Here is a 71247-nt window from a genome sequence, read left to right as displayed (position 1 = left end):
TAGGCTAAAGAATTTGATTTAAATTGTGAAATATAATATGGCCTATTTGTATACTTAGTAGGCTGTCGCATATATAGCTTTCATAATATTCCCCTAATGTTATTAGCCCACTTCCTCTTTCTCTATTGTTGCTTCATTCCTTCCTCGCTTTCAACAGTTCAATTAGATACTTTTCGTTGTCCTTATCTTCATCATTCTAATGACATCCATTAATAATATTGGACTAGAATTAGAAACAGAATGCTTTCACTTCTCTTCACGAAGATTGAATGGTAATGAGTCCGAATAAATAACTGATATAGCCTACCGCTATCGCGCCCATTTGCTCTTCTTTCAAACTACCCGTGAGTTCTATTCGCTGCTGTATTTAGCAATCATAAACATATAATGCCCAACAATGTATTTTAGTCTAGTTTTTCCTGCATGGGATTGGAAGGGCTAAGGAGCGTTTTTTAAGGAGAGGTCAGCGGAGCACAGGTGTGTGCGTACTGTAAATAAGACTCTTACTATGCATAACCCATTATTAATTAGCTAAATATAAGGCTATTACTGCACTGCGTGTATTACCTGAAAGAGGTAGGCTAGGATATCTCTATATAGGGCTATATATCAATCTAGAACAAGGTGATCTATTTTGGATGCAATTTGAATGGAGTTGATAGAGAGAACAAGACTGCGAGAGAGTGCTCGCGCGTGCACTGATACAATGCAATGATGTTTTGAGTGATAGGATGTTTTAAAACTGCAGCTGCAATTGAAAAAAGTATAATCTTTCAAATTAAAAAACAAGGTGACGCCCGAAAGCCATATGGAGATGGGTAAATTAGACGGGCATTCGCTCTTTATATTACTGTAGCATAGGCTATGCTGCAACAACTGTACGCTACCTGTCACAAGAAAACACGTTGCCATGATGAAATGATAGTTTGACATGCATTGTGAACAGCGCTCCATACTGAGATAGGATGTCTGTCCCCACCTTCAGTGTTGATTCATCATACAGACGCCGTAGAGAAGACCGATTTAGACATTGCATATCATTTAACAGTTCCATTTCACGCGATGCTGTTCATATAAATGATTTATTATAATTTACTGGTTTCTCACAGTTATTTATCCCGGGAAAGGGGAGTGGTTTTGGGGCAGTAAATCTCGGTAACCGGGCTCCAGCCATTCAACCCTAATCCTGTTCACCCAGACAGATTTCAACGCAGGCTAAAGATTTAGTGTAGTCCACAGGTTTTTCATATTGGGTTTTGTTATTGGGAGGTAGAGTGGCATGGGACAGAAATCCTAGGAATCACCAGGGGCCAACTGTCACTGGGGAGGGGGGGACTGGAACGTGATAAAAACAACCGAGGCAATGGTGTGGTTTAGGAGTGTCCTCTGGTATATTTACCCACCTGTGGACTTTAAAAACAGATCCACTGAGTCCCTCTACCCAGGGGTTTGGGTTTCTGTGGACTCCATACTAGTGTCCTGTAACCTGGCAAAACACCATAGTCCTCAAGGGATCTGTGAACATTTGAAATGTTTTAAAAACGTTGCAACATCAATTCATGTCATCTCCTCAATTCATCTGATTATATTCCAAAATCATGTGATACTAGTGATTCATCATATGGCAGGTATAAGAAAGGTGGCTTTTCTCACAGCTCCAAAAAACGTTATCCAACATTGTTATCCAATATATCACAGTTCAGTTTCCTCTCTTAACGGCCAACTCAAAAGTGTGCATGCAGTATCTAACAGCTATATAATCACTCTGTCCATCCTTATCTTCTCTCCACTGCCACAGAGAAGAGCTCCCTCTGTCCTCAATATGCTGATACCCCCTCCAGTTTGTCAGAGATCCCCTGCTACAGCCCAGGAGAGCAACCTCGGGCTGGGAAACGTACCAGTCCTGTCAGAGCCTGAACAGAATGCTATAGAACAGGTTTACATTCTTCATTATTTTATTCATGACGTTACTCTGAGGACTATGTCCCCTGAATCTGTGGGGAAGTGTTGTAATCCATACATTTGTAACAGTGTAAATAATCTATAAAAGTATTATATTTGATTGTAGCACGCCTTGATCTTATAGCCATTAATTATGAGTGATTTACACAGATGTACACAATAGACAAGTACAGGTTTTATGGTGTTGGTAGCATGCTGTACTACAGTACTTATCTTACTAAAGACATTCATAAAGCTAACACTAAAGACATTCATAAAGCTAACACTAAAGACATTCATAAAGCTAACACTAAAGACATTCATAAAGCTAACACTAAAGACATTCATAAAGCTAACACTAAAGACATTCATAAAGCTAACACTAAAGACATTCATAAAGCTAACACTAAAGACATTCATAAAGCTAACACTAAAGACATTCATAAAGCTAACACTAAAGACATTCATAAAGCTAACACTAAAGACATTCATAAAGCTAACACTAAAGACATTCATAAAGCTAACACTAAAGACATTCATAAAGCTAACACTAAAGACATTCATAAAGCTAACACTAAAGACATTCATAAAGCTAACACTAAAGACATTCATAAAGCTAACACTAAAGACATTCATAAAGCTAACACTAAAGACATTCATAAAGCTAACACTAAAGACATTCATAAAGCTAACACTAAAGACATTCATAAAGCTAACACTAAAGACATTCATAAAGCTAACACTAAAGACATTCATAAAGCTAACACTAAAGACATTCATAAAGCTAACACTAAAGACATTCATAAAGCTAACACTAAAGACATTCATAAAGCTAACACTAAAGACATTCATAAAGCTAACACTAAAGACATTCATAAAGCTAACACTAAAGACATTCATAAAGCTAACACTAAAGACATTCATAAAGCTAACACTAAAGACATTCATAAAGCTAACACTAAAGACATTCATAAAGCTAACACTAAAGATATTTATGAAGATTTGTACCATATTTCTAAAGTGTGTTGTCTCTTCCTCTCTATCACTAAAAGGAGGTGTAGCGTGGCGTAATGCAGCACCAGTGATGTTCTGTATACTGTATCTGGTTCTATCTTACTACATCACTTCCTGAAGCTAACACTGTGGTGTCCCGTGTCCTTATTAATCCAGCATTGTACCAACGTTTAAAGTCCATGAAATGTGTAGAGTTAATGTCCAACTACTGGTAGGCTATCTCAGTGTACAGTACAAGAGATTATTTGTGAAAACTCTTGTGCTATAGTCTGTATGAGCTATTATTCAATTGAATGTTTTTCTTCCAATTGTGGTTAATCATGAGTACATTTCATTGTACATATAATTCTACTTTTAACTCCCTTTAGATTTTGACTTGGGTCTGTCAGACACAAACACAGCACAGAGAAATAGTTTGACATGTTTATTCACAGAAACAAACACCTGTTACAAGTAAAAAACCCACCACTGAAACACAAACACACTGAGTCCTTTATATGTCAGCACAGGCTAAGAATAGACTAAAATACTGCGGAAATAGAAATGGTGGAAAAGTCATTTAAAATGCTTAAAAGAGAAATGTGATATTGAATATAAAATTCAGTCTTTAGTCACATAATATAATAAGAGACTACTGATATAAAAAACAACAAAGCAAAACCTGCTTTAAAACTTTAAAAACTTTAAGCTTTACAAAATGTTCTGTGTGGCTCAGTTGGTAGAGGATGGCATTTGCAACACCATGGTTGTGGGTTTGATTCCCACTGGGGGCAAGATCAAAAACACAAGACATGTGTACACTTAATACTGTAAGCTGCTCTGGATAAGAGTGTCTGCTAAATAACACACACAAATGAAGCACCTAAAATACGATTAGCAAAGAGGAACAGGTCAACTGTTGTCTCTTCTAGTTACCCGACTCAAACTATCTGTTTGTGAGATCTATTTGAAAGTCATCTTTGACTAAACTGTGTGTGTGTGTGTGTGTGTGTTACACACTCTCATTCCCCTCCTCATAGTTGGGTCCAGGTGAAATGATGATGTCACCATAAGGTTCATCCTGCTGCACACAGAGTCTCCTAGCAGTTACCATCTCTGTAGAGAACACACACACACCTGACTGTTATACACACAAACAACAAACAAACACACACACACACACACACACACATCTGCATTGTCTTACCCAGTAGGGTCCAGAATGAGTGAGTGACACTACTGCGTTGGGCCAGTGGGGGCAGCAGAGAGTGGAACAGCACCCCTTCATGATCCTCAAGAGGCTCTGTCAATGCGCTAGAGAAACACACAGAAAGAGGCGGAGTGAGTTTTTTTAGAAGAAGAATAAATAAAAACAGAAGAAGAAATAAAACAGAAGAAGAAGAAATAAAACAGAAGAAGAAGAAATAAAAACTGGAGAAGAAATAAAAACAGAAGAAACAAAACAGAAGAAGAAATAAAAACAGAAGAAGAAATAAAAACTGGAGAAGAAATAAAAACAAAAGAAGAAATAAAAACAAAAAAGAAACAAAACAGGAGAAATAAAACAGAAGAAGAAATAAAAACAGAAGAAGAAACAAAACAGAAGAAGAAACAAAAACAGAAGAAGAAATAAAAACAGAAGAAGAAATAAAACAGAAGAAACAAAAAAGAAGAAATAAAACAGAAGAAGAAATAAAAACAGAAGAAGAAATAAAAATAGAAGAATAAATAAAAATAGAAGAATAAATAAAAACAGAAGAAGAAATAAAACAGAAGAAACAAAACAGAAGAAATAAAACAGAAGAAGAAATAAAAACAGAAGAATAAATAAAAATAGAAGAATAAATAAAACAGAAGAAGAAATAAAAACAGAAGAAATTAAATAGAAGAAGAAGAAACAAAACAGAAGAAGAAATAAAAACAGAAGAAATAAAAACAGAAAAAATAAAACAGAAGAAGAAATAAAACAGAAGAAATAAAAACAGAAGAAACAAAACAGAAGAAATAAAACAGAAGACAAAATAAAAAATAACTATAATTTGATCATATAATAGCTAGATTATTACTCCAGTAGCTCTGCTGATAAATCAGCCATAGGTATGTCCTCTGCCTCTCTCTCCAGCGGTCCCTCGCCCTCCTCTGGAATGTCCTTCAGTTTGGACACAGACCTGGGGACAGGAGACCTGAACACAACACAATATGACATTATCAGGTGTCAACTGTATGTAACTACCAGTTGCACACAATATACAACTCTCTTCCTCCCCTCTTCTCCTCTCTCTTTTCTCACCCTCTGCTCTCGGGTGTGTCCAGGGGGGAGTTCTCCCGGGACATGTCTCTATCAGAGACCTCCAGGGACAGCGGAGACCGAGCTGGAGGAACACACAGAGTTAACATCTATCGTGAGATGACCAAGCACATGTCCCTTAGCCTTATATGAATGATCTATGGAATGATGCTACAGTATTGTAATATCTTACTGGAAACATCATGCTGGGACAGGCCAGACTCTGCCAACTCTCTAGGTACCTACACACACACACACACACACACACACACACACACACACACACACACACACACACACACACACACACACACACACACACACACACACACACACACACACACACACACACACACACACACACACACACACACACACACACACACACACACACACACACACAGGGATAATTGTTGATATCATCATTGTCCAGTTATTAGGTGCACACGTGTAGTCACCAAAAAACAGTTTGATCCCGCCTCACCTCTTTTGAGCTGAGCTCTCCCTCCTGCTCTCTGCCTCCCTCCTCCTTTGCCTTCATCACTCTCTCTTTATCCCTCTCTCTCTCTGACTCAGAGTCTGTCTCTGTCCTCTCTACCAGCAGGGCGGAGCCAGTGAGCGTTGCGACGATCGCCACCCGTTTCCATGGCAACATCAGCTCTGGAGGGAGGGCTGTGGAGGAATGGAGACCTAACATTATCTCAGTGTTGATTGAAGGCTGTTAAACAGTGAGAAAGAGAGAGTATGAGTGCTGATACTCACTGGTGCATGGGTTACCAAGGAGATCAACTGGAGACACTGTTCTCTTAGAGAGACCACTGATTACAACCTGGAACACACACACATCTTACTTACTCTCACACTTTCACTAATTGATTGACTTGTTTATGAATACTTTGTTAATTATTACAGTTTTGAGTGTATAGTTCAAATGTGTGTGTGTGTGGGGGGTGTACCAGGGGCCTGGTCTGTATTAGAGTGTTGTCTATCTGTTGCTGCAGTGCCTCCTGGGATATCTGTGTTTCCTGGTCGATAAAGAGCAGCTGCCTCCTACGAGGTTGCTTCACTGGGGGAGTAACATCCTGTAGGGTGGGGCTATCTCTCCATCTCCCCCTCTCTCTAGCCATCCCTCGCTCCTCTGGTTCACCGGTTGTGGAAGGGGGCAGAGGGACAGACACTGGTGTCCTCTCCTCTGCGAGTGCGGCAGGCATCTCCATGGGCAGCTCTGTCTCCTCGCCAGGCAGCACAGTGGGGTCCTCGCTGGATAGGGTGGTATACGGCAGTCTGACAGAGGAGACAGCGGGAACCAAAGTTACTGTGTGTGTGTGAGTGAGTGTGTGTGAGGGTGTGTGTCTGTGTCAGTTTATATTAACCTACCCAATAAGGGATCCAATGACATCTCTCCTCCTCTCTATCACTTCTGCTCTTTCTACTTCTTGTTCACTTTCTCCCTCTCTCTCCAAGTCCCCTTCTCCCACAGATTCTCCTTCTCTCTCCCTCTCTTCTCTCTCTGGGCCCCTCTCTCGCTCTGCCTCCATCTCTCCTGAAACACATACTCATTTTTAACTCTGCCCTGTGTATAGGGGGCAGGGACAGAGGATCATTTACCTGTCACTCACCCTCTGGGAAGTGATCTAATTGGTCCATTAGCAAGTCAATCATCCCCATATTTTGATGTGTGACCTCAGTGAGCTCCGCCCCTTCAAACTGCCAGTGAAAGAGTTAGGAATAGAGAGAGATGGTTTAATTGGAAAGTTAGTTTGATTGACAGCTGTTCTGATTGACAGGCGTACCTCTGCTGAGGGGATGGTGACAGGTTCAGTCTCTATCAGAGTGATGGAGTCTGGAGACGCTGTGATACCTGGGAATGAACGAGGGATAAGACCATAAACAACAATAAAGGAAACACAATGGATTATCATTTAACTCATGACCACTCTTCCTTTTCTCCACTCCCCTTAATGTAGTAAACTCCCCCCTCCTCTCTCACCGTCCTGAGGGGGAATACCTGGACTCAGAAGCAGGAGGCGCTCAGGAGTGGCTTCTCTCCTAAGCTCTCCACCCAGCTGACAGACAAGAAGAGGAACAAGAGATTAGAGAAAGACAAGATGTGTCAATAGAACACACACACACACACACACACACACACACACACACACACACACACACACACACACACACACACACACACACACACACACACACACACACACACACACACACACACACACACACACACACACACACACACACACACACACACACACACACACACACACACACACACACAGTCATTTGAGACACTGTCCGATGTACCTGTATTAGTGTGTTAGGGCTGGGCATGGTGTACCCAGAATGTATTTCTCCAAAGAAGGGGTTCGCTGCCCACTCACTTTCCTCCAGGAGAGACAACACGTCAGGGAGAGAAAGTGTGTGTCTGCGTGAGAGAGAGCGAGAGATCCTAATTCATGGCAGCCATTTGTGTCAGTGCACTCGACAGACGCCTCTCTCTCCACCAGGAAGAACATGAGACTTGAGAAACTGGCTTTGTTGTACCCACCTATCAGACTCATCCACATCGATCTTCTGGGCGGTTCTGGTCTTGGCTAGTCTGTCCAGATTGTGCTGGATCTCCTCTGGAAACACACACACTACAGGTCAGAGGTCATAACTCTCCTGTCACCCTATAGGTCAGAGGACATAGCTCTCCTGTCACACTACAAGTCAGAGGTCATAACTCTCGTGTCACACTACAAGTCAGAGGTCATAATTCTTCTGTCACACTACAGGTCAGAGGTCATAACTCTCCTGTCACCCAACAGGTCAGAGGTCATAACTCTCGTGTCACACTACAGGTCAGAGGTCATAACTCTACTGTCACACTACTGTCTTTTCCACACCTTCTATTCTCCCCTAAATGCATAATCCCTCTCTCCAACCTTCTCTTTTCCTACTCACTCCCCCTCTCCTTCCCCTTTCCCCTCCCTCTTACCCAGGAGCATCCCACACTGGCGGTGGTAGACGATGATGACACCATATTGGAGCTGGGAGGAGAGGTAGAGGGAGAAACGGGGGCGGGGCAATCCCGGCAGAGGGGGCGGGACTCGCACCAGCACATAGTCCATGATGTCATTACTGTAGATGCACAACAAATGGGAAATGGCATGATGGCATCAGTGTAGACTGCTACAGCACAGGGCTCAGAAAGGAATGATTAAAAACTAAATGTAACCGTGCCCTATATTTATATATGTTTTCAATTGTAGAACACTAATGATAGCTTTACACAAAAGCAAAAGTTGTTCAATGACTAACAGGCAAAGGCAAACCCTCTCTTACCATGTTTGTTGGACATTGACTTTCAGGAAATCTTTTTGTGGGATCTTTATCCCTTTGGTTGCAGCCAACCTAAAATCACCACACAACAGATGGACATTCCCATCATTACAGACAAATGGATATCAGCAATCAGATAGCTGGCCTGCCTTGCTTCTACTCTGTTTCACTGCGCTGATATGGAAAAAACACTGGAAGCGGTGTGATTGGACAGTAATGTCGACCGGAAACCTCTGAAGGGCTCTGATTGGACAAAAGTTGCAGAGCGAGGGCTAGCGGACTGCGAGTCTGGCGTGGAAATCAAACTTCTCTTTCAAGCTTTCAGACTGAAGATCTCTCCCTTCTTCTCTAATAATTTCTGAGACGTTTAAGCGTTTTCATTTTATGCGTCTCAGTTTAATTCTAGCGCGGCATTCACTGATGTGTATCTGTTGACAATGAGAAGAGCACAAATGTTTATTTATGTTTCCTATGTGTTTACCTGGTCTATCATTGTTATGTCTGGTTGTTGCACCTGTTCTCCTTTACATGACCCCAGACACTAGCAGCTAGATTTAACAAAATTAGAAATACCAGAAAATGATTTGAGATAAATAGGATAGGCCTAACTAATATTATAATAGTGTTACATTATTATAATAGAGTTATAATTGTGTCTTATTCATTGCAAGGTAGGCCTACTACATTCATCTTTCATGAAGTAGTCTAGGCTGATTTAGCAATTGATCATACACTAGGCGAGGTAGACATGATAAGCAGGTATAATAGTCTAAATAGGCTATGCCGTGGAGCTCGTGTAGGATTATGAAAAAGTTACAAAAACATAATGAGAATCGAATGATCTATTATCCCCATACGTCATTGAAATTGTCCCTTCATCCAAATGAAACGGTTCTAGCCGACATATATAATATCAACCGCAATCTTATAGCAACTGGCCTACTCACCATATTGTGGAGAAGCACCCTGTGTGACGATTCAAAACGCTTGGGGAGAAAAACATGACTGGTTCCTTACAAATTAACGAGCTAAATAATTCTAACTTTTAATTTAAATATTGAATGTAAACCGTTAGGCCTATATCTAAAATAGCATTTCTCGTACTGACTGATCTGACCAAATGGATTTAGGGAAATAATGTATCTGATGCATATACACTATCACAACTGCCAAAGAGAACCGACGTAAAGAACTGACAGAAATTAATGTGTTCGTTTTGCATGGCCTGATACCCTGGGTTGGCGGATTTCGCATATTTTAGATCATTCCATTGGTCCTAAAGAGAAATATCCTATTACCAAGTGCACCGGGCCATGCAAAACGAATACGCCCTTTTACAGACACGGTTTACCATCGTCTGGCTCTTAACCAATAGACTGGTCGGACACCTGTTGACCTACTGCAGTGATGGGCATAGGGGAATCACATTTTACTCATCATATTTTCAATGAATGTGAATATTATGAACGTTGGAGTTTAATATGAACGTTGAAGTTAAACCACATTTATCAAACTCCGACTCATTAAGGAAAATATTTTTGATCTTTTAATAACTGAAAAACTTTTTTTGAGCATTATCTCATTTAACGATGGAAAGCAGCATTTCTTTTTCACTTCTCAATGAATGTTGACCCTGTCATCTATAGGCCTAGATTTAGGTGACTAAAAACAAAAAATAGACCTAAGACCATGACAAGCCTATTGTAATACATTCTCATAAAAATAAATGATCATGAATTTTGTTAAATAGAAAGTTTAATCATGGTCTTTGAAAACCCATCAGAAATGTTTTAACGATTTATAAACTACCGTGGAGGCTGGTTGGACGAGCTCATTTGTAATGTCTGGAATTTAATTTATGTAAATGTATCAAACATATGAATCCACATGTTTGTCGCCGTTCAATTTATTCCATTGCAATTGTAACAGTATAGCTTCCGTTCCTCTCCTCAACCCAACCTGCGCTCGAACCAGGGACCATCTGCACATATCAACCACAGTCACTCACGAAGCATCGTTACCCATCGCGCCACAAAAGCAGCGGCCCTTGCAGAGCAACTACTTCTAGGTCTCAGATCGAGTGACATCACCGACTGAAACACTATTAGTACTCACCACCGCTAACTAGCTAGCCATTTCACATCCGCCACACAATGAGCCCGTCTTCCCATAGCTTCTCCCACCAGGCTCCTTTTATGAGCTATGTCTGAAGAGTTTGTCACGTTAACGTGCTATTCGGAATACGAAACTCTGACATTTCCGACTTGCTAACTGGGTTAGCTGCGTTCAACCAGTTAGCAAGTCGGAAATGTCAGAGTTTCTTAGTTCCGACTAACACATAAACACGCCATTTTTTAAAAATCAGAAATGATTGCTTATGGGTGAGTACCTTCATGTGTGTGTAAAATATTACTGTTCTAAGATTTTAGATGTGTATGAAAGTTAGTTTTTTGCAAAACGCTACATATCCATTGTTTAGCTGTAATGGAATGTTTGAATGCCGCATTTTTATTTATTTAACCAGGCAAAGCCCATTGAGTCCCATAGTATTCTTTTCAAGGGAGATCTGGCCATGAATGCAGCAACAATCCATACATTACAGAGGCACTCCATACATTACAGAATTAAAACATACAACAATTTTTACTTCTAAAAAACATTTGCTCTATCAAATCAAGTTGTATTAGTCAAATGCCACGCATACAATATGTGTAGACCTTACAGTGAAATTGCTTACTTACAAGCCCCTAACCGACAGTGCAGTTTAAAAAAATATGGATAAGAATAAGAGATAAAAGTAACAAGTAATTAAAGAGGAGCAGTAAAAAAAACAATACATACAGGGGGGTGCCGGTACAGAGTGAGTGTACGCGGGCACCGGTTAGTTGAGGTAGTATGCACATGTAGGTAGAGTTAATTAAAGTGACTATGCATAGATGACAACAGAGAGTAGCAGTGGTGTGGAGAGGGGTGTGGGGGGCAATGTGAATAATCTGGGTAGGCATTTGACTACATGTTCAGGTGTCTTATGGCTTGGGGGTAGAAGCTGTTGAGAAGCCTTTTAGACCTAGACTTGGCGCTCCGGTACAGCTTGCTGTGTGGTAGCAGAGAGAACAGTCTATGACTAGGGTGGCTGGAGTCTTTGACAGTTTTCAGGCCCTTCCTCTGACACCGCCTGGTATAGAGGTCCTGGATGGCAGGAAGCTTGGCCCCAGTGAATTACTGGGCCGTTCGCACTACCCTCTGTAGTGCCTTGTGGTCGGAGGCCGAATAGTTGCCATACCAGGCAGTGATGCATCCAGTCAGGAGCCAGAGTGACAGCTAGTGAGAGAGAGGTGGAGGGGCTGAAGAGTGAGAAAACAGGTGATATTAATTTTAATTTCAGTGTATGTTTGCAGTGGATTGCACATGTTTAATTCAGTAGGGATTAAAAAGCCTCTCTTCATATTATTGCAGGTTTGGAGGCCAGACTCAGTGCCAGTGAGAGCCCGGTGAAGGAGCTGAAAGGAGAGTTGGAGGAGCTGAAAGGAGAGGTGGAGGAGCTGAAAGGAGAGGTGAAGGAGCTGAAAGGAGAGGTGGAGGAGCTGAAAGGAGAGGTGGAGGAGCTGAAAGGAGAGGTGAAGGAGCTGAAAGGAGAGGTGGAGGAGCTGAAAGGAGAGGTGGAGGAGCTGAAAGGAGAGGTGAAGGAGCTGAAAGGAGAGGTAGAGGAACTGAAAGGAGAGGTGAAGGAGCTGAAAGGAGAGGTGGAGGAACTGAAAGGAGAGGTGGAGGAACTGAAAGGAGAGGTGGAGGAACTGAAAGGAGAGGTGGAGGAGCTGAAAGGAGAGGTGGAGGAACTGAAAGGAGAGGTGAATGAGCTGAAAGGAGAGGTGGAGGAGCTGAAAGGAGAGATGGAGCTGAAAGGAAAGGTGGAGGAACTGAAAGGAGAGGTGGAGAAGCTGAAAGGAGAGGTGGAGGAGCTGAAAGGAGAGATGGAGCTGAAAGGAGAGGTGAATGAGCTGAAAGGAGAGGTGGAGGAGCTGAAAGGAGAGATGGAGCTGAAAGGAGAGGTGGAGGAGCTGAAAGGAGAGGTGGAGAAGCTGAAAGGAGAGGTGGAGGAGCTGAAAGGAGAGATGGAGCTGAAAGGAGGTGGAGGAGCTGAAAGGAGAGGTGGAGAAGCTGAAAGGAGAGGTGGAAGAGCTGAAAGGAGAGGTGGAGGAGCTAAAAGGAGAGGTGGAGGAGCTGAAAGGAGAGGTAGAGAAGCTGAAAGGAGAGGTAGAGGAGCTGAAAGGAGAGGTGGGGGAGCTGAAAGGAGAGGTGGAGGAGCTGAAAGGAGAGGTGGAGGAGCTGAAAGGAGAGGTGGAAGAGCTGAAAGGAGAGGTGGAGGAGCTAAAAGGAGAGGTGGAGGAGCTGAAAGGAGAGGTAGAGAAGCTGAAAGGAGAGGTAGAGGAGCTGAAAGGAGAGGTGGGGGAGCTGAAAGGAGAGGTGGAGGAGCTGAAAGGAGAGGTGGAGGAGCTGAAAGGAGACTTGTCGTGGAAATTTCCTCTATTTACCAAATCATGGGAGCAAACCACACACACAAGTCAGAGTTAGTTATTTACATTTACATTTAAGTCATTTATAAAAGTCCATCTTTAATTATATGAGCTCTATCACAATCCTGTGACTCTCAGATAAATTCAGTGTCTCTCAATGAATTCTCTGAGAGCCCCCTTACAATGCAACTGAGATCCTTTAATAGCAAAGAACACACATAGTCAGACAGCATAGACATAATACATCGTTCAGCTTCGTCTCCTTACTCAAACCCCAGAACCATAAACCAATCCTCCATATCAACAGGCATATATCAAATTGTCATTTAGATACAACCAACCCCAAATACAACCAATCCTGGACAAGGTCACAGAGAGGAGAATGAGGCTATAGGTTAAGATAGAAAGAACATTAGAGGGAGCATAGAATGATTCCAGACACTGCAACCCTCCTTTCCCCACTGGGAAAGGTAGGGAGTAAAAGATATGTTTACTCATGATGACACTTTGACCTCTCCCCTCTCGGCGGCCCAAGCAACTTAGTCTTGACATAGAACAGATAACTGCAACCCCGCCACAGTATTATACAAAAATACCATTCTGATGAGAAGTAACTTACACACATTTGATGAATATAAAACATCCTAAATATGTTACCAACAAATTCTGAATCTTCCACGACATTCCCCTCTCAAGGGAATAGTAACATACTCAATATTTAAAATTCAAATCCCCTCAATGTCAAATACCTTAGCTTATATGTAAGCTTTCACCCTTCTGAAACTAAGATTACAACCTTTATTCTACAAGACAAACTTGCACATGTTTAATAACACAGAATAATCCATTTGAGGAAAAATAAAAACATAACATATAAATGCTCTTTAAATTACATGAGAACCAGTGTCTAAACACAGGCCTCCTCACAACCTATAGGACAGACATCCCTCTAAGTACTCATGTTCAGAAATATACTTAGGAATAGAGAATAGGTCATTGAAATCATTCATATTACAAATCACAAGTAACAGCCCAACTATTTATCAAACCAATATTTAGAATAGCACTCCCCAGTGAATCAAATTTGTCTTATCACTCAAAGTAAAAACCTCAATTTAACACACATCAATATTAGCAGATTTACATACAGTATAATTATCCCATAATTCTACTATTAACTTTTTTAATCATGATTTTAATACAGATCAGTATCTCAATGCATTCTTAATCTAAATTACTACAATTTACATGGTGTAGACCTCTTCAATCAACCTGATACCACAAAAGTATAAACAATTTTAATGGCACAGTTGATTAAACCCCCCCTCTCAGGCACGGCATCTTCTGGCATCTTCGTTTTTCTTCAGATAGCTTTACAGTTCAAAGTGGACGGCCCATGATAATGTCCCAATTTCAATGTCTCATCTTTACCACTCATGTCTTGTCCATTCGTCAACCAATATACCAGCATCATAAGAAAATTTTAGAACAGATCTTTTTCCATGATCACTCCAAGTGGACTCCTCACAGTATGACAGAACCATGAAAGAAAAGCAGTTGATAGCTTAGATCTGATACTGTACACCAATTTCTGGCTTGGTTCTTTTCTCTCTGTAGAAGCCTCCTTCAATGCCTTTGTCTCTCTTCTTCAGCCAGTTAGAGGGGGTTTGAGGTACACACACCATTCGGTCCAAATGATCTCTTCCATGCATTAAGATACCGTCTGATGTCACTTTTCATGATAACCCCAAAAGAACAGATCAGAACAACAGTTTAGTTCAGTTCATTAACTACATGATAAATTATTACTTTTACCAATTATTCTTAATACACATATCTAAACATATTTCACAGAGAATATCAAAACATTCTATTGAAACTATTCTTTCAAATTGGTTTATACTCCCCATCTCACTGTCAACTCCATCGTAGAGCCAAGGATCGAGAAATTAGACCTATACCTCTCGGGAATAGAACTAAACAAACACAACAATACAATACACTCAACAATACAACACACTCCTTCACATATCACTTAAATTGTATAACTTCAATTCAAACCCTCAAAAAACGAAAACCTCCCCCATGTTTTACACACATCTCTCCGTATGAGAGTAATGTAAAACAAAACTGAAAACAAATATAAAACAACATTTCAGCTAACCTAATCAAATTAAAATTACTAAACTGAAAAAAAACTCCACAAAGAAAAATTATTTAACCCCTATGGTCATAGGAAAATAGACTTAAAGCAGCATACCCTTAGTTAAAATCAATGCCCTACTACCTCTTCACACTGGTCCAAAATATAAATATGGCTAAGAAACATATTTACCAATTACACAAATGATTTTGAAAGCAGTATTACAAATTACCCTAATTTATTATCCAAATGGCTTTCCAATGCGGGTGATCAAGCCACAACGGAAAGTCATCAGAAGGTCATAGGTTATTCAAAACCTTTCAAATCAGTGTTTTTCACTATATAAAACAACTTGCAAACAATAATCAACTAGTTCCAAACATTTTTGTATTTCCATGTTCCCAGAACATTCCTTTATCAAAAGAATTTGCGTGTGTAATGAAAAGTCAGAAAATAAAAACTCATTACAATCCCAATGTGGTGAGTGCCCCTTTCAATGTGCTAGTTTATGGCCCCAATTTCACTCACTCTCCCCAAGAGTATAGCCCCTGGAAACATTCCAGAGAGAGACAGTGAAATATCCATTTTCCCGGAGAAAACACAAAAACACTTAGTATTCATTTACACTACATTGATTCAGAAACTCAAACATGAAACTATAAACCCAACCTAATGATAATTCCACTGTACCTCAAATCATTAATCATAAGTTTTAATCAAATCAATGTATATGCATGATACAATGTTTAATTAAGTTAAATCAACTCCTAAAAAACATTTTAATCAGCAACCTAATAATTTCAATCTGTTGATATAAATTTAGTAAAAACCAATCCTGATTTTTTAAAACAAATCTAACATCCTTCATCATCTAAAAATACAAATCAACTGGTTTTTCCCCCACTGCTATCCACAAAGGTCAATACTGTTCAGCACATTAATGATCTTCCTTTATTCTGTACAGGGTCTGAAGTTCCAATGTATGCAGATGATACAGTGATAAATTCATGCAAATAACAGACTACACAAGAACTCACTACTATGCACATCCATAATTAAAATCTATGATACTCCCCCATTTAACATACTAGTTTAGTCTTTGGCCCAATCTATGATACTCCCCCATTTAACATACTAGTTTAGTCTTTGGACCAATCTATGATACTCCCCCATTTAACATACTAGTTTAGTCTTTGGCCCAATCTATGATACTCCCCCATTTAACATACTAGTTTAGTCTTTGGACCAATCTATGATACTCCCCCATTTAACATACTAGTTTAGTCTTTGGACCAATCTATGATACTCCCCCATTTAACATACTAGTTTAGTCTTTGGCCCAATCTTGCTTTTCAACATTCATACCCATTCAGTCTTCTGTCAACAGTACTATTCAATCCAGCAACCATCTTTAATCACCTGACATTGTTCCACATAATGGAAACATACTATAACGTTAGACTACATGAACTTTCCTGCTCAAATTAACTGGTGTTATTTAAACAATCAAACCAAAAATCAATAACCATCAGAATCTATCCTTATGATGTTTTATGATCCAGACATCCAGTTTCCCAATTCTCATAGCTTAATACAGTAAATATAAACGCCACAAATCTATGATGTCCACCTAGTGAATCAGCTGCTAGAAATACAGAAAGAAATGTACCTGAACAACGGTCAAAACAATTAGAGTAAGGTTATTGTATATTCAAACTAATAACGCAAATTTACGTTATTCTACAACATTCTACCTGCCTCCAGCAACTTTCCCTGACAATTAGTAGCCAACATAACAACTAACTCTCTTCCATACTTTCAACTAAACTTTCCTATTTCTTTTTCCCCCAGTGGGCAAAAATATAACCCCTCTCATTTCAACGTTTTTCCTTACCTCTATCGTAAGATTAAAACCCAACTTTATAACTTCCTCTTCTCACTTATGAAATGTATCCTATTTCTTTAAAAATAACACTCGCATCTCCAAAATTATAACATGCGTCAGTCAATCTATAAGAATGAAAAACATTTCGGTAACCACTTTCCCTTGCCATTCTTTCCCCGCTATTATTCAGAATGTCTTTAACTTAGGTAACTGTCTTCTCTATTGATACAGTAATTTAAATACGACCCAATTCTCAATACATTATTCCAGCAGATAATTTAGTGAACAGACATCGTCTTGCATCAGAATTTGCTTCGTTATTATTTTAAGTTGAATTAGTCTATCAATTTAACCTAAACAATCTATTGAAAACGTTCAATTTATCTCTTATACAAACACTAGCGACCATAACATTCCAGGCAAAACATACAAATAGATGATTTACAATCAAAAACTCTGAATTCAGCCAGCGCCATGACTAGGAATGGAACTCGGGCCTCCCGCGTGGCAATTTTTAATAGTACAAACGTTACTCCAGCTATGATTCTCAAATTCCAAATGAATATATTAGCAATCAAATAAAATCAACATTAATGATTAGGAAAAGATATTGCGCCTTTTAATTAAAGTAGATTATGTTTACTTATGCAACGTATTTCAATGACTTTACTACATCACATTAATCACGCAATGATAATTAGTTTGATGGAAAACCTTGGGCTTTGTACAACATTATAAATTACATCGAGCATTCCTCGAATTCTCTTTAACTTTATGGAAAACAGTTTATTCAATAAATCCCGCAACTTCTCTCATACTGGGAATAAAAATGACAACATGTTCAGACCTTAAGGGCAGTTTAATTTAACATGTTTCACCCAGACGGAGATAATCCAATATGCATTCTATAGTTACATCGTTAGGGTAAGATAACCAAAAGTGGACACACTCTAATCAGTTTCTAGAGCTCAATTTCCCAGATGTTGTAGATTATTTTAATAGTGCTTAAAAACTTAATCTTTATCAAATTATCCATTTAAAATACCAACTCAAAACCTACGTACGTCTACGAATGGGTGGTTTAAATTGTATCTAATAATTTTCCGCATTACTTTATACACACATACCATTTATCATAATTTCAAATAATTCACAGAATCCATATACAACTTCAAAAATCTTAGGTACTCACACAGAATTTTCAGGATCATCCACACAGGATTGGTCAGATATTCACATAGAACTGTTCTGACGTCCACACAGAACATCAAAAGCTTTGCCCACACAGAGTCAACCCTACTCCGCTCACACAGAACGGTCCGACTCACACAGAGTAACCCAGGGCATAGCTGGCTAGCACATTTAAAATAATTGGAATTCACCACATCTGAGGGTCACTTAGACAAATCACACAGATACACAGAATGAGGTCCTTCTTCCAATAGGGCTTCACCAAGAGCCATGTTTCACCTAGAACACACCGTCACCCTGGCCCGTCACCCTGGCCCATCACCCCGACAGACCTCACCAAATCCCCACTGTGATCAATTCAGCGTCAGGAGGCCTCTTGGTCACTGGCAACCGGACAGTGCAGAGGATCTTTTGAGTCCACAAAACCCCCAGATTACTCTCCTCTGATTTGGCCCTGCTTATGCCGCCAAGGTGCCTTCCTTACAAAGGAATTCACGCTCAGAGTATACGTAACAGGCATAATTAAAAAACTCGACTTCAAATCTGTGTGTGGTTCGCTCACCTTTTTCTTTAAAAAAAAACTCAGTTCGAGGTGTGGAATCCACCCGGCTCGCTTCCTCTTAGATCAAAGGTTGGTCCATCTGCTTCAGATAACTGCAACCCTGCCACAGTATTATACAAAAATACCATTCTGATGAGAAGTAACTTACACACATTTGATGAATATAAAACATCTTAAATATGTTACCAACAAATTCTGAATCTTCCACGACAGACTGAACTGCACTTCCACAAAAACAAGGTGGAGGAACTGGAGAGAGAAAATGCAGGTAACCTGAGACAAATAACTAAGTGGTGTTTTTACATCAACAGTTTGTTTGTATCTTTTTGCATCATATTCTAGGAATGGAGGACAGAGTGACAGCCAGGTGGAGAAGCTGAAGATAGAGAATGCAGGTAATATAGAGATATAGAGAAAATATCAAACTGGTCTCAGACTACAGTCGTGGCCAAAAGTTCCACAAAGTTTGCTGCTTCGGTATCTTTAGATATGTTTGTCAGATGTTACTATGGAATACTGAGGTATAATTACAAGCATTTCATAAGTGTCAAATGATTTTATGGACAATTACATGAAATTGATGCAGAGTCAATATTTTCAGTGTTGACCCTTCTTTTTCAAGACCCCTGCAATCCACCCTGGCATGCTGTCAATTAACTTCTGGGCCACATCCTGACTGATGGCAGCCCATTCTTGTGTAATCAATGCTTGGAGTTTGTCAGAATTTGTGGGTTGTTATTTGTCCACCCGCTCTTGAGGATTGACCACAAGTTCTCAATGGGATTAAGGTCTGGGAAGTTTCCTGGCCATGGACCCAAAATATCGATGTTTTGTTCCCCAAGCCACTTAGTTATCACTTTTGCCTTGTGGCAAGGTGCTCCATCATGCTGGAAAAGACATTGTTCGTCACCAAACTGTTCCTGGATGGTTGGGTGAAGTTGCTCTCTGAGGATGTATTGGTACCATTCTTTATTCATGGCTGTGTTCTTAGGCAAAATTGTGAGTGAGCCCACTCCCTTGGCTGAGAAGCAACCCCACACATGATGCTCAGGATGCTTTACTGTTGTCATGACACAGGACTGATGGTAGCGCTCACCTTGTCTTCTCCGGACAAGCTTTTTTTCCGGATGCCCCAAACAATCAGAAAGGGGATTGATCAGAGAAAATGACTTTACCCCAGTCCTCAGCAGTCCAATCCCTGTACCTTTTGCAGAATATCAGTCTCTCCCTGATGTTTTTCTTGGAGAGAAGTGGCTTCTTTGCTGCCCTTCTTGACACCAGGCCATCCTCCAAAAGTCTTTGCCTCACTGTGCGTGCAGATGCACTCACACCTGCCTGCTGCCATTCCTGAGCAAGCCCTGTACTGGTGGTGCCCCGATCCCGCAGCTGAATCAACTTTAGGAGAAGGTCCTGGCGCTTGCTGGACTTTCTTAGGCGCCCTCAAGCCTTCGTCACAACAATTGAACCACTCTCCTTGAAGTTCTTGATGATCCGATAAATGGTTGATTTAGGTGCAATCTTAATGGCAGCAATATCCTTGCCTGTGAAGCCCTTTTTGTGCAAAGCAATGATGACGGCAACGTGTTTCCTTGCAGGTAACCATGAATAACAGAGGAAGAACAATGATTCCAAGCACCACCCTCCTTTTCAAGCGTCCAGTCTGTAATTCGAACACACTCAGCATGACAGAGTGATCTCCAGCCTTGTCCTCGTTAACACTCACACCTGTGTTAATGAGATAATCACTTTCATGATGTCAGCTGGTCCTTTTGTGGCAGGGCTGAAATGCAGCGGAAATGTTTTTGGGGTTTCAGTTCTTTTGCATGGCAAAGAGGGACTTTGCAATTATTTACAATTCATCTGATCACTCTTCATAACATTCTGGAGTATATGCAAATTGCCATCATACAAACTGAGGCAGCAGACTTTGTGAAAATTTATATTTGTGTCATTCTCAAAACTTTTGGCCACGACAGTAGATGCAACACAGTAAATGTACATCTGGGACACTCAAATTAGTATATGTTACGTTTGGTATGGTTACATAAGCTAGAAGGTGATTTAAGGAAAAGATTAAAGGAGGGTGGTTGGTTGGGGTGAATGGGTAGGTGTATGTATAACTCAAATGTCTAACAACTGAAAGGTTTCGGTTTGAATCCCATCACAGACAACTTTAGCATTTTAGCAACTTTGCAACTACTTACTACTTTGTAGCTACTTTGCAACTACTTACCATGTTAGCCAAACCTTCCCCTAATCCTAAATGTAACCTTTTTAGCTAATCCTTCTCCTAACCCTTTAAACTAACCCCTAGTGCTAGCTAATGTTAGCTTTAGCCACCTACCCACCTAGCTAACGCTAGCAACAACAATTTGGAATTAGTAACATTTCCTAAGTTTTACAATTTCGTATGTTTTGCAAATTTGTGACAAATTTTATGAATTGCAATTCGGAACATATTGTATGAATTGCAATTCAGAACATATTGTATGAATTCATAACATAGGAAATGGATGATGGATTAACACATACCATACGGAATTTAACATATCATTCTAAATGGAGGGTTTCGAATATACGTACAGAATAATACGAAGTGCTCTGAGACCACGCCGGAAAATATCTACAGAATTGTGTTTTCATTATTCTCTATCAAATTGAACACTGTATATATATTTCCTGTAATTCTAGTCCAAGCAGCATAACTGTCAGCCATGGGGGCCAGAGTGACAGCCAGTGAGACAGAGGATCTGACAGATAATGCAGAAAATGGAGGCTGTTCAATTGATCCCACTGATTACAACATTTTGGATAATTTGTTTTTTATTCAGTATGGATCAGAAAGTATTTTCATATGATTTTGTCTTTAGAGGGCAGAGTGACAGCCAATTGAAGGAGCTGAATAGAATATATATATATATGAAAAGCCAACTGACATTTACTCCTGAGGTGCTGACTTATTTCACCCTCGACAACCACTGTGATTATTATTATTTGACCATGCAGGCCATTTATGAACATTTAAACATCTTGGACATGTTCTGTTATAATCTCCACCCGGCACAGCCAGAAGAGGACTGGCCACCCCTCATTTCCTGGTTCCTCTCTAGGTTTCTTCCTAGGTTTAGGGAGTTTTTCCTAGCCACCGTGCTTCTACACCTGGATTGCTTGCTGGTTGAGGTTTTAGGCTAGGTTTCTGTACAGCACTTTGAGATATCAGCTGATCTAAGAAGGGCTATATAAATAAATGTGATATTATATAGCATATTACATTATTACAGCACTCCTGTGTTCAGACAGACCAAAAGTGGCATTCCATGCTGGTTTAGAAAGAAGGATGGGATTTTTCTGATAGTGAAATAACTCTGGACTGCACTAATGTCACCACAAATACAGCCCAGTTACAGGTACTACTTACACACCTGTACATGCATTAACTCACATGTCCACATTGGGTGGCTACAGGCATTCACCCAAATGTTCCTCTCACCTGTCATTAAACATGATGTAAAGTGACTCCCCTCTTCTCTTCTTTTGATGTTTGTAGATGATAAAAGTATAGAATAGGCTACAGAAAACAACAAAATCAAGACCAGATTGATTGAACTTTATTAGTGTGTGCACTTTCCTTGTATATTCAGAGGTTATCTGAAGTACATACATGAACACAATAACAACCATGCATGAAAACAAACAAAGTGGGTCGGTATTGAATAGGTGCTAGGTTCATTAACATACAGTAAATACCCAATAAAACGGAAGCAGCCATTGAGCAATGGAAATGATTTGAAGTGAGGAGTGATGTTAGGAGCAGGGAGTTTAGTCTCAGTCTGATATGTCTCAGATCATCTCAATGTCAGCCTCCCTGGCAGGGTTCTTCTTGTGGTACTCCGAGATGCGGCTCTCCATGACCGGACGGAAGTGGCGAACCAGACCCTAAACAAGGAAAAGAAGGGTGGAGTGAGGGAGGGAGGAGGAGGAGCGAGAGGAGGTCAGGGTGTTACTTCAACAGTTTCTCCAACTCCAATAGTCTCACTTGTCTAACCTCTGACCCCAGCAGACTCACCTGTTCCTAACTAACCTGACCCCAGTAGTGTCACTTGTTTCTATCTAACCTCTGACCCAAGTAGTACAGGCCATGCAGCCCCGTCCCCCAGAGGTCTCACCTGTACAGGCCATGCAGCCCCGTCCCCCAGTAGTCTCACTTGTACAGGCCATGCAGCTCCGTCCCCCAGTAGTCTCACCTGTACAGGCCATGCAGCTCCGTCCCTCAGTAGTCTCACCTGTACAGGCCATGCAGCCCCGTCCCCCAGTAGTCTCACCTGTATAGGCCATGCAGCCCCGTCCCCCAGTAGTCTCACCTGTGCAGGCCATGCAGCCCTGTCCCCTAGTAGTCTCACCTATCTAACCTCTGACCCCAGTAGTCTCACCTGTTCCTAACTAACCTGACCCCAGTAGTCTCACTTGTTTCTATCTAAACTCTGACCCAAGTAGTCACAGGCCATGCAGCTCCGTCCCCCAGAGGTCTCACCTGTACAGGCCATGCAGCTCCGTCCCCCAGTAGTCTCACCTGTACAGGCCATGCAACTCCGTCCCCCAGAGGTCTCACCTGTACAGGCCATGCAGCTCCGTCCCCCAGTAGTCTCACCTGTACAGGCCATGCAACTCCGTCCCCCAGTAGTCTCACCTGTACAGGCCATGCAGCTCCGTCCCCCAGTAGTCTCACCTGTACAGGCCATGCAACTCAGTCCCCCAGAGGTCTCACCTGTACAGGCCATGCAACTCCGTCCCCCAGTAGTCTCACCTGTACAGGCCATGCAGCTCCGTCCCCCAGTAGTCTCACCTGTACAGGCCATGCAACTCAGTCCTCCAGAGGTCTCACCTGTACAGGCCATGCAACTCCGTCCCCCAGAGGTCTCACCTGTACAGGCCATGCAACTCCGTCCCCCAGTAGTCTCACCTGTACAGGCCATGCAACTCCGTCCCCCAGAGGTCTCACCTGTACAGGCCATGCAGCTCCGTCCCCCAGTAGTCTCACATGTACAGGCCATGCAGCTCCGTCCCCCAGTAGTCTCACCTGTACAGGCCATGCAGCTCCGTCCCCCAGTAGTCTCACCTGTACAGGCCATGCAGCTCCGTCCCCCAGTAGTCTCACCTGTACAGGCCATGCAGCCCCGTCCCCCAGTAGTCTCACCTGTACAGGCCATGCAGCCCCGTCCCCCAGTAGTTTCACCTGTACAGGCCATGCAGCCCCGTCCCCCAGTAGTCTCACCTGTCCAGGCCATGCAGCTCCGTCCCCAGTAGTCTCACCTGTACAGGCCATGCAGCTCCGTCCCCCAGTAGTCTCACCTGTACAGGCCATGCAGCTCCGTCCCCCAGTAGTCTCACCTGTACAGGCCATGCAGCCCCGTCCCCCAGTAGTCTCACCTGTACAGGCCATGCAGCCCCGTCCCCCAGTAGTTTCACCTGTACAGGCCATGCAGCCCCGTCCCCCAGTAGTCTCACCTGTCCAGGCCATGCAGCTCCGTCCCCCAGTAGTCTCACCTGTACAGGCCATGCAGCTCCGTCCCCCAGTACTCACCTGTACAGGCCATGCAGCTCCGTCCCCCAGGGCACAGATGGTATGGCCCTCAATCTGTTTACTCAGCTCCCAGATCATATCAATCTCAGAGTTGGCCGCGTCGCCACGCACAAACCGCCACATCATCTTATCCATCCAGTCCACTCCTGGTGGGGGCGAGGGGATAGAACGAAATAGGGAGAGAGAGATGAGATCAACTTATCCACCCAGTCATTTTTGTGGCACTCAGATATCAGATTATCAGAAGTGGGATGGGGTTTTATGTTTGAGCAATAAGCTAGGTAGGAGCAAAACCCGTGGACATTCAATTATAAAGACTGTGTAGTTCCTTACCTTCCCTGCAGGGGGTGCACTGGCCACAGCTCTCATGTTTATAGAACTCAACCAGACGGGCGATGGCTCTGATTACATCAGTCTGGAGGAATAGATGCAACTATTTGTTTAGTTTGATGTGTCTTAAATATAATGTTAATCAATATAAAGTAAATAGAGTGCGTTCTTACAGATTTGTCCATGACGATGACGGCGGCGGTGCCCAGAGCGGACTCTGCACGGACGAGGTCATCAAAATCCATCATGACATCATCACACACAGAGCGAGGGATAATGGGTGTGGAGGAGCCTCCAGGGATCACTCCCAGTAGGTTGTCCCAGCCGCCCCTCACACCTCCTGCACCAATCAGAGACGAGAGGAGGGTCAGGTGCACAAATATCAGCAGCACCAATAATATACACACTAATACACAAACCCCCTCTTGGATACACACACAGTAACACAAATACAGACAGTACTAGAAAACTTGTCACACTAATACTTGCACGAACACACACACCTGCGTGTCTGTCTATGAGTTCTCTGAGAGGAATGGACATCTCTTCCTCTACTGTGCACGGAGTGTTTACGTGACCAGAGATGTTGAACAGCTTTGTCCCAGCATTCCTCTCTCTCCCGAAGCTCGCAAACCACGCTCCACCTCGACGACAGATAGCAGGCGCCACGGCAACCGTCTCCACATTAGCAACTGTTGTTGGGCATCCGAACACCCCTGGAGACCCAAAGACAAGGTGGTACATTGAGGGAAAGTCATTAAGAAGAGCATTTATTTTCACAATATAGTCTACAGAAAACAACTGAACTGTCAGTAATGCAATGTGATTTTTTCCGAAAGGGAAGTGTACATGAACCAAGTTAATGTGATAACGTGACAACATGTAAAGCAACGTGATAACATGAAACTACACATTTTCCACATGTGAAATCATGTGGTTTTTCCGTTAGGGCTTTGGTAGACCATATTATCATTATTTTGATAGTTTATTTTTGGTGAGATTTAGGTACATCCAAAGGTGGTAGGTAATTTCCTCACCTATGTCAGCGGGGAAGGGTGGTTTGAGTCTGGGTTTCCCCTGCTTGCCCTCCAGGGACTCGATGAGGGCCGTCTCCTCCCCACAGATGTAGGCTCCTGCCCCCCGCATCACAAACACATCAAAGTCGTACCCAGAGCCACACGCGTTCTTGCCTATCAACCCTGCTGCATACGCCTCGTTTATCGCCACCTGGTGGTCAGGACATACTGTAAGTGTGTGTGTGTGTGTGTACTCGTTTGTTGAGGAGACAGGAGAGGACAGGACTCCAGCCAGCCTAAGCAGGTAGTCTGACTTGTGTATTGGAGTACTTGCTGTAGAACTCTGACCTGTGTATTGGAGAACTCGTTGTAGAACTCTGACCTGTGTATTGGAGAACTCGTTGTAGAACTGACCTGTGTATTGGAGAACTCGTTGTAGAACTGACCTGTGTATTGGAGGACTCGTTGTAGAACTGACCTGTGTATTGGAGGACTCGTTGTAGAACTGACCTGTGTATTGGAGGACTCGTTGTAGAACTGACCTGTGTATTGGAGAACTCGTTGTAGAACTGACCTGTGTATTGGAGAACTCGTTGTAGAACTGACCTGTGTATTGGAGGACTCGTTGTATAACTGACCTGTGTATTGGAGAACTCGTTGTAGAACTGACCTGTGTATTGGAGGACTCGTAGAACTGACCTGTGTATTGGAGGACTCGTTGTAGAACTGACCTGTGTATTGGAGGACTCGTTGTAGAACTGACCTGTGTATTGGAGGACTCGTTGTAGAACTGACCTGTGTATTGGAGGACTCGTTGTAGAACTGACCTGTGTATTGGAGGACTCGTTGTAGAACTGACCTGTGTATTGGAGAACTCGTTGTAGAACTGACCTGTGTATTGGAGGACTCGTTGTAGAACTGACCTGTGTATTGGAGGACTCGTTGTAGAACTGACCTGTGTATTGGAGGACTCGTTGTAGAACTGACCTGTGTATTGGAGGACTCGTTGTAGAACTGACCTGTGTATTGGAGGACTCGTTGTAGAACTGACCTGTGTATTGGAGAACTCATTGTAGAACTGACCTGTGTATTGGAGGACTCGTTGTAGAACTGACCTGTGTATTGGAGAAGTCGTTGTAGAACTGACCTGTGTATTGGAGGACTCGTTGTAGAACTGACCTGTGTATTGGAGGACTCGTTGTAGAACTGACCTGTGTATTGGAGAACTCGTTGTAGAACTGACCTGTGTATTGGAGAACTCGTTGTAGAACTGACCTGTGTATTGGAGGACTCGTTGTAGAACTGACCTGTGTATTGGAGGACTCGTTGTAGAACTGACCTGTGTATTGGAGGACTCGTTGTAGAACTCTCCTCTGATGTAGATGTAAGCGGCGTGGGCTCCCATGGCCCTCCCAGCCACCAGGCAGCCCTCTACCAGCTTGTGAGGGTCGTGACGCATGATCTCTCTGTCCTTACACGTCCCTGGCTCTCCTTCATCTGCATTCACTACCAGGTACTTAGGTCTGAGATACACAGACACAGATACTGTATGTTACACACCAGTGGAGGCTCCTCAGGATAGGACGGAGAGTGAATTTCAGAAAAATGTAAATAGTTAGACATTTAAAAAGTTGTCCTTTTTAGATACAACTATACTAAATATATTCACCTCACCAAATAATTTATTAAATCACAATGTTTTGCAATGAAGGTCTACTGTAGCCTCAACAGCACTATGTAGAGTAGAGCCAAAGGCACACCTGGAGGACAGCTAGTTTCCGTCATCCTCTGGGCACATTGACTTCAATATAAAACATAGGAATCTCGTGGTTCTCACCCCCTTCCATAGACTTACACAGTAATTATGACAACTTCCGGAGGATATCCTCCAACCTATAAGAGCTCTTGCAACATGAACTGACATGTTGTCCATCCAATAAAATGATCAGAGAATTAATCTAGTACTGAAAGCATAAACTACACCTACACACTAACAGTGGGGCAAAAAACTATTTTAAAAAAGCTCTTTGGTCTTGGCCATAGTGGAGTTTGAAGTGTGACTGTTTGAGGTTGTGGACAGGTGTCTTTTATACTGATAACAAGTTCAAACAGGTGCCATTAATACAGGTAACGAGTGGAGGATAGAGGTGCCTCTTAAAGAAGAGCCAGAAATCTAGCTTGTTTGTAGGTGACCAAATACTTATTTTCCACCATCATTTGCAAATAAATTCATTTTTAATCCTACAGTGTGATTTTCTGGATGTTTTTTCCTCATTTTGTCTGTCATAGTTGAAGTGTACCTATGATGACAATTACAGGCCTCTCATCTTTTTTAAGTGGGAGAACTTGCACAATTGGTGGATGACTAAATACTTTTTTTGTTCCACTGTACACACACATTCTCTCTCTCTCTCTCTCTCTCTCTCTCTCCCTCCCTCTCTCACCCTCACTCCCTCTCTCACCCCCCCCCCCCCTCCCCCCTCTCTCTCTCTCTCTCACCTGCCGTCACTGGGTTTGTTCATGAAGCCCCACTTCATGCCGGTGGGGAAGCCAGCTCCTCCTCTCCCTCTCAGACCAGACACCTTGACCTCATTCAGGATCCAGTCTGTCCCCTTCAGAAGGATCTCTTTAGTCTTATACCAGTCACCCCGACGCAGAGCACCCTTCAGACTGGGGACACAATGGGAAATATAGATCCCGTTTGAAATAGACCACTATCACCTAATAAGTCCTATGTACCTGATGTATGTATTGTTTTCACATATCATGTATTCTCGGGTAGGTTGAGGGAAGGGGACAAGTAGACAAGGACACTTTATGGATGGTGAAGAAGAGAAGAGTACTGTATGTGCATAGATTTGATGGTATCTAGAGTGTGTCTGTGCACAGTGATGTTAAGTTTGGGATGTTACTACCTCCAGTCATGACGGCCATACAAGTTTGTGAAAATTCGGTCTTGATCACTCAAGGGCCCAAATGTAGTCTTCTTTGGATTCTCCTAGCAACCCAGATAAACACACTAACATAACCATTTATGTAACGATAATAGGCTAGATGGAGACCTAGGCAGCTGTAGCCTAGTCTCGAAAACAGAAATGGTTTTAAACTACACTAGCTGATAGAAGGCTACCTGTTGCTTTGCTGCGGTGCTGTAGCGCTGGGCCAGATGAGGCGAGACGCACTGCTGCGCCGAGGCCGAGTGCGCACCTGTGCTCGCTAGCATCCGACGTAGCGTCAGCATCCTGGAACAGAGAACGAAGGGGAACTTTGTTTGGAGCAAACTAGCTAGTCCAGTTAGCCAGCTACAGAGTTATTACCCTAGTTCTCATTTAACAGTCTATACTTGAATAAAGTTAAGATATCTTAAGCAGCATAATGGCATCTTATATGTACATTTGGCCAAACAAATTTTAGAAAGCGCACTTGCAGATAAATTAGCCTTGATGAGCTGATTTAGCTGCTATTTTGTGCTGCTAAGAATGTTCTAGCTAACTAATCTCCATTCACCTTCCTGCCGTCAGATGACCAATGACGTTGTTGATATAACCTGAAAGGTTTCCCTCTGGGTTGTTGCTTCACTCCTTGACTTGTTCACTGCTGTCTCAAAAATGACACAACACTCACACGTTTAGTTTAGTTAGCAGTGCAGTCGGTTGTTGGCCAGGCTAGCTAATTGGGTTAGCGAACTCAACTAGTGCTGCTAATTGGATTATGACGTTCCGTCTGCCTGCGACAACCCAAAGCCACCGGTGTCGAGGCTGGTTGACATTCCTCCCTGCATCATCGGCAGAAGTGAATCTGGGTACAGTGTGTGAAAGACTGCAGCTGAGAAGTTAGGCGTACTCAGTGCACACACTTTTGTTGTGAATAACAATCGACTATAATTTAATACTTTTTGCTGTGGGAAATCTATTGCATTGGGAATTTGAATTAGGTTCTGATCTTGTATTGGATGAATAAATGCACTAAATAAACGTTCAGATACCAAATGACAGATCGAAGTTACAACTCATTTTCTACAATGTAATACAGTATGAAACAGGCTGTAGACTAATACATTAGGCCTACCTAGGCTACCATCTATGGATATGGAACCATGCACTAGTGTCAAACAAATAAATAACAAACAGACAGGGATAGATATCTTTGTTTATTTATCTGTTTTCTTTACATGATCTGAAACAAATGATGGGAAAATGAATGAATATCTCTGACAGAAACGGAAAGACAAAAATGTATCCCTGATAGTGGTGTCTCTATTCAAAACAGACCCCAGATCCCTTCACCAAAGCCAAATAAAACGACATAAAGTTCCATAGAAACACCACGCTTCACAGCTGGCATAATGTTTCCCTCTCATTCACTCCCCAAGCTCTCGAAATGCTGGTAGCAACACCCCTCAGCACAAAATACCTTTCAGCACAATGTGTGACTGGCTGGTTTCAATTGATGTACACTACATTGTACATGTTTTACCATACAAATGGATATCTACTATCCCTCAATTTGCTTTTATCTGACTTCCTCATAGTCATGTGGTACAAGGGGTTATATTGGAACCGTACTATTGAGTGAAAGGTGTCACTACCTCTTCAGACGCATGTATGAACATACATAGCCTACATATATATACACAGCATATCTCCCCCACAATTTTGCATAATTACTTAGTGCATTGCTCAAGATTTCCTGAGAATAGTTGCAGCACAAAACCAAAAGTCCAAGGCAGCTTCACCCCTTTACATTGCAATCTCTTATCATGATTATTACACTACGCAGTAGAAAGAATATAGACCAATGTTATTATCAAGAATTGAAGGAACAATATACAGATATCTTCTCTTACAATCATAAACGATACTGAGTGACATCATGGAATGGATAAGGAGGTGAAACAAAAAAACAAAAGCTCTCAATATTTTAGTGCAAATAAATCAGAAACAAGGAAAGTTCTTCTACATAGCACAGAATGGATAGCACACACAGGTCCAGTCTGCTAGAGCTACATAAGCTTCAGGATAGAGTTACAGCCCTCGTAAATAGTTGTAAATGAAGAACATAACTCACTATCACCTAGAGTGACAGACTTTGAAGAAATAGTTGATTATCTGTAAGCAAAGTAGCCTTACACCTGCAATGGGCCACCCAAGATGGTCGCTGGTCTCCTAGAGACAGGCCCCCTAAGGGCCTATCTGTGACTTATACACACAGCTTTGACAGATAACACAATAACATACAGTACATGTTGAATCAACAACACAGTTCTCTCCCTAAGTGCAGTTGATGCTTATCTCTTTAACTGAAAGTGTGAAACAGCTACGGGTGGTGTGACAGTTGTCTTGTGCTCTAAAGAGAGAGAGAAAGGCTCGGTCTGTCTCTTTTCCCCTTCTCTTTTCTGATCCCTTCTTTCTCCCCCAGAGGATGGAATGTGCCAGTATTGTTGCAGTACCTTTTCAGGGTGTGATGTGTTGTGCAAAACAAATGCAAAAGGAGGGAGAATAGCCAACAGAGGACCTTTCACCCAACATGGCACTGGGTGTACGGGTCTTTGTTAGCCGTCACGTTAAGCACAATGCAGTTTCTCTTAAGACTCTAAAGGAAGCAGGTACAGAGCACTTCAACTGTGCCAGAAGGGGACCGAGCCGAGTGGTGTTGCGGGTCACTGTATCAAACCCAGGTCAGGTCACTGTGGATACCCTGGGTCAGGTCACTGTGGATACCCTGGGTCAGGCCACTGTGGATACCCTGGGTCAGGCCACTGTGGATACCCTGGGTCAGGCCACTGTGGATACCCTGGGTCAGGCCACTGTGGATACCCTGGGTCAGGCCACTGTGGATACCCTGGGTCAGGCCACTGTGGATACCCTGGGTCAGGCCACTGTGGATACCCTGGGTCAGGCCACTGTGGATACCCTGGGTCAGGCCACTGTGGATACCCTGGGTCAGGCCACTGTGGATACCCTGGGTCAGGCCACACACACAGTTTCAACTGGAAAGCCACAATAAATAACAATAAATAAATAAATACCGAGCAATCAAGAGATCAAGGTCTCCCCCTCCTTCCCTTTTGGTCTCTCCTTTTCTCTCGCTCTTTTTGCAATCAACAAAAAACGAGGAGTGCATGATCAGAAGACATTCTAAAGAAGGAAACTTTGGAAAGGAATTGTCCCCTGTCGATGTCAAAAAGTAAACGCTAAAGCAGCAAACACACCTCTCATTAACAATCATCCAATGACCCTGCAGATGTAGTCTAGTTTTGGTCAGGCATTTTTCACAGAGCACTAGACTACCAAGCAAAAAGGCAGTAACTGCTCATTTGGTCGAACATTTTTGCTACATTAAATACATGCTTAATCATGAGGACAAGTATCCTGCCTCTTTTGTATTGTATTCTGGAGAAAATGTGGGTCATGTTAGCAGGAACTGCATAAAGTTTCTGTGAAACCAAGGTAAATGAAATACATTTTTCTCAGTTCCACTCTATGAGCAGTCACTGTCATTTTGCTTGGTAGGGTAGCAGAGCCCCACAGAGAATCGAACCTATGGAAGCAGTGTCCAACCCTTCTAGCAGTCTGGATACCCTTAGAGTCATCCCACTGGGAACAGACATCAATTCAATGTCTATTCCACGTTGGTTTAATGTCATTTCATTGAAATGACTTGGAACCAACAATGATTCAACCAGTGCGTGCCCATCTCAATCTATAGCTCTGGTGCTCCTGTGCTTGATCAAACTGATTGATTAGGAAGAAATAAACTGAAATCTTTGGTATCATCGGTGCCTCATAAAAGGGCATGAAAATCTACTTACAACAGACAGCAAAATAATAAGCCTTATTAAAATATGACTGTTACTGTTAGATAATGGCTGTCTTCAATAGGAAACCTGGTGACTTGTTGCCATTGGCGACTAGCTCCACCAATAACCACTAGAGGGTAGTAGGGTACACCCAAAGTCAAACAGCAGATTCCACACCTACTACTATACTTACCTAACTTAGCAGGCGTAAAACAAACACCTGAGTGGGTCGGAAGGAACCGGAAGCTACCGGTTTTCAGACTTTGTGTCTTCTCTGCTTTTCCACTGAAAACCGGATGATTCTGGTTTCTTACTACCCCAATGAGAGTGCTAGTATAGTGAGATGAAGAGTGATAGGGTTTAGTAGTGCCAGATGGATGTTGTACATACATTGTTTGAACTTCAGTAACATCTGATTGTTATATTACTCTAACAGCACTCTGCTCAAAAATACAGGATTTATTTTCTCTTCTGTTTTACATCTGGACACATCATTTCTCATCTCCTGACTTTAGTTTGCATAGTGAGAGAAAAGAACCCCATATCCCCATCAGCACATCTATGTGCAAAACATAAAGCCTTTTTAAGTACAGCTAATAAGAATAACCACAGCATGAAAATAGAAATAAAAGACAACTGAAATAAAAACAGAGAGCCATGAAACAACAATGACAAAACAGAAACCCGTTTTCCATGATTCTTTCTCTATCGTTTAGTCTCTCTAAGCGCTTTGTAAGAAGGAGGTCCAGTCACCTGAGTGAGATCCCCATCCATACTGTAGGTGCCACACACACACACACGCGCACGCGCACACGCACACACACGCACACGCACATGCACATCCATGCACGCTCTACTCTTCCTCTCTTCTCACTCGTCTTCCTCATCCTCCTCTGCCTCCTCCTCCCATCTTGCATGCTGAAGTGCAGGAGAGTGGCCCCCGCCTGCCTCCTCCCCCTCCACCCCTCTCACCCCCAGCTCCAGGCCTCTCCACAGCAGACCAGAGTAGGGTAACCTGTGAGGCCCTAGGAGGGCTATAGCTTGCTCCCCGTCAGCCTCCTCCTGGAACACCATTTGACCTCCAGCCCCAGCACCATCTCCCAGGCTAACCATCCCAGCACGGGGGTGGAATGCTGAGGCGTGGGGCTGCAGGGCCAGATTCTCAAGTTGGTCTGGAGAATACCCTCTTCCTCCTCCTCTAACCCTTCTGCCCTCTTCCCCGTGGTCAGCCCCAGGCCCGCGCCTCGGCCGTGCCCGGGTACGGACCTCCAGGCAGCTGAGGCCCTTGCGGTGGCGCTGGAGGTGGTCCTCACGGGCGAAGGCCTTGTGGCAGAGCGGGCACTCGAAGGGGCGTGCCCCACTATGGAGAGACAGGTGGTTCTTCAGGTCGTAGGAATGCAGGAAGCGGGCAGGGCAGTGGGGGCAAGGGTACGGACGCTCCCCTGTGTGTTTACGCATGTGGATCTTCAACTTGTCATTCCTGAGAGAGAAAGGAAAGAGGAGAATGGCTCAGCATCATATGTAGAACAATGCTAGCTCTGTAATCTGTTATAGATAATAGTGTTAAAACACACAGGTACACACCTGGTGATAATAGTGTTAAAACACACAGGTACATACCTGGTGATAATAGTGTTAAAACACACAGGTACATACCTGGTGATAATAGTGTTAAACACACAGGTACATACCTGGTAAAGCGGACCCCGCAGGTCGAGCACTCGAATGGTTTCTCCCCGGTGTGTGTTCTCATGTGTCTGGGCAGCTTCCCTGCTCCGTGGATGATCTTCTGACAGACAGGACACTGCTGGGGGGTCTGAGACTTCCTCTTCCTACCCCCTCCTCCTGCCCCTGTGGCCACCTCTTGCTCTGCCAGGGGGGCTGAAGTAAAGCTGGGCACCCCACCGTTCCCCACTCCCTCCATCTCCTCCTCGTCTTCTGACAGCCTGTCGTCTGAGAGGGGAAGAGGGGGGTTGGGGGCGAGGAGGCGCTCCTGAGGCCAGTGCACCCCTCCGTTGACTGCTGTACTCCCTCTCCCTGCACCCCTGCCCTGCTTCCGCTCCCCGTTCTGTCCCGTGGTGGGGGGGTGTTCATCCTGCTCAGGGCTGGGGGGTCGGGTGGAGGGATGAGAGTGGGCCGTGTCTTGAACAGGTGAGGGGTGTGGAGGAGGAGTGGAGGGGTGCTGGTGTGTGTTAATGTTGGGGTGATGAGGCAGTGGCTGGTGGTGCGATGACTCCACCTTGGTGACTCTCCGTCTGTCTATCTTCCTCCGGGAGCCTTTCTTCATCCCCCTCTCCACCCTTCTCTCCCTCTCCGCCTGTACGCTCTCCTCCCCCGTCTCCCACTCTACCTCCCCCGCCGTCTCCCCCAGTATGTCTCTACAGGCATCAACCACACACTGGATCCCCAGTAACTGAGCTCCTCTCAACACATCTCTCATGCCAGAGCTGCGGATGGTCAGGGTGGCCGTGTAGGCAAACTCCAGCAGGGCATCCAGGGCATCGGGCGCGACACAGTCCAGCTGGCACACACTGAACCCTCCTCCCCCCCCCGCCTCGGCCCCTGCCTCGGCCCCCTCCTCCGCTCCAAACAGCCCGCGGAAGTAGAGGCTGACGGCAGCCATGACGGAGCGGTGGGTAGGGTAGCGGGCACCCCGCGAGGTCAGGGTGAGGTCACAGAGTAGCCCCGCCCTGCGCTGGGCGTTGAGGCGGAACAGGATCTCGCTGCTGTGCTCTGGGAAGGGGATCCCGATCAGACCGTCCTCTCCTGGAGACATCGCCACCTGCAGGAGGGAACAGTTGGTTAGAATAACACAGACATTGAAGTTCAGGCTGAATCAAAATAATTCAGTGGCTACAGATGTTTTTTTTACATGAAAAAAAAAAACAAGAATCAGACAAAGTTTAAAAAAAATATTCTGGTGTGGTGAATGTCAAGCAATGACATCAGAACAATATTGTGTATGCTTTTGATATAGATCCCATTTCATGGCTTTGAATACCAGAAAACAAATGCTGACATACCTAGAATACCTCAGTGCGTGGACGTGTCCTTTGTCAAGTAAAACTGTGTTAGTTAATGCAGTCACGGTGCAGAGATATATTGGTTGGTACTGTAGCCTCTCATTACTAGCGTGACTTCCACAAAGAGCTCTCCTTCACGTGAGGGACCATATTAAACAAGAGCTTAGTGCTATCTCTCCTTCACGTGAGGGACCATATTAAACAAGAGCTTAGTGCTATCTCTCCTTCACGTGAGGGACCATATTAAACAAGAGCTTAGTGCTATCTCTCCTTCACGTGAGGGACCATATTAAACAAATCAAATCAAATCAAATCAAATTTATTTATATAGCCCTTCGTACATCAGCTGATATCTCAAAGTGCTGTACAGAAACCCAGCCTAAAACCCCAAACAGCAAACAATGCAGGTGTAAAAGCACGGTGGCTAGGAAAAACTCCCTAGAAAGGCCAAAACCTAGGAAGAAACCTAGAGAGGAACCGGGCTATGTGGGGTGGCCAGTCCTCTTCTGGCTGTGCCGGGTAGAGATTATAACAGAACATGACCAAGATGTTCAAATGTTCATAAATGACCAGCATGGTCAAATAATAATAAGGCAGAACAGTTGAAACTGGAGCAGCAGCACAGTCAGATGGACTGGGGACAGCAAGGAGCCATCATGTCAGGTAGTCCTGGGGCACGGTCCTAGGGCTCAGGTCCTCCGAGAGAGAGAAAGAAAGAGAGAATTAGAGAGAGCATATGTGGGGTGGCCAGTCCTCTTCTGGCTGTGCCAGGTGGAGATTATAACAGAACGTGGCCAAGATGTTCAAATGTTCATAAATGACCAGCATGGTTGAATAATAGTAAGGCAGAACAGTTGACAGAACAGTTAACAAGAGCTTAGTGCTATCCCTCCTTCACGTGAGGGACCATATTAAACAAGAGCTTAGTGCTATCCCTCCTTCACGTGAGGGACTATATTAAACAAGAGCTTAGTGCTATCCCTCCTTCACGTGAGGGACTATATTAAACAAGAGCTTAGTGCTATCTCTCCTTCACGTGAGGGACCATATTAAACAAGAGCTTAGTGCTATCCCTCCTTCAATCACTCCTCCCTTCTCCCTCAAACTACCATCCCCTCAACCCTAGATTACGACATCAGGAAAAAGTGATTTTGGCAGAGGGGGTGGGAAGGGGGGGACAACTGGGAGGATCAGAGGGGGTAGAGGAGAAGGGGGTGCCAGAGTGTGTGTGTGTGTGTCAGTGGTTGATAGTATTAGCTCCTTGATTAAAAAGAGAGAGAGAGACGAAGGTGAGGAAGAGACAGAAAGAGGAAGGTGAAAGAGAGGAGTCAGACTGTACTGGGGACGACGTCCACACACACAATAATAATAATAATAATATATGCCATTTAGCAGACGCTTTTATCCAAAGCGACTTACAGTCATGTGTGCATACATTCTACGTATGGGTGGTCCCGGGGATCGAACCCACTACCCTGGCGTTACATGCGCCATGCTCTACCAACTGAGCTACAGAAGGACCAATCACAAGCTGATAGAGCTTTTGCGCATGTCACATCGTCAAAGGAAGATTCAAGTTATATGGATGTATTTCAAGTCAGGATTCTGCTCACTGAGTCTAACCTTAACAGTGTGTGGTGTGGTATTTCCTGAAACAGAACTTTGACTTTAGGAAAGTGAAGACAGAGAAGAGTTCATGTTGGGTAAAACGAGACGTGTTTAGAAGTGTTTATATGAGGATAACAGAAGCTTGTTCTTCTCCTCCCTTCTTTTCAAGACCTCATCACCCACTCCGTGTCCTCCCTTTCACACATGCCCTCCAGGGGAGGTGTATAATGGAGGAAGAGAGTGAGAGAGTGTGAAACAGAGAGAGCATTTAGGCCTACAGCGGAAGTTTGTGTCTTACTCCATTTTACTAATCCATAGACTACTTTCTAGGTAGGTTACCAGGTCTATAGAAGTCTATATTGTCTATGTATCCATATGATGAGGTTAATTTATAACACCCAAGGGCTCTCCTCTCCTGTTCCCCTGGCTCTCACCTAACCCCCTCTCCTGTTCCACAGTACCACTCACCTGAGCAGACTACATTTTCCACAAACAACAGACGAACTCCCCCCTCCTCCCCCACCTTTGTCTCCCTCCCATAGCAACCACCAACAGCCCCCTAACCATCCTATAATACTGTCCACATAGCACCCTGGAGGGGCTCTCCTCGGCGACAGTACATTCTGTTTCACCTGACTAACCTGCTACAAGACACACCCCATTAAATACACACACACGTTGCGTGTCTCTCTCTCTTGGCTCCCCGAGTCCCCATTGTTCAGTTTGTGGTCTGTTGATTTTCATGCAATGTCAAAAACACACACACCCCACCCATACAGTCCACACACTAACGTTCATATCATCGCTCTTCAACAGAAACCCCAATCCCACCTGTATCAACAGAACCTTACCCAAACCTTACCCTCCCAACCTCAACCCATCAGCTGTGTCTAAACCCAAACGGCACCCCTACCTTTCCTGCCTGCATGGCTGATAGAGGGACCGTCGACTGGAGGCGATGCTGTGTCTGTGTCATGGCATAAGTGTTTTTGTACTTCAGTCTTCCTCGCTCTTACTTGCTTCTTCCTTCCTATGTTACAGCCTTCTATTCTCCCTCGCTCTCCTTAAACCTTTAACTCTTCAAGTTCAGAGAAGTTGGGGTTTCGCGTTCATCCTTGGGGATGTCTACCTCTTTCTCTCTCGCTCGTTCTCTCTCTTCCTGTTTTATGAAAAGAAGGTGCTTGGCGGCGGAGAGAGAGATTGAGAGATACCCCTCCCCCCTTTTCGCCCACGCGCCCCTCTCTCCAAAATACAGTGGGTCCATTTTCTGAAACGAGCGATCGTAAGTTTCCGAAATACACAACTTCCTGGCCTGCCCCTCCCCGACCACAGATCTGACCTCTGACCTTGGCTGATGGACAGGTAGGAGGGATGTTTGTCCATCTGTCTAGACAGGTGGGGGGAACTTGGGTACAATAGTCTAAAGTGGCTTCTTCTCCTCGAAGAAGAAAGAGAAAGGAAGCCGTGCTGGGCTATTGAGATGCAGCCCGTGGTCTCATCCTTCAGCCACCAGCCACTTATGCACAGAATTAAGGATCTCTATGTACCTACATTACTGATGAGGGACCTTGAAAGAAGCTCAAAAATACCCTCCAACATTGTCAAATATGTGCAAATTTAGCTAAGTCAGCCAACATCAAAATTGTTAAAGTAGAAGTAACGTAAGAACCAAAATCATATTGGTGCTGTGAGTCATAATAGACCCAGCCACAGACATCAAGGTAGGTATTAGATGAACCAACCAACATGCCATATTACAGATGGTCTGTGATGATGATAAAGTCACATTAGAACAATCCATTAGGCAACTTTGACTGACTCTTAACATTCTCGGTTTGATGCATCAAGCCATCGCCGCTGACATGGGTCTGTGCCACCGCTGCTCTCAGAGCAGGTAGGAAGTGATTTCAGGGAGATTTGTTCGCGGTGTCTCCTACACTCGTAAGCATCTAAAACAACGCCCTGGAAAAAGCTGTAGACGAGGAGGACATCGACGGTGCTGCCAGAAAGGTCTAAATCCCCACCGAAAACACTGTGTGTGTGTGTGTGTGTGTGTGTGTGTGTGTGTGTGTGTGTGTGTGTGTGTGTGTGTGTGTGTGTGTGTCGAGGCACAAAACAATAAGCCAATAGAAAAGACAACTGTCCCAGCTGAGAGAAGGTTTGTTTAAGAGAAAACTCAATGCTAACAGAATCCCCCTCCTAGAAATCAGAGGAGATAAAAAGAGAGATTAAGTGAACAGAGAAAAAGAGGGGGAGTGAGAGATAAAGATATGAAGAGCAATACTAGTGTTTAGTTTCCGGCGTAAAATAAAAAAACCTGTAAGGGGTGGTTTTCGATTCCTCAGAAGGGGGATGTAAGTGTTGTTCAGAAGGGTATACGTGTTGTTCAGAAGGGTATACGTGTTGTTCAGAAGGGTATACGTGTTGTTCAGATGGGGGATGTAAGTGTTGTTCAGAAGGGGGATGTAAGTGTTGTTCAGAAGGGTATACGTGTTGTTCAGAAGGGGGATGTAAGTGTTGTTCAGAAGGGGGATGTAAGTGTTGTTCAGAAGGGTATACGTGTTGTTCAGAAGGGTATACGTGTTGTTCAGAAGGGTATGCGTGTTGTTCAGAAGGGTATACGTGTTGTTCAGAAGGGTATACGTGTTGTTCAGAAGGGTATACGTGTTGTTCAGAAGGGTATGCGTGTTGTTCAGAAGGGTATGCGTGTTGTTCAGAAGGGGGATGTAAGTGTTGTTCAGAAGGGTATACGTGTTGTTCAGAAGGGGGATGTAAGTGTTGTTCAGAAGGGTATACGTGTTGTTCAGAAGGGTATACGTGTAAGTGTTGTTCAGAAGGGTATACGTGTTGTTCAGAAGGGTATATGTGTTGTTCAGAAGGGTATATGTGTTGTTCAGAAGGGTATACGTGTTGTTCAGAAGGGTATACGTGTTGTTCAGAAGGGTATACGTGTTGTTCAGAAGGGTATACGTGTTGTTCAGAAGGGGGATGTAAATGTTGTTCAGAAGGGGGATGTAAGTGTTGTTCAGAAGGGGGATGTAAGTGTTGTTCAGAAGGGGGATGTAAGTGTTGTTCAGAAGGGGGATGTAAGTGTTGTTCAGAAGGGTATACATGTTGTTCAGAAGGGGGATGTAAGTGTTGTTCAGAAGGGTATACGTGTTGTTCAGAAGGGTATACGTGTTGTTCAGAAGGGTATACGTGTTGTTCAGAAGGGTATACGTGTTGTTCAGAAGGGGGATGTAAGTGTTGTTCAGAAGGGTATACATGTTGTTCAGAAGGGTATACATGTTGTTCAGAAGGGTATACGTGTTGTTCAGAAGGGGGATGTAAGTGTTGTTCAGAAGGGGGATGTAAGTGTTGTTCAGAAGGGGGATGTAAGTGTTGTTCAGAAGGGGGATGTAAGTGTTGTTCAGAAGGGTATACGTGTTGTTCAGAAGGGTATACGTGTTGTTCAGAAGGGTATACGTGTTGTTCAGAAGGGGGATGTAAGTGTTGTTCAGAAGGGTATACGTGTTGTTCAGAAGGGTATACGTGTTGTTCGGAAAAAGGGAAGAGATTCCTGTTAATCGAACAACTGTGAGTCACTTTATAAACGAGAGACACACACACACACACACACACACACACACACACACACACACACACACACACACACACACACACACACACACACACACACACACACACACACACACAAGTTAAAAAGTAGGAATGATCTTTGACGGTAAGACATTTTTTCTTTCTCTGCCTTCGCTCTTTCTCCCCTGTCGTTTCTCGCTCTCTATTAGTCACCCTGTTTCTAGTTTCTAGTTGTTCAGCAGCCCCTGTTCTAACAGTCAGGGACAGCCATCTCTGGCTGCTGATCCCTCTTTAACTACCATATAGCACTATAGATTACACAGCCACCCAAACATACACTGACATGTGTTTAATCAACACATACAAATCATTTGAAACACAGCTCCTTTTCCCACAAGAATGGAAGTAAAAACGGAGAAAAAACAACCAAGTGGAAAGTATGTGGAAAAACCTGTCGTCAGACTGTTATGTTGAAGAAAACATAACGGCACACCACTTTACAAAACACTTTGTGGAAATGTCAAAGACATTAGGAAGCAGTGATACAAACAAATGTGACAAATGAATATAATAGTAACTAAAACCCATATTAAGAATTATTGTTGAAATATGCTGTACAATTGGTATAAACTGTAGGCTATATTACAGTGAAAGACTCACTCCTCATGCTTCAAGTGAATTAAAACTAACAAATTAAACTAAAACTATAAACAATGGAACCAGTTAAACTGTTTATGTAGTAAATAAGTTCATTTTATTTTCAAAAAATAAAACACTTAGTCATCCCATTTTCTTTAATGATTGGTGGCCAACTTATCTCTCCGTTTCCGAGCGGATTCTCAACTCCCACTCCTCTGTCGACAGTTGACTACCTTTCCTCCCCTCCGACAATACGGCTTCCTCTTCCCTCGCTTTCGTTATGTACGTCACCCACTCTCTAAAAGCTCTTAGAATGGTTCACTGCCCCATTCAAACTCAACATGTATTGGAGAAATATACATATTTCTGGACAGGAAATAACAACACTTTAAATGGGGTCCTGATAGAATGAATAAGTAAAAAACAATTGGACCATCAAAATAATGATGAAACATATTGTCCTTTTGACTGCAACTTGAACAGAGTTCACCAAGTGAGAGATCAGTAGTAGTTGACACAAACAAGACATTAGACTGTTATTACACTGGTGCTTATTCTCCCTTACAGCCTGTAACGTCTCCCAATCCACACCAGTTATATCAGCTCTGCTCTGAACGGCCCAGGGGGGAAATATGACTTCACAGAAATGTGTTTCAATTCATTCTGATGTCAGACGCTTTCCGTGTGTGTTCATTCATAATAGGTTCAAATGAGTTTCACTCGCAGTGTTTTTAGCAAACTTCTAATGCCCTAATGTATTTCACATCCACGTTTCACAGGCCCTAACAATCCACACCTTACCAGAAATACTGTACAAATGTAAAATGCAATGTAAGTTTGCAAAATATAGCTACTTCTTCATTTAGTTTAATTTAGAAAACAACTTTTTTTCAGTGAAGGCTTAAATAAATGACTATAAAGAAAACAACATTTTTTTTTTCAGTGAAGGCTTAAATAAATGACTATAAAGAAAACAACATTTTTTTTCAGTGAAGGCTTAAATAAATGACTATAAATAAAACAGTGAAGGCTAAAATAAATGACTATAAAGAAAACAAAAAAAAAATTCAGTGAAGGATTAAATAAAACAGTGAAGGCTAAAATAAATGACTATAAAGAAAACATTTTTTTTTTCAGTGAAGGCTTAAATAAATGACTATAAAGAAAACATTTTTTTTTCAGTGAAGGCTTAAATAAATGACTATAAAGAAAACGAAACAAGGTTTATGGAAATAATTGCACAATGTACGAACATAAACTCAATGTACGAACATAAACTCAATAAAGGATATTTGTAAGCAACATTTGTAACCCTGAAAGATGTATTTAAATTGTGTGTGATAAAATATTACTTTTTTTGTTCTGATACAATAAAACGATTTATGAATTTCTTAATATGTACTAAAGATTATTATGCAAAGCTTAAGAGAGGGGTGGGTGGCAGTGAAATGTATTATTCCATGATGCCTTAACGAACACACACAGCAGACCTACGGAGATGAGTCATTACATACAACATGAAAAATACTAATGGGAGGATAACATACTAGGTCATTTCAGTCCATCAGAACTACACACAAACCAAACTAAACGAGAACTCAATTAAACCAAGAATCAGTTTAAATGTATAATTTACATGAGACAACCAGAACAGCACAGGTGGAACCAAACAACTACTGTTCCCAAACAACTACTGTTCCCAAACAACTACTGTTCCCAAACAACTACTGTTCCCAAACAACTACTGTTCCCAAACAACTACTGTTCCCAAACAACTACTGTTCCCAAACAACTACTGTTCCCAAACAACTACTGTTCCCAAACAACTACTGTTCCCAAACAACTACTGTTCCCAAACAACTACTGTTCCCAAACAAAACACAACACAGCAAGGCCTGAGAGAAGGAGATTAGGAGTCACGTTTCTCTGCTCATACCGTTTCTCCTCCTCCACATGCTCCTCTGGCTCTCAGTGCTTCTCTATCTCCTTCTCTCATTCTCCTTCTCTCACACACTCGTTTAAGCCTCTCTCCCCCTCGTAAACATAGGAGGCTGGGAGAGAGGTGTTGGTTTAGGTGCATCTTCTCAGAGGAGGGGTGAAAGAGGTAAAAGAGGGGATGATGAGAAGAGTTCCTGCCCACACAGAACCTTATTCAGCCCAACACAAGTTGGCAACACTATGTACCTCCTGTATGTAATGAACTATGAATACATTTACAGGCATTTATAAAGCAGCTATAAAGCATTCGCAACATGTCATGAAGGCTTGTTGCAAGTATCAATTGTTATTAAATGTGAGACACATCCCCATTCTCCATCTCTTCCTCCATCATCATCTTCATCATTTACAGTATATCTTGACCCTGCACCGTTTCTGAAGTACAATAAAACCCAGACCCTCTCTACTCCCTCCACTGATAACTCTCCCTGAACCGGCTATTTGCATCTTACAAAGAGATATAAAAACAGACCCAGCCAGAGAGAATTTGAATCTTCATTTGAATTCGTTAAAAGGCTGGATAACGAGAAAAAAGACAACATTATGGTAATTACTGGTACATCCAAGACGTGGCTTAAGCAATTCTATAAAGATGAAAACTATGTGATTATATAGGGAATAATAATTGCACTCAACCATGCAATAAAGGTCTGCCAGGATGGAGGACATTCTTAATAGTGGCAAAGTAACAAAAACACACAAATCATATCCAGGAAAAGGTTCCAATCTTACGATCCTTTTGTACCTGCATCCAGCCACTCTGCTTAGCTAAACTGGGGCAGTGTGTGTGTGTGTGTGTGTGTGTGTGCGTTGAGGTCTTAGTTCCAAGAACACATTACATTATTCATTTGACTGGCAGAGCAGTACAGAACGGAGGCCCTTAACCCAGCCCTCCCACCACACCGAGGACATTTAGCATGTTATCCCAATTTACCGATGGGAATCAAGGGTTTTATTCAGGAGGGACGAACGGTACAGAACCTTCACATAGAAACGTATTGTATAGAGCAGACACGCCTCTCTGCCAAAAACAGGAGTGAGGAGAGAAGAGGGAGAAAAAAAGAGAGAGAAATGTGAGGTTGGAAAGAGGAAAGGGGGTCTGAGATTTGAGGGGAGATCAAAGAGATGAGAAGAATATGGCTGAGGTTTGTTTGACTTGAAAATAGACGTGTTCCTAGAGTACATACCAGGAACGCAGAGAGTGGGAGAGGAGAGGTGGTAAAAGACTGTCAGCCAACAAGTGAGGGGTGGGGGTAAAAAAAGATGTAAAGATAGGTATAGAATGAGGCAGGGTGGGGGTAAATCTCACAGGAAAATCAAGCCGTTACCAACAACCTGTGTCAGAGACAAGAAATTAGAGAAGAGTTATGTTACAAAGAGGGGGGATGGGGGACAGAAAGGCAGAGAGAGGCGAGAGGGTGGGGGGAGAATGGGGGACAGAAAGGCAGAGAGAGGTGAGAGGGTGGGGGGGAGAATGGGGGACAGAAAGGCAGAGAGAGGTGAGAGGGTGGGGGGGAGAATGGGGGACAGAAAAGCAGAGAGAGGTGAGAGGGTGGGGGGGAGAATGGGGGACAGAAAGGCAGAGAGGTGAGAGGGTGGGGGGGAGAATGGGGGACAGAAAGAGGTGAGACGGAGAGGAACAGTGACGTGAACAGAGGTTAGAGAAACAGAGAATGTTAGAAGAGAGAAAGAAAGGGGGAGGGAGCGAGAGACTGTGACAGGAAGTAGCTGCAGTGAGTCCTTGCAGGTGTGTGTCTGCAGATGTCTGAGGGGAGATGTGGTAGCAATCGCTATCATTAGCAATCAGTGAAAGGGAGTTTCACAAAGATGGGGAACACACACAGGCCTGAGAAAGGATTATTTGTGTTCGTGTGTGTCAATGCATTTGTGTGTGTGTGTGTGTGTGTGTGTGTGTGTGTGTGTGTGTGTGTGTGTGTGTGTGTGTGTGTGTGTGTGTGTGTGTGTGTGTATGGGAGGGCTTTACCAGTTCTAACACATGCTGACAAAGTGGTTTCACACATTCTATCTGTATCTGGTCAGCAGTTTCAGCCAGCCCCCAAGACAACATGTGTGAACAGCAGTGTGTGAATGAGTGGTCCATTTATGTGCAGAACTTCTGTGAGTTTGTGTGTTTTTACAAACGGGTGAAAAAAGCTTGTGTGTCTTTCAATGTGATAGTGTGTGTGTCTGTGTGTGACTTGTGTACTTGATGCACTGTGTGTGTGTCTGCTTGCTGGGTGAAGTTGCCACATCATTAGGGAGGGTCTCGACAGCTGTTCCTGTCTTACACATTACCTCACTTTTCAGAGAATGATCTCACAAAACACACGCTAGGATGGGGACACACACACCCATGCACAGAGATACATGCTCATAAACACATAACCCCTACAAAACACACACACACACACACACACACACACACACACACACACACACACACACACACACACACACACACACACACACACACACACACACACACACACACACACACACACACACACACACACACACACACACACACACACACACACACACACACACACACACACACACATAAATGCTCATAAACACATACCCCTACAAAACACACACACACACCCATACACAGAGATACATGCTCAGACACCCCTACAAACACACACAGACACATACACACCCACACAGACAAGACACACACCCATACACAGAGATACATGCTCAGACACCCCTACAAACACACACAGACACATACACACCCACACAGACAAGACACACACCCATACACAGAGATACATGCTCAGACACCCCTACAAACACGCTCAGACACATACACACCCACACAGACAAGACACACACCCATACACAGAGATACATGCTCATAGACACATACCCCTACAAACAAACACACACACACCCACACAGACAGACAAACACGCACATAGACACAAACCCCTACAAACACACACACCGATGTCGCAAAACTAACTGATCCTGATCGGCTTCCTCTTCCTCTGCAGTGAGGACTGACAACCACAAGGTGAGATGTAGTGATAAATGGATGACAAAACAGACAGAAAAGTAAAGGAGGAACAACCATGTCAGCTATTAGAAAGAGAAAGAAAGAGAGAGAGATATATTGATAGCAGTAAGGGACAGGGAGAAAGAGAGAGGTATTGATAGCAGTAAGGGACAGGGAGAAAGATATATTGATAGCAGTAAGGGACAGGGAGAAAGAGAGAGGTATTGATAGCAGTAAGGGACAGGGAGAAAGAGAGAGAGATATTGATAGCAGTAGGGGACAGGGAGAAAGAGAGAGAGATTGATAGCAGTAAGGGACAGGGAGAAAGAGAGAGAGATTGATAGCAGTAGGGGACAGGGAGAAAGATATATTGATAGCAGTAAGGGACAGGGAGAAAGAGATATATTGATAGCAGTAGGGGACAGGGAGAAAGAGATATATTGATAGCAGTAAGGGACAGGGAGAAAGAGATATTGATAGCAGTAAGGGACAGGGAGAAAGAGAGAGGTATTGATAGCAGTAGGGGACAGGGAGAAAGAGATATATTGATAGCAGTAGGGGACAGGGAGAAAGAGAGAGGTATTGATAGCAGTAGGGGACAGGGAGAAAGAGAGAGGTATTGATAGCAGTAGGGGACAGGGAGAAAGAGAGAGGTATTGATAGCAGTAGGGGACAGGGAGAAAGAGAGAGGTATTGATAGCAGTAGGGGACAGGGAGAAAGAGAGAGGTATTGATAGCAGTAAGGGACAGGGAGAAAGAGAGAGATATTGATAGCAGTAAGGGACAGGGAGAAAGAGAGAGGTATTGATAGCGGTAGGGGACAGGGAGAAAGAGAGAGGTATTGATAGCAGTAGGGGACAGGGAGAAAGAGAGAGGTATTGATAGCAGTAAGGGACAGGAAGAAAGAGAGAGGTATTGATAGCGGTAAGGGACAGGGAGAAAGAGAGAGGTATTGATAGCGGTAAGGGACAGGGAGAAAGAGAGAGGTATTGATAGCGGTAAGGGACAGGGAGAAAGAGAGAGATATTGATAGCAGTAAGGGACAGGGAGAAAGAGAGAGGTATTGATAGCAGTAAGGGACAGGGAGAAAGAGAGAGAGATATTGATAGCGGTAGGGGACAGGGACAAAGAGAGATTGATAGCAGTAAGGGACAGGGAGAAAGAGATATATTGATAGCAGTAGGGGACAGGGAGAAAGAGAGAGGTATTGATAGCAGTAAGGGACAGGGAGAAAGAGATATATTGATAGCAGTAAGGGACAGGGAGAAAGAGAGAGGTATTGATAGCAGTAAGGGACAGGGAGAAAGAGAGAGAGATATTGATAGCGGTAGGGGACAGGGAGAAAGAGAGAGGTATTGATAGCAGTAGGGGACAGGGAGAAAGAGAGAGGTATTGATAGCAGTAGGGGACAGGGAGAAAGAGAGAGGTATTGATAGCAGTAGGGGACAGGGAGAAAGAGAGAGGTATTGATAGCAGTAAGGGACAGGGAGAAAGATATATTGATAGCAGTAAGGGACAGGGAGAAAGAGAGAGATATTGATAGCAGTAAGGGACAGGGAGAAAGAGAGAGGTATTGATAGCAGTAAGGGACAGGGAGAAAGAGATATTGATAGCAGTAAGGGACAGGGAGAAAGAGAGAGGTATTGATAGCGGTAGGGGACAGGGAGAAAGAGAGAGGTATTGATAGCAGTAGGGGACAGGGAGAAAGAGAGAGGTATTGATAGCAGTAAGGGACAGGGAGAAAGAGATATTGATAGCAGTAAGGGACAGGGAGAAAGAGAGAGGTATTGATAGCAGTAAGGGACAGGGAGAAAGAGAGAGGTATTGATAGCGGTAAGGGACAGGGAGAAAGAGAGAGATATTGATAGCAGTAAGGGACAGGGAGAAAGAGAGAGGTATTGATAGCGGTAGGGGACAGGGAGAAAGAGAGAGAGATATTGATAGCGGTAGGGGACAGGGACAAAGAGAGATTGATAGCAGTAAGGGACAGGGAGAAAGAGAGAGGTATTGATAGCGGTAAGGGACAGGGAGAAAGAGATATTGATAGCAGTAAGGGACAGGGAGAAAGAGAGAGGTATTGATAGCGGTAAGGGACAGGGAGAAAGAGAGAGGTATTGATAGCAGTAGGGGACAGGGAGAAAGAGAGAGGTATTGATAGCAGTAAGGGACAGGGAGAAAGAGAGAGAGATATTGATAGCGGTAGGGGACAGGGACAAAGAGAGATTGATAGCAGTAAGGGACAGGGAGAAAGAGATATATTGATAGCAGTAGGGGACAGGGAGAAAGAGAGAGGTATTGATAGCAGTAAGGGACAGGGAGAAAGAGAGAGGTATTGATAGCAGTAAGGGACAGGGAGAAAGAGAGATTGATAGCAGTAAGGGACAGGGAGAAAGAGATATATTGATAGCAGTAAGGGACAGGGAGAAAGAGAGAGGTATTGATAGCAGTAAGGGACAGGGAGAAAGAGAGAGAGATATTGATAGCGGTAGGGGACAGGGAGAAAGAGAGATTGATAGCAGTAAGGGACAGGGAGAAAGAGAGAGAGATATTGATAGCGGTAGGAGACAGGGAGAAAGAGATATATTGATAGCAGTAGGGGACAGGGACAAAGAGATTGATAGCAGTAGGGGACAGGGAGAAAGAGATATATTGATAGCAGTAGGGGACAGGGAGAAAGAGAGAGGTATTGATAGCAGTAAGGGACAGGGAGAAAGAGATATATTGATAGCAGTAAGGGACAGGGAGAAAGAGAGAGATATTGATAGCAGTAGGGGACAGGGAGAAAGAGAGATATATTGATAGCAGTAAGGGACAGGGAGAAAGAGATATATTGATAGCAGTAAGGGACAGGGAGAAAGAGAGAGGTATTGATAGCAGTAGGGGACAGGGAGAAAGAGAGATATTGATAGCAGTAGGGGACAGGGAGAAAGAGAGAGGTATTGATAGCAGTAGGGGACAGGGAGAAAGAGAGAGATATTGATAGCAGTAGGGGACAGGGAGAAAGAGAGAGATATTGATAGCAGTAAGGGACAGGGAGAAAGAGAGGTATTGATAGCAGTAAGGGACAGGGAGAAAGAGAGAGGTATTGATAGCAGTAAGGGACAGGGAGAAAGAGAGAGGTATTGATAGCGGTAAGGGACAGGGAGAAAGAGAGATATTGATAGCAGTAGGGGACAGGGAGAAAGAGAGAGGTATTGATAGCAGTAAGGGACAGGGACAAAGAGAGAGAGATATTGATAGCGGTAGGGGACAGGGACAAAGAGAGATTGATAGCAGTAAGGGACAGGGAGAAAGAGAGAGAGATATTGATAGCGGTAGGGGACAGGGAGAAAGAGAGAGAGATATTGATAGCGGTAAGGGACAGGGAGAAAGAAAGAGAGATATTGATAGAGGTAGGGGACAGGGAGAAAGAGAGATATTGATAGCGGTAGGGGACAGGGAGAAAGAGAGATATTGATAGCGGTAGGGGACAGGGAGAAAGAGATATTGATAGCGGTAGGGGACAGGGAGAAAGAGAGATATTGATAGCGGTAGGGGACAGGGAGAAAGAGAGAGAGATATTGATAGCGGTAGGGGACAGGGAGAAAGAGAGAGAGATATTGATAGCGGTAGGGGACAGGGAGAAAGAGAGAGAGATATTGATAGCGGTAAGGGACAGGGAGAAAGAAAGAGAGATATTGATAGAGGTAGGGGACAGGGAGAAAGAGAGATATTGATAGCGGTAGGGGACAGGGAGAAAGAGAGATATTGATAGCGGTAGGGGACAGGGAGAAAGAGAGATATTGATAGCGGTAGGGGACAGGGAGAAAGAGCGATATTGATAGTGGTAGGGGACAGGGAAATGGAAACTAGAGTATAAAAAAACAATGACAGTTAGTCTGATATCCTCTCCAGACCATGTCAACATGTGACGAACAGTGTGTGTTTAGTTTAACAGTCCCAATCAGAGGTCGTAAAGCTCAAAAGGCGGAACACTTCACATCAAAAGGCGGAACACTTCACATCATCAGGACGATACTGTAGTAGTGTTTTCTGGGCTTTGTCAACAGGGGTGAGCGGTTGCTTTTACTATAATCCGTGGCTGAAACGGTTGATACATAGAATATGCGGTTATTTCAGCTGTCCTTTGAGAAACACAACAGAATGTCTGCCTTACTGTCACTGGTCAGAACACTCACCCATCTCTCGTCCAATTACAGCAGTACAGCACTTTGACTAAAGATTAAAACGTTGACGGGGAAAATTCTACTGGTGCTTAGCAAATTAGAGCTCATCGAATACTGCACTCTCAATGTCTGGAATACTGCCTTCTCATGGCACTGTACTTACAACAGCTACAACATCAAGCTGTCATTTCTCATCAAAATGTATCTAAAAGGTTAGGGGTCATTTTCACAACAAGATACAGGAGATGATTCTCTGCGGTGTGTCATTGTCTCTCTTTCCCTGAACCGCTGGCTCACTGTACCTGTTTATGAGCAACGCCCCCTCACTATCTACACCAACATTTACACCATTACCAGAAAAACAAATCATGTTCTCTGTCACTACTTTTTAACACTCTTTTCATCTCAAAGGGGTGTCTGTCATTACAGGAAGTAAAGTATTGCCACTTCCTGCTCTTCCATCCCCCTGGCAGTAGGCGGGTGGTGTGAGTTGGTAGGCTGTCAGGCCGGTGGTCGAGAGAGAGAGAGGGCTGTGAAACACAACAGAAACTGGAGACTGAAAAAGGAGAAACGCCAAATGCACTACTTCCTCTAGTGAGACAGATCTACTGGAGGCAAACTAGGCTGTGGGGTCCATGAACATTCAGTAGAGTACCTTAGTCAGTGGCACAGCATCTCGACATTATGGTTAAGGCCTACATGAAGTGTATTGGTTCAAAGGTTTTTACTGCCCTTATATGGTAATAACCCCCCTCAGCTCCCAGCTGTGCCCTGGACACAATTTGTGAATTGATTGCCCCCCATCTAGCTTCAGAGTTTGTTCTGCTAGGTGACCTAAACTGGGATATGCTTAACACCCCGGCAGTCCTACAATCTAAGCTAGATGCCCTCAATCTCACACAAATCATCAAAGAACCCACCAGGTACAACCCTAACTCTGTAAGCAAGGGCACCCTCATAGACGTCATCCTGACCAACTGGCCCTCCAAATACACCTCCGCTGTCTTCAACCAGGATCTCAGCGACCACTGCCTCATTGCCTGTATCCGATACGGTGCCGCAGTCAAACGACCACCCCTCATCACTGTCAAACACTCCCTAAAACACTTCTGTGAGCAGGCCTTTCTAATCGACCTGGCCCGGGTATCCTGGAAGGACATTGACCTCATCCCGTCAGTTGAGGATGCCTGGTCATTCTTTAAGAGTAACTTCCTCACCATTTTAGATAAGCATGCTCCGTTCAAAAAATGCAGAACTAAGAACAGATACAGCCCTTGGTTCACTCCAGACCTGACTGCCCTCGACCAGTACAAAAACATCCTGTGGCGGACTGCAATAGCATCGAACAGTACCCGCGATATGCAACTGTTCAGGGAAGTCAGGAACTAATACACGCAGTCTGTCAGGAAAGCTAAGGCCAGCTTCTTCAGGCAGAAGTTTGCATCCTGTAGCTCCAACTCCAAAAAGTTCTGGGACACTGTGAAGTCCATGGAGAACAAGAGCACCTCCTCCCAGCTGCCCACTGCACTGAGGCTAGGGAACACGGTCACCACCGACAAATCCATGATTATCGAAAACTTCAACAAGCATTTCTCAATGGCTGGCCATGCCTTCCGCCTGGCTACTCCTACCTCAGCCAACAGCTCCGGCCCCCCCGCAGCTCCTCGCCCAAGCCTCTCCAGGTTCTCCTTTACCCAAATCCAGATAGCAGATGTTCTGAAAGAGCTGCAAAACCTGGACCCGTATAAATCAGCTGGGCGTGACAATCTGGACCCTCTATTTCTGAAACTATCCGCCGCCATTGTCGCAACCCCTATTACCAGCCTGTTCAACCTCTCATATCGTCTGAGATCCCCAAGGACTGGAAAGCTGCCGCAGTCATCCCCCTCTTCAAAGGGGGAGACACCCTGGACCCAAACTGTTACAGACCTATATCCATCCTGCCCTGCCTATCTAAGGTCTTCGAAAGCCAAGTCAACAAACAGGTCACTGACCATCTCGAATCCCACCGTACCTTCTCCGCTATGCAATCTGGTTTCCGAGCCGGTCACGGGTGCACCTCAGCCACACTCAAGGTACTAAACGACATCATAACCGCCATCTATATAAGACAGTACTGTGCAGCCGTCTTCATCGACCTTGCCAAGGCTTTCGACTCTGTCAATCACCATATTCTTATCGGCAGACTCAGTAGCCTCGGTTTTTCGGATGACTGCCTTGCCTGGTTCACCAATTACTTTGCAGACAGAGTTCAGTGTGTCAAATCGGAGGGCATGTTGTCCGGTCCTCTGGCAGTCTCTATGGGGGTGCCACAGGGTTCAATTCTCGGGCCGACTCTTTTCTCTGTATATATAATAATAAATAATAATATATGCCATTTAGCAGACGCTTTTATCCAAAGCGACTTACAGTCATGTGTGCATACATTCTACGTATGGGTGGTCCCGGGGATCGAACCCACTACCCTGGCGTTACAAGCGCCATGCTCTACCAACTGAGCTACAGAAGGATCAATGATGTTGCTCTTGCTGCGGGCGATTCCCTGATCCACCTCTACGCAGACGACACCATTGTATACACTTTCGGCCCGTCATTGGACACTGTGCTATCTAACCTCCAATCGAGCTTCAATGCCATACAACACTCCTTCCGTGGCCTCCAACTGCTCTTAAACGCTAGTAAAACCAAATGCATGCTTTTCAAACGATCGCTGCCTGCACCCGCATGCCCGACTAGCATCACCACACTGGATGGTTCCGACCTTGAATATGTGGACACCTATAAGTACCTAGGTGTCTGGCTAGACTGCAAACTCTCCTTCCAGACCCATATCAAACATCTCCAATCGAAAATCAAATCAAGAATCGGCTTCCTATTCCGCAACAAAGCCTCCTTCACTCACGCTGCCAAGCTTACCCTAGTAAAACTGACTATCCTACCGATCCTCGACTTCGGCGACGTCATCTACAAAATTGCCTCCAACACTCTACTCAGCAAACTGGATGCAGTTTATCACAGTGCCATCCGTTTTGTCACTAAAGCACCTTATACCACCCACCACTGCGACTTGTATGCTCTAGTCGGCTGGCCCTCGCTACATATTCGTCGCCAGACCCACTGGCTTCAGGTCATCTACAAGGCCATGCTAGGCAAAGCTCCTCCTTATCTCAGCTCACTGGTCACGATGGCAACACCCATCCGTAGCACGCGCTCCAGCAGGTGTATCTCATTGATCATCCCTAAAGCCAACACCTCATTCGGACGCCTTTCATTCCAGTACTCTGCTGCCTGTGACTGGAACGAATTGCAAAAATCGCTGAAGTTGGAGACTTTTATCTCCCTCACCAACTTCAAACATCAGCTAGCTGAGCAGCTAACCGATCGCTGCAGCTGTACATAATCTATTGGTAAATAGCACACCCATTTTCACCTACCTCATCCCCACAGTTTTTATTTATTTACTTTTCTGCTCTTTTGCACACCAATATCTCTACCTGTACATGATCATCTGATCATTTATCACTCCAGTGTTAATCTGCAATATTGTAATTATTCGCCTACCTCCTCATGCCTTTTGCACACATGGTATATAGACTCCCCTTTTTTTCTCTGTGTTATTGACTTGTTAATTGTTTACTCCATGTGTAACTCTGTGTTGTCTGTTCACACTGCTATGCTTTATCTTGGCCAGGTCGCAGTTGCAAATGAGAACCTGTTCTCAACTAGCCTACCTGGTTAAATAAAGGTGTTCTCAACTAGCCTACCTGGTTAAATAAAGGTGTTCTCAACTAGCCTACCTGGTTAAATAAAGGTGTTCTCAACTAGCCTACCTGGTTAAATAAAGGTGTTCTCAACTAGCCTACCTGGTTAAATAAAGGTGTTCTCAACTAGCCTACCTGGTTAAATAAAGGTGTTCTCAACTAGCCTACCTGGTTAAATAAAGGTGTTCTCAACTAGCCTACCTGGTTAAATAAAGGTGTTCTCAACTAGCCTACCTGGTTAAATAAAGGTGAAATAAAAAATAAATAAAAAATAACCAAACGGAACATGTCCCTGACTCTGACCACTGTGTGTGAATGGAATAATGGATAATATGCAGAAACTCTATGATGGCGCTAATAGAGTAGTCTAAAAGTTAAACCCTTCTAAGAGTGGGAAAATGAGGGAATATGGAAAGGGATAATGGATGAAGGACCTGAGCAGATAAAGAAGGACTGAATGGATGGTGTAGGGGAACAGGGAGAGGTATGAAGGGATGATGGGGGGATGAAGGAGCTGAGCAGATAAAGGAGGACTGAATGGATGGTGTAGGGGAACAGGGAGATGTATGAAGGGATGATGGGGGGATGAAGGAGCTGAGCAGATAAAGGAGGACTGAATGGATGGTGTAGGGGAACAGGGAGATGTATGAAGGGATGATGGGGGGATGAAGGAGCTGAGCAGATAAAGGAGGACTGAATGGGTGGTGTAGGGGAACAGGGAGATGTATGAAGGGATGATGGGGGGATGAAGGAGCTGAGCAGATAAAGGAGGACTGAATGGGTGGTGTAGGGGAACAGGGAGATGTATGAAGGGATGATGGGGGGATGAAGGAGCTGAGCAGATAAAGGAGGACTGAATGGGTGGTGTAGGGGAACAGGGAGAGGTATGAAGGGATGATGGGGGGATGAAAGGAAGATACATTTGATATGAAGGAGTAAAGGTATAGAAGGAAAGGAAGGGAGGAAGCTCTTAAATCTGCTGATGCTGAGTAAAGAGGGGGACTTTGTCCTCCCCCTCTCTCTCCCCCTGTCTTGTCCTCCCACTCAGCCTACTGTATGTATCTGAAACTGAAACCCCTATTGTGAACAGGGGGAATTTATATACAGGGCCACATGCCCTATTTCATATACTTACTGGAATTGTGTGTGTGTGATCTTAAAATGTTCCTCTTTCCTTTAAAGACCATTCACTGTTGTTACACCCCCCCCCCCCCACCCTACTATAACACACACACACTGGACACACTTCTGCACGGCCCCAATCACATGATCTGTCACTTGCTCGCGAACACACACACACCCACCCACACACTAACTCTAAGTACAGCGTTTGCTAAATTACTTTATGTAAATGTAGCCATTGCTGGCGCTTGGATTTGCGTGTTCAAGTGAACCGTATTCCAAACACTGAGTCCAAAAGCCTGGCTGAGTATCAGTGAAAGAAGACAGAGTGAGACTCTGGAGGGTTCCTTCCTGACACATACTGGACTGCACTAAAATCACTATCTTATGGGGGTGCCGTCATTCAACACATTTTAACATGTATGAAGGTTCACTGATTTTTTTAAATGAGAGTGGCCTGCAGCACCCCAGGGCAGCCATGTCATATAATCTCTAGTTTCTACACCTATAGTAGGACAGGCGCTGTCAGCGACTGGGACAATAAGACTTTCTTTAGTTCAATGCAGTTAATGTGCAACACTCAACATTCCACACCTCTTACCTCCAGTCCATAAACTCAGAGGAGGACAGGTCCCTGCTCTCTTCCTCCCTCTCTATTTTCCACGTCTTCCTGCTTCTGTTCTTCTCCAGCGGAGCCAAAAGGTTTCCAGGGATACAACGCTGAGGGGATGAGATTTTTGGATGGTTAGATGATTTGGATTTGAACAAACTTTATTGATCCCAGAGGACTGACAGATTGACACCAAGATACACATACAGTGTCTTCAGAAACTATTCAACCCCCCTTTTTTTGTGTTACAGCCTGAATTTAAAATGGATTAAATTGAGATGTTGTGTCACTAATCTACACACAATATCCTAGAATGTCAAAGGGGAATTTAGATGATTAATTTATAAAAATGTCAAAATGCCTTGAGTCAATAAGTATTCAACCTCTGTTATGGCAAGCCAAAATAGGTTCATGAGTACAAATTTGCTTAGCAAATCACATAATAAATTGCAGCAACTCACTCTGTGTGCAATAGTAGTGGTTAACATGATATGAATGACCACCCCATCTCTGTACCCCAGACACAGAATTATATGTAAGGTCCCTCAGTCGAGTAGTGAATTTCAAGCACATAGTGTACAGTGCATTCTGAAAGTATTCAGGACTCCTTCACCTTTTCTACATTTTGTTACGTTACAGCCTTATTCTAAAAATGATGAAATATAGTTTTTCCTCATAAAATATACACACAATACCCCATAACGACAAATTGAAAAACATTTTTATTTTGCTATTTTATTAAAAATTAGAAATACCTTATTTCCACAAGTACTCAGACCCTTTGCTATAAGACTTCAAATTGATCTCAGGTGCATCCTGTTCAAATGATAATTATTGAGATGTTTCTACAACTTGATTTGTCATCGATGGTAAATTAAATTGATTGGACATGATTTAGAACGGCACAGACACCTGTCTATATAAGGTTCCACAGTTGACAGTGCATGTCAGAGCAAAAACCAAGCCATGAGGTCGAAGGACTTGTCCGTAGAGCTCCGAGACAGGGTTGAGGCACAGATCTGGGGAAGGGTACCAAAACATTTCTGCAGAATTGAAGGTCCCCGAAAACACAGAGGCCTACATCATTCTTAAATGGAAGAAGTTTGGAACCACCAAGACTCTTCCTAGAACTGACTGCGCCATTGGGGGAGAAGGACCTTGGTCAGGGACGTAACCAAGAACCCGATGGTCACTCTGACAGCGCTCCAGAGTTCCTCTGTGAAGATGAGAGAACCTTCCAGAAGGACAACGATCTCTTCAGCACTCCACCAATCAAGCCTTTATGGTAGAGTGGCCAGACAAAAGCCACTCCTCAGTAAAAGGCACATGACAGCCTGCTTGGAGTTTGCCAAAATGCACCAAAAGGACTCTCACACCATGAGAAACAAGATTCTCTGGTCTGATGAAACTAAGATTGAAGTCTTTGGCCTGAATGCCAAGTGTCACATCTGGAGGAAACCTGGCACCATCCCTACAGTGAGGCATGGTGGTGGCAGAATCATGCTTTGTTGATGTTTTTCAGCGGCAGGGACTTGGAGACTAGTCAGGATTGAGGGAAAGATGAACGGAGCAAAGTACAGAGATCCTTGATGAAAACCTGCTCCAGAGCTCTCAGAACCTCAGACTAGGGCGAAGGTTTACCTTCTAACAGGACAACAACCCTAAACACACAGCCAAGACAATACAGGAGTGGCTTCGGGGCAAGTCTCTGAATGACCTTGAGTGGCCCAGCCATAACTGGACTTGAACCCGATTGAACATCTCTGAAGAGAACTGAAAATAGCTGTGCAGCGACGCTCCCCATCCAACATGACAGAGCTTGAGAGGATCTGCAGAGAAGAATGGGAGAAACTCCACAAATACAGGTGTGTCAAGATTGTAGCATAATATCCAAGAAGATTGGTGGTGCTTCAACAAAGTACTGAGTAAAGGGTCTGAATATTTATGTAAATGTGACATTTCTAAAAACCTGTTTTGGCTTTGTCGTTATGTGGAATTGTGTGTAGATTGATGAGAGGAATTTTTTTTAAATCCATTTTAGAATAAGGCTGTAAAGTAACAAAATGTGAAAAAAGTAAAGGGGTCTGAATGCACTGTATTCAACCACAAAGACCAGGGAGGTTTTCCAATGCCTCACAAAGAAGGGTGCCTATTGGTAAATGGGTAAAAAAAATTAAAGAGCAGACATTGAATATCCCTTTGAGCATTGTGAAGTTTTGAATTACACTTTGGATGGTGTCTCAATACATCCAGTCACTACAAAGATACAGGCGTCCTTCATAACTAAGTTGCTGGAAAGGAAGGAAACTGCTCAGGGATTTCACCATGAGGCCAGGTGACAGTAAAACAGTTAAAAAGAGTTTAATGGCTGTGATGGGAGAAACCAGAGTATGGATCAACAGCATTGTAGTTACTCCACAATACTAACCTAATTGGCAGAGTGAAAATAAGGTAGCCTGTACAGAATGAAAATATTCTGTACAGGCATCCCGTTTGCAACAAGGAACTAAAGTAATACTGCAAAAAAATGTGGCATAGCAACTCATGTTGAGGGCAAATCAAACACATTACTGAGTGCCACTCTCCATATTTTCAAGTATAATGGTGACTGCATCTTGCTATGGGTAGGCTTGTAATCGTTAAGGACTGGGGAGTTTTTCAGGATAAATAAATAAATGGAATGGAGCTAAGCACAGGTAAAATCCTAGAGGAAAACCTGATTCAGTCTGCTTTCCACCAGACACTGGGAGATGAATTCCCCTTTCAGCAGGACAATGGTTGAATCTGTGTTTGAAATTCACTGCTCGACTAAGGGACCTTACAGATAATTGTATGTGTGGGACACAGAGATGAGATAGTCATTTAAAAATCATGTTAAACACTATTATTGCACACAGAGTGAGTCCATGCAACTTATTATGTGACTTGTTAAGCAAATAAATTTGGACTCCTGGCTTGCTAAAATTTAAATTAAATAAAAACATAATTCCACTTTGACATTATAGGGTATTGTCTGTAGATCAGTGACCAAAAAATCTCAATTGAAACCATTTTAAATTTCAGGCTATTAACACAACAAAATGTGGGAATTCTTCTTCCACTTGGACATCAGAGTATTTTGTTTAGATCATTGACAAAAAAAAAAAAAATTAAATCCATTTGAATCCCACTTTGATGCAACGAAACCTTGGATAAGTCAAGGGGGTTGAATACTTTCTCTGGGCACAGTATTTATTATCTGCTTCGTGAGACAGAGACACAGGGAAGCAACGGGGTCAAATACTGAGGGAATAAGTGAAGGAGAAGAGAGACAAACAGGAGACCAAAAGATAAATGAGAAGTGGTGTATAAAGAGTGAATAAAAAGGAAGAAAATGAACCTAAACACACAGTGTGTCAGATGATGTGTTAGACATGGTGAGGGGTTCAGGGTGGGGGATGGAGAAAGACCACTTCCCACTTCACCAGGCCACAGAGCAGAAGTGGCCTACACCAACAATGAACAGGGCTGGGAAACAGGCACAGCACACACCTGTGTAGGACCACAGACATCCTCAGACACACGGCACTATCCCATACTCAGTGGCAAGAGCAGAGACTATACCCATTATCTGTCATACTTGAGAAGGTGCATGGAAATGTAATTTGGTGTTTGTGAGTGTGTACATGTGAACATGTGTGTGGTAGGGAGAGAGAGGGGTCATGAGAACAGTCCGATCTAGTAAATGACCGGAGTAATTAAGTTACCATGACACCAGAGGGAGAGATGAGAAGAGAGGGAGGGGTAGATCAGTTACCACTAAGCCAAAGACAGTCTACACAGACTTTCCAGGTCTCCCAACTGTCATTTAGTTGGTAGTAAAGACTGCTTCAATTCAGACAAGTGGCAATTAGGGTTGACAGTGCAGAACTGTTTCTGCTTCTCACTCTCTTTTCCCTTCCATCTCTCACACTAAGTAGTGGAATTATTCACAGAGTTGGGATTGGTGACAAATCTAATCTACATCAAAGACGTCAACAATACCTATTTGTCAAGATCACACACGGAAACCCACAGTGCAAATATTAGCCTACATACTGTTACAGGGCAAATGTTCTCCTTATTCCTTCCAGGTGCACTGAAGTTCAGGTCTAGACCCAACACTGTTTGGAGAACTATTGTGTGAAAAATAAACATTGTAGACCAGAAACCCTTCAGTGGATTGGACTAATATCATGGTGTCCATAAAGTGGTATATCAAACACCAAACCCAAGCCAGTTTGGCAGGTTCAGCAGGTCTGTCTGTACCACAAGAGGGGCGAGTCAGCAACCCACACACCCACACACACACACTACACTCATGCAGTCGCAGGCACACATGACAGCCTCCCATCATCCATAGCCTAAGTTTTTATACATTTAAAAGCCCTCATCCATCCAGCATTAATATACATTTCAAGAACATTACATCAGCAACAGAGCTATAGAATTGAAGATAAAGGATATATCAACGTGTGGTGACAACAGTATAGCCCACTGAAAGGGTCGTGGAATAATATCATTCGTGGCCAAAGTTGCCCTGTGGTGGAGCACATGGCTTATTGCCTACAGAGGCCGCCGATGTGCGTGAGAACAGGTTAGGTTTTGGATGTCAGCCGGTGTTCGCTGCTATAATTAGAAGCCAAGCCTCCAGAAGTGTACCCGTCGACCCTGCTTGTTCACCTGGCCACATCCACACAGGTAGCAACACACAGCAACTAACCTGAGATCACATAAATATGCTCTGCTAATGTCATTTAAATAGTATGTGTTCTTGTGTCAAAATAAGCCTCTAGGAAAAGAGAGCGCGAAAATCATAGGGAGAAATTATTGTCGACACGTCACACAGGAGTTACCGAATACCCATGACGTAGTCCTCCCGTAACCCTGGTTAGGACCGGGGGGGGTCAGGAGCGGTTGTTATAGAAAATGGGAAAGACAAGCATAAAGTCCTAATTTTAAGAATTCCATAATAACCCCCCAAAACAGAGAGAGAGTGAGGGAGCGGGTTTACCTGTGCGCCGGTGTCACCTATGTTATCTCGTCGCGTCCCACCTGACCGGCTTCTGTACTTCCTGGATTCACTCCCACCAGCCTCTTTCCCCCCCTCGTCGCTCCCCGGGGGTCACTGCTCTCTCGGCACTGTCCAAAATCTCACACCAGTCCCTCTGACGAACCACGTATTGCCCGGGAGTTCTCTGTAATATCAGCTTCTTCTTGTCTCTCTGTCGGCGTTTATATCCCCCTGCCTCGGCTCTCTCTTTGCAGACCGCCGGCTCGCTGGGCTGTTCTCCCCCCTCTCTGACTCCGCTGGCCCATTCCAACTCCAGGCAGCTCCTCCTTGAACCAGGAAGCGGCTTGCCCTACTTTACACCCCGCCGCGGATTGGCTCTGGCGGGGCTGGAGAGGGACCGCTGGGGTGGGCAGGGCACAGGGGGTCGGCCACGGTGCGATAGGCCAGCGGAAGTGTCTGTCGTAGCGAGGTGGGAGGGAAGGAGGGCCGAGGTGGGCATGTTGTTATAGAGACTCCCGGGGCAGGTTGTGAGGGATCACAGCGGGGCTAAGAGGTGGGCACAGAGATGGAGATAATCGTTTGAGGGCATATGCGTGTGCCAGCTGCAGCGGACATTTCCACTTGAAATGGATCGCCTTATTTAAACGCGCTATTTATGGTGCTCGTGCAGTTTATCTACCTCTGTCAGGCTGTTACTGTACATCTCTCTCTCTCTCTTTCCCACCTCCCTGCATCTCTCTCTCTATGCGCACCTTAAGCATTTCATTTGCAAATGAAGCCATGGCGACCAAGACAAGAGGTGACCATAGAGACAGAGAAACCAGCAGGTGCACATACAGTATATACAGGGTATGTAGGCTACTACTCAGCCTCAGTCACAAGTCACATCCCCTGCCATATATTTACCGACAGCTATGACAAAGCAGCCATCTCATGGTGGCTTGCTGAGTGTTAAAATAACTCCAATCTCCTTATAATAACTCTTAGAGACTTTGCCCCAAATTCTGAGAAGACTAGAAGCAGTACAGGCTACAGTAGCTGGGGGACACCCACTCTACTGAAACAGCTGGGGGACTTTCATGTAAGAATAATATCTCACTGTGTGTGTGTGTGTGTGTGTGTGTGTGTGTGTGTGTGTGTGTGTGTGTGTGTGTGTGTGTGTGTGTGTGTGTGTGTGTGTGTGTGTGTGTGTGTGTGTGTGTGTGTGTGTGTGTGTTTGTTTGTTTGTGATCTTGCGATATACTGAAGGCAATTCAAAATCCAATTTTTGGTAAAGAGGATATTTTCTACTGTAAGTGATTCACTGTTTCCAGAGCAGAGGGAGACTGAAGAGTGTCTGACAACACAGGGCTGATGCAAGAATCTTGAGACACACTAGAGAGAGAATGAGGTTAGAGTCACACGCACGGCCCACACACCCCTCCCCTCGTAGCAAACTACACACACATCAGCTTCCTGTTTGAAGTGGTAACTACACGGCAGAAGGAATCACCTTATCCTTTCTAAGTTTTGCATCTTGCGCTCTTTGCTCCTGCATACACCCCCCTTTCTCTCAAACACCTCACCTGTGTGTGTGTGTGTATGTGTGTGTGTATGTGTGTGTGTATGTGTGTGTGAGTATGTGTGTGTGTGTGTGTGTGTGTGTGTGTGTGTGTGTGTGTGTGTGTGTGTGTGTGTGTGTGTGTGTGTGTGTGTGTGTGTGTGTGTGTGTGTGTGTGTGTGTGTGTGTGTGTGTGTGTGTGTGTGTGTGTGTGTGTGTGTGTGTGTGAGAGAGAGAGAGATGGCAGATTGTGAAGTGATGGGAAGTCTAAATATATCACCTTGTGGTTTACCCACCCAGCCCACCCAGCCCACCTTCCCCTTGCCGCCCCCTAACCTTAAATCTGTGCTCAATCTGCGGTCTGGCTACCTATCTGGGCTGCTGTTGCGTGTGGTGTGTGTGACGTGTGTGTTACTGCAATTCACACTACCAAATGGGCCAAAACGTCATTTCAACGTGGAAAACTAATTGGATTAGAAAAAAAATCATTAACGTAAAGGCATTTTCTATTTTTTCATCCAATTTATAACATAAATCCAATGACATGGTGAAATGTTTTTGTTGATTTCACATTGAATTCACGTTAGTTGACAACTCAAACAAATGTAAATCAATACTAGACTGACATCTGTTCACAGTGGGTAACCTTGTTGTTCACCTACAAAGTTAAAATATTGTTTTATTGTCCCCCAAAATCTCCCTGAATTCATTTTCATTAAGCAAAGAATCAAATGAAGGATTTCCTTGCAGAAGTTCAAATGCACTGACAGTAGTGGAACTAATGCACACCCTCACACAGTTGGTCCAGTAGTCAAGAGGAGTGTGTGACCCACCTGGGTGTGCTGAAGCCAAGCCTACCCTTATAGACTTAATAACCTGTTACATGATGGAGGATCAGTTTCCACTGTCACCTCACTCTCTGCAGGGAGACACACACACACTGCAAATACACACACAATCCTTAACACACTGAAATATATACTGAATAAATAATTTCAATCCATTTCTCTTTCTGTCCATGTCCTGCAAGCCTTAGGTGAACCTCTAAGACATTTCGGTGTGATTCCAGTGCCGAGGCCCCAGAATAGGACTTCCCCGCAGGTCCTCTATTTCAGAGCCAGAGTGACAGGCAGCAATTACAGTCCTATTTATTCTCTACTAATCCTGTGGTCTGACACTGCTGTTAACCTCTTACATGCTGCTACACACTCCACATCTTTCCACATACACTACAACATCTCTCCACATCTCTCCAAATATACAACATCTCTTCACATCTCTCAAAATATACATCTCTCCAAATATACCCCATCTCTCAACATCTCTCAAAATATACATCTCTCCAAATCTACAACATCTCTCCACATATACCCCATCTCTTCACATATACATTTAACATTTACATTTAAGTCATTTAGCAGACGCTCTTATCCAGAGCGACTTACAAATTGGTGCATTCACCTTATGACATCCAGTGGAACAGCCACTTTACAATAGTGCATCTACATATTTTAAGGGGGGTGAGAAGGATTACTTTATCCTATCCTAGGTATTCCTTAAAGAGGTGGGGTTTCAGGTGTCTCCGGAAGGTGGTGATTGACTCCGCTGTCCTGGCGTCGTGAGGGAGTTTGTTCCACCATTGGGGAGCCAGAGCAGCAAACAGTTTTGACTGGGCTGAGCGGGAACTGTACTTCCTCAGTGGTAGGGAGGCGAGCAGGCCAGAGGTGGATGAACGCAGTGCCCTTATTTGGGTGTAGGGCCTGATCAGAGCCTGATCTCTCCACATATACAACATCTCTCCACATATACCCCATCTCTCCACATATACCCCATCTCTCCACATATACACCATCTCTTCACATATACACCATCTCTCCACATATACCCCATCTCTCCACATATACCCCATCTCTCCACATATACCCCATCTCTCCACATATACAACATCTCTCCACATATACCCCATCTCTCCACATATACACCATCTCTTCACATATACCCCATCTCTCCACATATACACCATCTCTCCACATATACAACATCTCTCCACATATACCCCATCTTTCCACATATACACCATCTCTTCACATATACACCATCTCTCCACATATACCCCATCTCTCCACATATACCCCATCTCTCCACATATACCCCATCTCTCCACATATACCCCTTATACCCCATCTCTCCACATATACCCCATCTCTCCACATATACCCCATCTCTCCACATATACAACATCTCTCCACATATACAACATCTCTCCACATATACAACATCTCTCCACATATACCCCATCTCTTCACATATACACCATCTCTCCACATATACACCATCTCTCCACATATACAACATCTCTCCACATATACCCCATCTCTCCACATCTCTCAAAATATACATCTCTCCAAATCTACAACATCTCTCCACATATACCCCATCTCTTCACATATACACCATCTCTCCACATATCGTGGTCCTTCTGTAGCTCAGTTGGTAGAGCATGGCACTTGTAACGCCAGGGTAGTGGGTTCGATTCCCGGGACCACCCATACGTAGAATGTATGCACACATGACTGTAAGTCGCTTTGGGTAAAAGCGTCTGCTAAATGGCATATATTATATATTATTATTATTATCTCTCCAGATCTACAACATCTCTCCACATCTCTCAAAATATACATCTCTCCACATATACATCTCTTCACATCTCTCCACATATACAACATCTTGCCACATATACAACATCTCTTCACATCTCTCCAAATACACATCTCTCCAAATATACAACATGTCTCCACATCTCTCCAAATATGCAACATCTCTTCACATCTCGCCACATATACAACATGTCTCCACATCTCTCCAAATATGCAACATCTCTTCACATCTCTCCACATATATATCTCCACAGCTCTCTTATCTCATCTCAATTTAAGGGGCTGTCAGACCTCACCATGGTGAAGGTAATACAAGGTGTAACATTAACTATGTGGCTATCCTAAGCTGGTAGCTTTTCCTGGAATGCAGACAGGAGTCTGGTTTAGGTGCTGAGCCCCATCTAGTGGTCAATGTGTAGATGACAGCTTGGTACTTACAAGCGTTCACTGCTTAATGTGTCTGAAGGGTAGGCCTACATCTCTCACAAGAGTAGCTATACAGTCTATTGTTATAGGTTTAAAGTATATAGATCTTTAATCTCTAGATTTAAATCCAAAGGTATGAACAAAGTTGTTTTGTATTCTGTATATAGTATTTGTTGTCTGCTAAGTAAACGTTTGAGAACAGCCTCAGAGTCACTTTAAAATAGAGTAGAATGTACACAGTAAGTCCCTATACATCCGTCTAACAATCATGCATCCCTCCAAAGATCATGATTGTTCCCTTCAGTACAATATTTAATTCCAGGCCTTAATTCAAATGACCCTGAGTGTAAATCCAACATTCTAATGCCTCACAATCCTCCAAAGGTGAAAAATAAATCAATCACCGCCAAACACAACATAGTGTGGAAATGAGACTCTTGAACACAGATTAGATGGAGTGAGGGAGAGAGATAGTCAGGAGGGTCAGGCTGTGTATTCGACATGGTATAATCCTTCCCTGTGCAGGAGGATATTGATTTAGTTAAGAGTCGAGAGCAACAGTGATCCCAGCGTTCCCATCCACAGACGTCACCTTGGATATGAGTCTGCTTCACCTCTGGAGGTGTTCAGGATTACCGGGCAGGACACACACACACACACACACACACACACACACACACACACACACACACACACACACACACACACACACACAGACACACAGACACACACACACACACACACACACACACACACACACACACACACACACACACACACACACACACACACACACACACACACACACACACACACACACACACACGCGCACGCGCGCACACGCGCACGCGCACAAGCACAAGCACAAGCACACATACACACACTTTCTCTCTCGCCTTCTTCTCAATGCACCAAAGACAAACTGACTTTCTAAATGTGCTTTATTCTAGCTATCATCAAAAACATTCTTACCGTCACCATCATCATGGTCATCCTCATCATAATCAATAACATCATCATCAATAACATCATCATCAACAACTATCATTTCATTGATTTTGCTCAAAAGCTAAAGCTGTGATCACAACTAAAACATTTGGTCCTTAAATATAATCTAGGCAACATGGTATCAAGGGTTAAAAGAGGAATGCTCTGTTGCTACTCACAGAAAACATCAAACAGCACTGGACATGACACCAGGACAAGGGAGGGAAGAAAGGAGGGGGATGGAGGGAGGGAGGGAATGATAGAGAGAGATACAGTAGAGAGAGGGAAAAGTCAGAGATGGAGAGAGGTAGAGAGCATCTGTGAATGTCCCTGGAACAGCAGTTAACTACAAAAGATCTGTGAAAGATGAAAGGAGGATCAGGCAGACAGAGATGAAAGACAGGATGAAAGCAGACAGGAGCCAGAGGAGGTGAGGAACGAGGGAAGAGGAGGGAATAGAGAGAGAGGCATGCATTTACAGGAAGCTAGGTGGAACAAATAAACCCACATCCACAGTTTACGGGGGAGCAGTATTAAGTGTTGCACCAAAACACATAATTCAGTTACAGAAGTTGTGTGAACATATTGGACCGAAGCTAAACACCACACAACTTGGACAACAAAACTACAAGTGGATCAATCGCTCCTATAGTTACTGATCAATATGATGACTAACTTTACAGTGATTAGTAATCTCATACTATGATTAATCATATAATGACAAAATATTACACTTTGGTGAAGAGCGAGAGGCAAAAGGGAGGTGAAGCTGGAAATCAGGAAGTGCCTATCTTATTGGTCGCCTTAGAAATGACCAACTAACCCTCCTCCAATCAGCAGCAAGATGCAACGAGCCCCATTGCTATCTTTGTCATCATCGTCCTTGTCTTTTCTGACAGCTGTATCGTCCCTCCCACTGTGTGCTGCTATTATCTTCCAGTTCATCTCTCTTGCTTGCTCCAACAATCACTTCCACAGATATGTATCTACATGTTTGGACTTCAAACATAAACTGTGATTCTACTCTAGCCTGCCCTAGTCACCAGAGCCATAGATATACAGAGTCTGCCGAACTTGGTTTGAATCTAGAATTTTGGCATGCTATGTTGGCAACAACTGTTAAAACCTAGTCGCAAGTCATGGACTGTTTGGAGGATAGTTTGTTGAACTCAAATCTGCAGTACCCTATTCCTTACAGTGTGCTACATTAATTGGGGCATGGGGTGTTTGGTGACACAACCTACACATTATATCTCTCCTGAAAAGTCCATCCTCCAATCAGATCATTTCCTCAAGGACCATCACATGTTGGCAGGCAGTTTTTCTCTCAGTCCCTATTAGTCTTTCCCTGTCTGAGGCAGCTATGGGTCCTTCTTGCCCCCCTTGGGAGAGGCGGAGGGGGCAGAGGTGGCTGGGCGGCAAGAGGTTTGAGGGAGGGAGGTGGCAGGGCCTGGGACCAACTGAGTGGGTGGGAGGGTGGTAGTGGAGGTTTGGACAGGTGTTACGGCTGTGGTCAGCTTTGGAGCTGGGGTGGGAGTGGAGGCTGGGGTGGGAGTGGAGGCGGAGGTGGGGACTGGGGTGGGACTGGAGGCTGGGGTGGGGACTGGGGTGGGACTGGAGGCTGGGGTGGGAGTGGAGGCTGGGGTGGGGGCTGCAGTTAGGTTTTGGCTCTGAATGGGAACAGGAGTAGAAATAGGGGTAGAGGGACGATTGGAGGGTTGAGAGAGGGTAGGGGTACGAGTCTGGATAGGGGTAAAGGCTTTAGAGGGGGTAGGGGTGGGCCCAGATAGAGGGTAAGGAGGAGGGCTTGATTAGGGGGCTCTGAATAAGAGTGGGAGAAGAAGGTAGGGAAGAGGAGGGGGAGAGGGGGACGCGAGAGAGGACTTGCGCCCATGGGTTTGTGGAAGTGAGAGAGGGGCACTTACAGAGGAGGGAGGGGGAGTGGAGGAGGGAGAGGGGGAAGAAGAGCGAGGGGGAGGTGTAGGGATGGGTTTGGGGCGAGGGGTTGAGGTGAGTGGAGTAGTTCCGGAAGAGGGAGGGATGGAGCAGGAGGGAGGAGAGGAGGAGCGAGATGGGGGTGTAGGGGTGGGTTTGGAGCGAGGGGTTGAGGTGAGTGGAGTAGTTCCGGAAGAGGGAGGGATGGAGCAGGGGGGAGGAGAGGAGGAGCGAGATGGGGGTGTAGGGGTGGGTTTGGGGCGAGGGGTCAGTGGCAGGGCTGGGATGAGGGAGAAAGGAGTGGGAGCAGAGGAGGGGGTGTAGGAGGCCAGGGGAGAAGCTGATGTGGGTGTGGCTGCAGGTACAGCGACAGGATGTGTGTGTGTGGCTGTGTGTATGTGTGCAGGGCAGTGTGTAGAGACATGATCAGGGATGGGCTGTATAGAGCCCAGGTTATGTGCTTGTATCTGTGCATTGAATGGGGGCATCTGTAACTGTTGTGCTGAGACTTGTACTGGTAGGGGAGTGGTCAACACCCCAACACTGCCACCCCTGGCTAGCTGCGTCCCAGCCAGGAACGAGGCTGGCAGCAGGTTACCTCCAGAGGCCTTCCGCTGGAGAGGGGGGTGAGGCTGCATGCTTGCCCAGGATCGATGAGGCAGGGTGGGCTGCGAGGCGGAGAGGAGCCTGGCCTCCTGGGTGAGCCTCCCAAGTGCAGGCAGGCCCTGGTTGCTGCTGCCTCCGTGACGCAATAGCGCCTCCTTGGCCCCATGCTGGCCAGCCATGGAACTGCAAGTGTCTGACATGACACTGGTGGCGGCAGTTGGATTCACGTGGTAGAACAGATGGGGTGTGGTGGCCCCTCCTACCTTGGGGATTCCTGGGGTTCCACACATCACTGAAGAGTGTTCCGGGTGGAGGCGGAGACTGTAGTGCAGTACAGAGGAGGCCGGTGTGGGTGGGGTTTGAGCAACAGGGGGTGATATCACACCTCCCGGAGGGACCATGGGGAAGGGTGAGGGGGAGGGGAAGGCAGAAAACCCTCTAGGGGACAGCCCCCCCATCCCTCCTACTCCCATCATCCCAATGAGGGAACTCACAGAGGGGCGCAGGGGCTGCAGGACAGGGGGCCGCGGGGGGGAGAGGGGGAAGGAGACGGAGGGAGATGGAGAGATGGAGGGGAGGAATATAGCGCCTCCTAGCGGATGTTGCTGCTGTAGCTGATGTTGAAGCTGCTGTTGCTGCTGCTGCTGGTGCATGAGGGCGATGGCCACGTTAGTCGTAGTGGCCGCCGTCTGGAGCGGAGCGTGGATCAGTGGAGCCCAGATCAGTGGGTGGGGCCTAGGGGAGACCGTACCATTTCCTCCCGTGGCCCCTCCCCTTCCTGCAGCGGCAGCAGCGATGGCCTCCTGCATGGCTGGCATGCTGTCGTGTTTAACGGTCTGCTGAACCAGCATGCTGTCACAGGAGCCCAGCCCCCCCATGCCTAGCCCCGCCCCCCTCCTCCTCGACCCCCACGCCCCAAACCGCTGCCCCCCGCCATGGAACCCGCCTGGGACGGCTTCCTCATCAGGATAGAGTTCTTCCTACCTGCAGAGGAGAACATAGAAGAGAGAAGAGAATAGAATGAAACTATCAAAACAGAAACAAACTGATGGAGGGGATGGATACTGTTCCTGTCTGACACAAATGGAGGAAAACAAGAGCAAGAAGAAAGTGGTAGAAACTAAAGTGATGGTCAAACAACACAGTTGTAACGAGGCTGACAGGGTTGAATGGCTGATTAAAGATCACAAACAGAACCAGGTATCTGCTCTAGCTCTCTGTTCTGACAGCTCTCTGTTCTAACAGCTCTCTGTTCTAACAGCTCTCTGTTCTGACAGCTCTCTGTTCTGACAGCTCTCTGTTCTAACAGCTCTCTGTTCTAACAGCTCTCTGTTCTGACAGCTCTCTGTTCTGACAGCTCTCTGTTCTAACAGCTCTCTGCTCTAACAGCTCTCTGTTCTGACAGCTCTCTGCTCTAACAGCTCTCTGCTCTAACAGCTCTCTGCTCTAACAGCTCTCTGTTCTAACAGCTCTCTGTTCTGACAGCTCTCTGCTCTAACAGCTCTCTGCTCTAACAGCTCTCTGCTCTAACAGCTCTCTGTTCTAACAGCTCTGTGTTCTAACAGCTCTGTGTTCTAACAGCTCTGTGTTCTAACAGCTCTCTTTTCTAACAGCTCTCTGCTCTAACAGCTCTCTGTTCTAACAGCTCTCTGTTCTAACAGCTCTCTGTTCTAACAGCTCTCTGTTCTAACAGCTCTGTGTTCTAACAGCTCTGTGTTCTAACAGCTCTCTGTTCTAACAGCTCTCTGTTCTAACAGCTCTCTGTTCTAACAGCTCTCTGTTTTTCTAGCAGTTTCTCAATTCAATTCAAAGGGCTTTATTGGCAGGGGAACATATTTTAACAGGAGATAATAAACAAAAGTGAAAAAAACAATACAAATTTACAGTAAACAGTAAATTCACTAAAGTTCCAAAATAATAAAGACGTTTCAAATGTCATATTATGTGCAAATACAAAAGGGAAAATAGTTTATCTT

At 44.3% G+C, this 71247-nt stretch overlaps 4 protein-coding genes and 1 long non-coding RNA gene across 8 annotated transcripts in view; 1 reads left to right on the top strand and 4 right to left on the bottom strand.

The window, feature by feature from the left end:
* LOC123998353 overlaps window positions 1-1485 on the top strand; it is a 3232-nt gene extending 1747 nt beyond the window's left edge. The window contains exon 3 of the long non-coding RNA XR_006832259.1: window positions 1-1485. This exon is cut by the window's left edge and continues 424 nt beyond it. This is a non-coding gene — a long non-coding RNA (uncharacterized LOC123998353).
* A 1887-nt stretch (window positions 1486-3372) lies between these two features.
* LOC123998032 (meiotic recombination protein REC8 homolog) lies at window positions 3373-10762 on the bottom strand. Of its 3 annotated transcripts, none has more exons than XM_046302857.1 (17): window positions 10673-10762; window positions 8561-8629; window positions 8214-8356; window positions 7782-7857; window positions 7538-7658; window positions 7212-7287; window positions 7015-7082; window positions 6841-6928; window positions 6599-6764; window positions 6178-6505; window positions 5984-6050; window positions 5706-5893; window positions 5415-5463; window positions 5225-5306; window positions 5001-5117; window positions 4142-4248; window positions 3373-4050 (listed from the first exon to the last, which is right to left on the bottom strand). In XM_046302857.1, the coding sequence occupies exons 3-17, from the start codon at window positions 8344-8346 to the stop codon at window positions 3947-3949; spliced, it is 1770 nt and encodes a 589-aa protein (XP_046158813.1). In that variant the 5' UTR covers window positions 8347-8356; window positions 8561-8629; window positions 10673-10762; the 3' UTR covers window positions 3373-3946. The 3 variants fall into 3 exon arrangements, with proteins under 3 accessions (XP_046158813.1, XP_046158812.1, XP_046158811.1); XM_046302856.1 differs by lacking the exon at window positions 10673-10762 and adding an exon at window positions 9505-9690 and having other exon boundaries at window positions 7230-7287; XM_046302855.1 differs by lacking the exon at window positions 10673-10762 and adding an exon at window positions 9505-9689.
* An 11682-nt stretch (window positions 10763-22444) lies between these two features.
* On the bottom strand, window positions 22445-29581 carry LOC123997126 (NADH dehydrogenase [ubiquinone] flavoprotein 1, mitochondrial-like). Its single transcript, XM_046301199.1, has 11 exons — window positions 29287-29581; window positions 28910-29021; window positions 28695-28777; window positions 28279-28449; window positions 27119-27302; window positions 25801-25990; window positions 25267-25479; window positions 24937-25103; window positions 24767-24848; window positions 24434-24579; window positions 22445-22788 (listed from the first exon to the last, which is right to left on the bottom strand). Exons 2-11 carry the CDS (start codon window positions 29018-29020, stop codon window positions 22693-22695), a joined length of 1443 nt encoding a protein of 480 aa, XP_046157155.1. The 5' UTR covers window position 29021; window positions 29287-29581; the 3' UTR covers window positions 22445-22692.
* A 3073-nt stretch (window positions 29582-32654) lies between these two features.
* LOC123998182 (zinc finger and BTB domain-containing protein 7B-like) lies at window positions 32655-61568 on the bottom strand. Of its 2 annotated transcripts, XM_046303190.1 has the most exons (4): window positions 61121-61568; window positions 56080-56198; window positions 34270-35360; window positions 32655-34058 (listed from the first exon to the last, which is right to left on the bottom strand). In XM_046303190.1, the coding sequence occupies exons 3-4, from the start codon at window positions 35352-35354 to the stop codon at window positions 33449-33451; spliced, it is 1695 nt and encodes a 564-aa protein (XP_046159146.1). In that variant the 5' UTR covers window positions 35355-35360; window positions 56080-56198; window positions 61121-61568; the 3' UTR covers window positions 32655-33448. The 2 variants fall into 2 exon arrangements, with proteins under 2 accessions (XP_046159146.1, XP_046159145.1); XM_046303189.1 differs by lacking the exons at window positions 56080-56198; window positions 61121-61568 and adding an exon at window positions 38123-38343.
* Window positions 61569-70151: 8583 nt separating this feature from the next.
* LOC123997342 (potassium/sodium hyperpolarization-activated cyclic nucleotide-gated channel 4-like) overlaps window positions 70152-71247 on the bottom strand; it is a 46236-nt gene continuing 45140 nt past the window's right edge. The window contains exon 10 of the mRNA XM_046301480.1: window positions 70152-70255. Within this exon, the coding sequence (XP_046157436.1) occupies window positions 70152-70255 (104 nt within the window). The remainder of the gene's footprint in view (window positions 70256-71247) is intronic.

The sequence above is a fragment of the Oncorhynchus gorbuscha genome, linkage group LG15 (genome assembly GCF_021184085.1).
Source record: "Oncorhynchus gorbuscha isolate QuinsamMale2020 ecotype Even-year linkage group LG15, OgorEven_v1.0, whole genome shotgun sequence".
Taxonomy (NCBI): domain Eukaryota; kingdom Metazoa; phylum Chordata; class Actinopteri; order Salmoniformes; family Salmonidae; genus Oncorhynchus; species Oncorhynchus gorbuscha.
This window is presented reverse-complemented; position numbering and strand designations above follow the sequence as displayed.

Excerpts from the sequence above, each read along its gene's own strand:
- LOC123997126 (XM_046301199.1), bottom strand. The coding sequence starts at position 29,020 with ATGCTGACGCTACGTCGGATGCTAGCGAGCACAGGTGCGCACTCGGCC. Across the intron at positions 27,303-28,278 it reads AACAAACCCAGTGACGGCAG|ACCTAAGTACCTGGTAGTGA; the intron begins GTGAGAGAGAGA and ends TGTGTATCTCAG. Across the intron at positions 24,849-24,936 it reads TCATCGTCATGGACAAATCT|ACTGATGTAATCAGAGCCAT; the intron begins GTAAGAACGCAC and ends CTATTCCTCCAG.
- LOC123998182 (XM_046303189.1), bottom strand. The coding sequence starts at position 38,185 with ATGACACAGACACAGCATCGCCTCCAGTCGACGGTCCCTCTATCAGCC. Across the intron at positions 35,361-38,122 it reads CAGCCATGCAGGCAGGAAAG|GTGGCGATGTCTCCAGGAGA; the intron begins GTAGGGGTGCCG and ends TCCCTCCTGCAG. Across the intron at positions 34,059-34,269 it reads TGCGGGGTCCGCTTTACCAG|GAATGACAAGTTGAAGATCC; the intron begins GTATGTACCTGT and ends TTTCTCTCTCAG.
- LOC123998032 (XM_046302855.1), bottom strand. The coding sequence starts at position 9,560 with ATGTTTTTCTCCCCAAGCGTTTTGAATCGTCACACAGGGTGCTTCTCC. Across the intron at positions 7,288-7,537 it reads GCCCTAACACACTAATACAG|CTGGGTGGAGAGCTTAGGAG; the intron begins GTACATCGGACA and ends CTTGTCTGTCAG. Across the intron at positions 5,464-5,705 it reads GAGAGCTCAGCTCAAAAGAG|GTACCTAGAGAGTTGGCAGA; the intron begins GTGAGGCGGGAT and ends GTGTGTGTGTAG.